Source organism: Mesoplodon bidens, assembly GCF_964165515.1.
Source record: "Mesoplodon bidens genome assembly, chromosome: 18".
NCBI lineage: Eukaryota > Metazoa > Chordata > Mammalia > Artiodactyla > Ziphiidae > Mesoplodon > Mesoplodon bidens.
In genome coordinates, this window is record NC_138175.1 from 60,567,073 (window position 1) to 60,627,799 (window position 60,727).

The 60,727-nt window shown below is 52.5% G+C and overlaps 4 protein-coding genes, 1 long non-coding RNA gene and 1 pseudogene across 24 annotated transcripts; 5 read left to right on the forward strand and 1 right to left on the reverse strand.

Moving 5' to 3' along the window:
• Positions 1–233: 233 nt before the first annotated feature.
• Positions 234–11,690, reverse strand: MZF1 (myeloid zinc finger 1). 5 transcript variants are annotated; one of them, XM_081217629.1, is made up of 6 exons: positions 11,287–11,690; positions 9,609–10,044; positions 9,031–9,214; positions 8,461–8,531; positions 8,242–8,362; positions 234–3,498 (listed from the first exon to the last, which is right to left on the reverse strand). In XM_081217629.1, the coding sequence occupies exons 2-6, from the start codon at positions 10,002–10,004 to the stop codon at positions 1,961–1,963; spliced, it is 2,310 nt and encodes a 769-aa protein (XP_081073755.1). In that variant the 5' UTR covers positions 10,005–10,044; positions 11,287–11,690; the 3' UTR covers positions 234–1,960. The 5 variants fall into 5 exon arrangements, with proteins under 5 accessions (XP_081073755.1, XP_081073756.1, XP_081073752.1 ...); XM_081217630.1 differs by having other exon boundaries at positions 234–3,396; positions 9,025–9,214; XM_081217626.1 differs by having other exon boundaries at positions 9,025–9,214.
• LOC308606617 (WW domain-binding protein 4-like) lies at positions 10,117–14,454 on the forward strand (annotated as a pseudogene). The gene is made up of 2 exons (XR_014017935.1): positions 10,117–10,196; positions 13,151–14,454. The product of XR_014017935.1 is annotated as a WW domain-binding protein 4-like (transcript).
• A 984-nt stretch (positions 14,455–15,438) lies between these two features.
• On the forward strand, positions 15,439–22,616 carry LOC308606584 (tigger transposable element-derived protein 1-like). Of its 9 annotated transcripts, XM_081217654.1 has the most exons (4): positions 15,439–16,090; positions 18,182–18,266; positions 18,366–18,399; positions 18,714–22,614. In XM_081217654.1, exon 4 carries the CDS (start codon positions 18,809–18,811, stop codon positions 20,567–20,569), a length of 1,761 nt encoding a protein of 586 aa, XP_081073780.1. In that variant the 5' UTR covers positions 15,439–16,090; positions 18,182–18,266; positions 18,366–18,399; positions 18,714–18,808; the 3' UTR covers positions 20,570–22,614. The 9 variants fall into 9 exon arrangements, with proteins under 9 accessions (XP_081073780.1, XP_081073773.1, XP_081073775.1 ...); XM_081217647.1 differs by lacking the exon at positions 18,182–18,266 and having other exon boundaries at positions 18,267–18,399; positions 18,714–22,616; XM_081217649.1 differs by having other exon boundaries at positions 18,182–18,399.
• Positions 22,617–22,654: 38 nt separating this feature from the next.
• On the forward strand, positions 22,655–30,606 carry LOC308606580 (tigger transposable element-derived protein 1-like). 6 transcript variants are annotated; one of them, XM_081217635.1, is made up of 4 exons: positions 22,655–22,688; positions 24,797–25,254; positions 28,178–28,257; positions 28,668–30,606. In XM_081217635.1, the coding sequence occupies exons 2-4, from the start codon at positions 24,855–24,857 to the stop codon at positions 30,498–30,500; spliced, it is 2,313 nt and encodes a 770-aa protein (XP_081073761.1). In that variant the 5' UTR covers positions 22,655–22,688; positions 24,797–24,854; the 3' UTR covers positions 30,501–30,606. The 6 variants fall into 6 exon arrangements, with proteins under 6 accessions (XP_081073761.1, XP_081073759.1, XP_081073757.1 ...); XM_081217633.1 differs by having other exon boundaries at positions 22,665–22,731; XM_081217631.1 differs by lacking the exon at positions 22,655–22,688 and adding an exon at positions 22,763–22,885.
• Positions 30,607–32,178: 1,572 nt separating this feature from the next.
• Positions 32,179–34,725, forward strand: LOC308605843 (tigger transposable element-derived protein 1-like; the record flags this gene model as incomplete). Its single annotated transcript, XM_081216107.1, has 3 exons — positions 32,179–32,193; positions 32,516–34,251; positions 34,692–34,725. The coding sequence occupies 3 exons, from the start codon at positions 32,179–32,181 to the stop codon at positions 34,723–34,725; spliced, it is 1,785 nt and encodes a 594-aa protein (XP_081072233.1).
• Positions 34,726–35,404: 679 nt separating this feature from the next.
• On the forward strand, positions 35,405–54,801 carry LOC308606621. Of its 2 annotated transcripts, XR_014013874.1 has the most exons (5): positions 35,405–37,426; positions 37,964–38,040; positions 45,949–46,053; positions 46,910–47,021; positions 54,751–54,801. It is a non-coding gene; the product is annotated as an uncharacterized lncRNA (long non-coding RNA). The 2 variants fall into 2 exon arrangements; XR_014013875.1 differs by lacking the exon at positions 45,949–46,053.
• The last annotated feature ends 5,926 nt before the right edge of the window (positions 54,802–60,727 follow it).

Genomic DNA, 60,727 nt, shown 5'->3' on the forward strand with positions numbered 1-60,727 from the left:
GAAATGACCTTTCATGGGTGGCCCTCACATAGCTGTTCATGTTGATTTCTTCTCAGAGGGCTGTTTTGGCAGGTGGGTCCATGGACTTCTCAAGGCTTCGGGTGTGGGGCCCTGGCTGGATGTCTCCATGCTTTTCATGTTTGCTGTAATTTTTCCTGTGTGGAATTTCATGTTTTTATGTAGTTGTATCTGCACAGATTTCCCTTCATGATTAACACGAAGATGATCAAAGATGAGAGCTTTCTTGTTTTCTTTGTTTCAGATTATAAAAGTCATACAAGTTGTAAAAAAAAAAAAAAAAAAAAAAAAGCCATGTTACGAGATTTATAAAGTTCCGGCAACATTCCTCCAACCTGAGACCACTGGCTACCTCAGTGTTCATTCATGTGCCTTCCCTGCTCTGATTCTCCCAGCCCCTCCCTGCCTTCCTCTCCCCTCTGATTCTACAGATTCTAGACCAGGTTTCCTAGAATCCCCTTTGTGATCAGAGAGAACCGTGAGTGCTGTCAGAGGGTCCGGGGATGCCCCACGCCTGACTGTGCCACACGGGAGTGCCCCTGCACGGGGGGCGGGCTGCTGACTTTGCCAGACGTAGTAGATGCCAGAGTGGCTCTGGTCTTGGCTGGGGCTAGACTAGCGGGGAGGTGGGGAAAAGAGAGGAATAGGGGAGGGGAGGAAGGGGAGCTGAGGCAGGGAGCATGCCTTCTCTAGCATGTCTGTAGGAAGCCTCTGGCCCAGGCTGGCTTGTCTTTCCCTCATACCAGGGCCCAAGTCTTGAGGGGATCAGGGTGACTCAGAGTGGCAGGGGCAAGTCCAGCTGCACTTCTGGAAGAAGCTTGGACATACAGGCCTAGAAGGGCTGTTCTGGAACCCTCTAGGCCAAGGGCAGGCTGACACCCTCCTAGAGTGGGGTTTAAGTCCCAAGCCAGACCCTGCTGCATGAAGATGCTCTCTTTGGAACTGCCTTTCTCCATTGTCTCTGGCACTTACAGCACCCATGGGTGGAATGGGGGACTGTGTCAAGGCTTGAGCAATAGGATGGAAGGGGAAGATAGGGCAAAAGAAGCAATGGCACAGGAAGAGGCTGGAGGGTTCCAGAGACACCGGCCCTCAAGTCTGCAGGACACTGAACTGGAACTGGCAGTATCTGTCCATCTTCATGAAAGCTGCTGCCAGCTGTGCTTCTTGTGACTAGTTACTGAACACACTCAAGATAGAGACCTCCCACTGTGCGGGAGCCCTTAGGGGCTGTGCACGGGGCCAGGGAGGGAGGAGAACGGCGCATGATGGGACCCATCACTAGAGGGCTGGGGAACTGTCCTGGGGCTTGCAGCCACCTGCGTGTCTCGGACTGGCTGGAGTCTGCGGGGAACAGAGGAAAGTCTCGAAAGAATATGGATTCCCAGGTAAAGCCTTGTAGCTTTTACACCTAAGGAATGGCTCCCTAGGTTTAAAGTTTCATAAACACATATCCTCAGGCCGGCTCTGGCATGCTGGACACCAGTTTGATACTTCAGCACCTGATGATATTGGTTGGCTGGGGAGAACGCTGCCACTCCAGGTCCTCATCTGGCAGTTGGCTTGGCCGGCAGATGTGTGGGTCGAAGGGAACATGGGCAAACAGTACAGGAGCCGTGGTGCAAGGAGGGCAGCCCGCAGACGTGGCCAGCCTCTGCCTCTTACCGGAGTCACGTGGTGGCAAAGAAAGTGGTGGACCTGTGGGGCGGGCAGAGAGGGACCCAGGCAAGTGGGGAGGAACTGAATTGGTGCAGACCCAGACGCAGGTTCCGTGTACTGTTTATTGAGCACCTACTGGGCACCGGGCCCTAAGAGGGCTGGCTTGTACCCACGTGATCACAGGCCTCACAGCATCCCCGCGAGGTAGGTGTTCTGCAGTCCCCCCCGCCCCCCTGCACGGAGGAACGAGGTGAGGGCGGAGAGGGGGTGCAGCGCGCGCTGGCTACTCGGCACTGTGGACGCGCTGATGCTGGATGAGCTTGGTGCTCTGGTGGAAGCAGCGGCCGCAGTCCTGGCAGGCGAAGGGCTTCTCGCGCCGGTGGGTGCGCAGATGCTGCGTGAGCGTGGGCCGCTGGCGGAAGGCTTTGCCGCACTCGGGGCATGCGTACGGCCGCTCGCCCGTGTGGATGCGCCGGTGCTGCGTGAGGTTGGCGTGCTGCCGGAAGCTCTGGCCGCACTCCGGGCAGGCGAAGGGTCGCTCACCTGTGTGGATGCGCTGGTGCTCGGTGAGCCGCGAGACTTGCGTGAAGCCCAGGCCACACTCGCTGCAGTGGTAGGGCTTCTCGCCGGTGTGCGTCCGCTGATGGCGAGTAAGCTTCAGACGCTGGCTGAAGCGCTGGCCGCACTCAGGGCAGGCGAAGGGCTTTTCCCCCGTGTGCACGCGCAGGTGCTGCGTGAGCGTGGGCCGCTGGCGGAAGGCCTTGCCGCACTCCCCGCAGGCGAAGGGCCGCTCGCCCGTGTGGATGCGCCGGTGCTGCGTGAGGTTGGAGCGCTGCCGGAAGCTCTGGCCGCACTCAGCGCAGGCGAAGGGCCGCTCGCCGCTGTGCACGCGCCGGTGCTGCAGCAACACCGAACGGCGGCCGAAGCGCTCGCCGCACTCCACGCAGCCGAAAGACTTGTCGCCTGTGTGCACCGCCTGGTGCTCCAGCAGCACGGCGCGCCGTGCGAAGCTCTCGCGGCACTCGCTGCACGGGAAGGGGCCTGGGGGCTCCGGCGCGCCAGGAGGCGCGGGGGGTGCCGCGCCGGGGCCCGGGGGGTCGCCGTGGATGCGCTGGTGCTGCAGCAGGTTGGAGCGCTGCCGGAAGCTCTGGCCGCACTCGGCGCAGCGGAAGGGCTGCTCGCCCGTGTGCACGCGCCGGTGCTCCTCCAGGCGCGCGCTGCGTACGAACCCTTGGCCGCAGTCGCCGCACACGAACGGCCGCTCCTCGGTGTGCGTGAGCTGATGGCGCAGCAGGTGCGAGCTGCGGCTGAAGCTGCGGCCGCATTCGCCGCACACGAACGGCCGCTCTCCCGTGTGTATCTTCTGGTGCCTCAGCAGGTTGCTGCGTTGGCTGAACACCTTCCCGCACACGTCGCAGCGGCCACCTCGCACGGCTCCGGCGCCTGTGCTGGGGCGACCTCGACCCCGGCTCCGGCCCCTGGGGGCACGCCAGCGAGCGGCGGCCAGCCCGGGGCCCACGCCCTGGCGGGGGTCGTACGTGGGGTCCTGCTCACCTCCCGGGTCGCCGGAGAGCACCAGCGCGTGTGAGAAGCCACCTTCGAGGGAGGGTGACTCGAGTCGGCCCGTGAGGCTGGCCACGCCGAGGTCCCAGGGGAGGTGGACGTGGGGGCTCACAGTGTCTGGGCCAGCAGAGATGCTGTCCATCTGGAGTGTAAACCCTGCATTGCAGAAGGGGATCCACTCATTCATGACAGAGAACCCACTTGTGCCCAGAGCCACTCCAGCCCTGCGGAAACGGTGCGAACTAGAGCGACCTGAAACTGACCAAGGAGGCAGACAGAAGTGACGTGGGCAGGGGCAGGGGTTGTGTCTGTGCAGGCTTCCCTAAGGAGGTGACAGTGGGACAGACCCTTGCAGGAGGTGGAAGACTGAAAAGCTGGGGACACGCTTTCCAGGTCTGACTTAAGTTTGTGAAAACCGCCTTTCTGGAAGGGCTGTAGGGCAAAGGTGGGGCAGGTGGCCCTTGCACTGTCCGGGTGGGTGATGATGGTTTCCACAAATGCAGAGCTGGGGGTGGGTCTGAGGGAGGCTGGAAGTGGAGCCAACAGGAAGGGAACAGGGCAGGGGATAGAGGCAGGGAATGCAGGCCACCAGGACTTTTGTCTGCCGTGCCTTCCTTGAGATGCCCACGGGACTCCCGCGGGACAGAGGCCACACGCAGGCTGTGGGGCACAGGAGTCGGGCCCAGTCTGCCGGGAAAGGTGAACATGGGTGCTGTGGTGTGTACATGGCCTGCGGAGTCCTGGGCCTGCATGTGATCAGACAGGGGTGGGTGTCTGCGGATAAAAGGAGCAGGTTCCAGCCACGCTGTGAGCACTCCATCATTAGATGCTGGGGGAGGGAGGCGATGTGAGCACAGGCAACAGAGAAGAAGGAAGTTAAAGCAAGGAGACTGGGCGACTGGCAAGGGCTTCAGTAGGTGACAGAAGACCTATCAGATGCCAAAGAAAACTCAGAAAAATTATACTGTGTCAAAGGAAATCATCTGTGCACAGCAAACACCCTCCGAGTCAAAAGACGAGTGACAAACTGAGAACTCTCCAGAGGCAAGGGACTAATTAACCAAAGTAAGGTGCGCCAGTCAATCAACAAGAAAGACGGACAACCTGACAAACGTGAGGAAAGGGCAGGAAAAGGAAAGGAAATGTCACTGATGCTTAAATTCCGTAAAACATGCTCAGTCCCCTCCTAGTAAGCAAAGTGCGTGTTAGGGCCGTACTCGTTACTGTTCCCACACCCTAACTCCAGGAGCCCAAGCATTCGTGTGCACCGCTTGCGAGCATAAACAGAAGCCAGTGTGGCAAAGGGCATCAACATGTCCAGTTTCCCACCGTCTGACCCAACAGCTCCACGTCTAGGTACTTCACCACCAGTTGTGTTCCCCCTGTGTGAAATGACCAGTGTAGGAGGTTTCTCAGTTCTCACTGAAAAGTAACCCAAAGGAATGTCAGTAGGGGCCTGGATGGATAAACAGGTGTGTCCACGGTGAGCCCCAGTGGGCTCTATGCAGCTGTCCAAAGAGGAGGGCGCTTGCTGCTGTGTGTTCAAGTGGGAAGATGCACGGAAAATGTCAGGCGTGGAACAGTGTGAAGATAAAGCATCCACGTGTGTTTTAAAAACGGGAAATGAGTATGCACCTGAATTTGTGTTTGTTCTTCTATGCAGAGAATCTTTCTGGAAGTACACACAAAAAACCGGTGATGTTGGCTGTTGGGGTGCAGGACCATGTGATACAGGCAGGAGAGGGGCATTCCACTGTATACTCCCCTGTGCTTTCTGAATTTTCTAACACGTGAATGTCCTAGCAATTCAAAATGTTCTCCTGATAAAAGCTCTGGCTGCACAGAAGATGTTCAGTTGAGGGCAAGGGGAGCAGCCAGGAGACCTTATGGGGAGACCAAGGTGGCTGAGGTGAGCTGTGGTTGTCTGTGGAAGAGTGCAGCCTGAGGAAAGATTGGGACTGCAGAGAAAGAACCTGCCGAGGAGCCTGGGGTGGAACTGCCAGTGTGGCTGGAGAGAGCAGAGAGACTGTGGGGCTGTGGGCCGAGAGAAGCAGGTCCAGGCTGGAGTGTCAGCTACACAGCGTGAGCCAGGCCTGGCCAGCCAGCTGAAGACTGAAACAGCAGAAGGGGCATGTATCAGATGCTACTCTCAGCTTCAACATGCACAACTAACAGAACATAAGAAAAGAGCTTTCAAAATACCTGGGGCAGCTCCAAAGCAAGAAAGGACGGTGAGACTCAGGAATCCAGAGCCTGGTGCACTGTGCTCTACAGGGCCAAGGCTGTGGAGACTGAGGATGAGAGCCAGGCTCTGTCACGAAGTTGGGGGTTGAGGACACAGCCTGGGTGAGCCCAGTGCACTCGTGGACCTTTTGCTTTCAGTGAGGCTGCAGAAGTATCTCCACTGAATGGCTAGCGGCCCAGAGGAGCCTTCCAGTTCAGAGTTATGACGGACCCTGTGGCAGTCCCTCACCGAGGATGATGCTTAGGGCAGGGACAAATAAGAAGCCCCCAGAGCTGTGACGGGCAGGTTGTCAACAGTGCACCCAGTGGGAGCATTCACACCCAAGGAAACCGAGCTAACTAACAAGGCCGGAAATAACATAAGGTACTTGCAAATTCTCAAAGGATGGGTCAGTATCCACAAAACAAGGATGTTATGAAAAAAGAATGAGTTTGGATCCTTACTGATAAAAAACAGCAAATGGGGACTTCTGGGTAATAATGGTATCTATTTAAACTTGTTTCATTGTGAAACAACATTAAAAGCCACCATAAAGGTTTTGTTTTGTTTTTTCAAGGCATAAAATCCACAGAGATGAAGAGAAGAAGAGAGGAAACAAACAAATCCCTGCTATTTTCTACTCTGGAAAGCAAAATGGGCAATGGTAACTGTGCAGAAGACTGGAGAAGGCGAATAGTAAGTCAGCAGTGGGGAAGACTGAAAGAAATCAACCCGTTTTACCCCAGACGTTGAACAGTTCAGGAGCTGGAGGTACCAGGTACCTCTGGCCACGCAGGCAAAGGGGCAGGGGCACCAGGCGGGCTGGGGAAGCTGTTTCAGAAGCTGAAGCTGGGCGGGGCTACTGCAGGGAACAGCCCTGGGTCTGTCTGCAGAATTCTGAGGAAGTGGTGGGCAGTGCTGTAGCTGTGACTTCTGGACCTCCTCTCCCATCCTGGCAAAGGGCTGGGTTGAGGGCGGGAGAGGACCCTGAGGGAGTCAAGGGAGTTAAGGGAAGTCACACTGGGCGCTGCGACGCTAGCCTCTCTCCCGGGATGCTGGCAAGAGGCTAGGAGTGCCTTCTTAGAACACTCAGAGGAGAGAACTGAAGATCCTCACAGCAGGGGTGCCTTCAAGCAGCCCAGCCAGACTGCCCTACGACTGCTTCAGTGGCATCCACTCATGCTCCACCCACCCACTGATGTTTCCCAAGAAGTGGGTCTCCCTGGGGAGTGAACCCCTCACCCTCCCCTCCCAGCCCTGATTTGTTGTCCTGGCCAATAAGACCCTCACCCATCTGCTCAGAGCTGCCAGAGGGACCAGAGACCACACTGGGAGAAGAAAGCTTAAAAAACAAGTTATTGTTATCCTCAGAGAAATAAGGAAAGATGTTACAACTGTAAGAATAACAGAAAGTGGTTAAAAAAATGAATGTTCAGGGAAAGAAGACACTCCTGGAAAATTAAAACTCTGCTAGCAGATATGCAAATCTCAAAGGAGGGTCTGGAGGCTATAACTGAAGAAATTTTACGGAAAATAGAGCAGAAAGAAAGGGATGGGGAAATCGCAGTGAAGAGGACATTGGAGGATCTGTCCTAGAGTCCAATAACCAAGTAACAGGCATTCCAGAAACGAGAACAGAACAATGGAGGGGAAGGAAATCAAAGAAACAATGCAAGCCAGTTTCCCACAATTGAGAAATGTGGATTTCAAATTGAAAGGGCTCACCAACAGTGGTGATAAAAACTGTTTTGACCCAGTTTCACAGCAATTAAAAAAAATGTTTTGAGACAGAATTAATAAAAAGAATTCTTCAGCCAAAATTCAGTGTAATACCAATGTGTGTCAGATATGGAACATAGCTCAGAACTTTACTTCCCACACCAGAGTTCACAGGAAGGTTCACCAGAACAAGGGGGTGGGACTTCCCTGGTGGCGCAGTGGTTAAGAATCCGCCTGCCAATGCAGGGGACACGGGTTTGATCCCTGGTACGGGAAGATCCCACATGCTGCGGAGCAATGATGCCCGTGTGCCACAACTACTCAGCCTGTGCTCTAGAGCCCGCGAACCACAACTACTGAGCCCGCGTGCTACAACTACTGAAGCCCGTGTGCCTAGAGCCTGTGCTCCGCAACAAGAGAAGCCGCTGCAATGAGAAGCCCACCCACAGCAACGAAGAGCAGCCCCCGCTCACTGCAACTAGAGAAAGCCCACGCGCAGGAACGAAGACCCAACGCAGCCAAAAATAAATAAAATAAAATAACAAGGGAGTAAACCGACAAAGAGAAGGGGTCCAGGGAACAGGGAGCCTGGCCGATGGCAGACCGTTGTAGGCTGTGCGGCTGAGGTGGACGGCGCAGGGCATCTGGCCTGAGAGCAGGGTACCGCTCTGTCTTGCCCAGGCCCCACCCTGTGTCAAGGTCCCCCCGTCTGCCCACCCTGTCTACTAACCTGCTGTCCCTCTCTGCCCCGCCCCCCAATCAGTGGGATGCAAGCCCAGAACCCAGGGGCCATCCAGGGTGCCGGGGCTGGGAGCGGACGTGGGGAGCACAAGTCCTGCTCTCAGGAGGTTTTACTGGGGGCGGGGAACAGCAGCTGGAGGGGCCGTGAGGTTAGTGGGGGGCTTGGCTCTTGCGGGCAGGAGATGCTAAAGCAGGTTGAACGCTGCAGGCGATGGAGCAGCTCGGGGAATGCCGGAGTAAGGGGGCCACCTGAGCAGGGCCAGGAGTGGGATGGTCAGGGGTGGTGCTGCCCCTGCGGAGGGCTCCACGTTACTCACCCGGGGAGAAGATGCTCCCAGCTTCCTCCTGCCACAGGGCCTCAGCATGCTCTGTCCATGAGGATGCCTCAGGCCCAGTCTCACAATGGGGAGAGGCCTGGTCCAGCGCCACGCCACAGCCCTGAAACCACAGTGGTCACTGCTCGCCTGTGTCTGGCTAGGCCCAGGGAGGGACCTACCCAACCCCCACCCACTGAGGCTCCCAGAGCAGGGGCTCACCTGGGCCTCCTCAGGTAGGACAGTGGAAGTGGCCTCCTGGGGGTTGGTTAGAGGCCCAGAGTCCAGAAGCTCTGGAGAGGAAGGGTGGGGTCAGGCAGCTCCAGGGGCTCCCCACCCTGCTGCCCTCTTCAGTGGTGTGCCAGCTGCTGGGGTCCAGGTGGGGTGAGACCTGGGTGTAGACTTGGGGCTGGGCATGTCAGGGGGGCTCTAAGTGTCCACACAGGAGTGGCAGAGAGTGTGGGTGGGCATGTCTGGCACCTGCCCGGGAGGCGTATGAGAGAAGGGAATGCTCCCTAGCACTTTGGGGTCCTCCGTCGCTGTGCCCACCCATACCCCAGCCTTCTGTCTGCTCTCGAGCAATCAGCTAATGTCCCCCAGTGGATCTCCTCAGGGAGTGAACCCCACATGCCTCCCACACCAGGAAACCCCAATAGCCACCTCCATGCCAGCTGAGAACATGGAAGGAACCACAGTGGTGACAGTCAGGCTTGGCATGCGAGGGATAATGACGGCCACTGGCTGGGCGGGATGTGGGCACCCCCAGTGCATGGGCACGTTGCCTACCCTCACCTGGATCCTCTGTAACCCCAGGCTCCTCTTTCACCCATAGGCCCAGTGACGACTCCTGTGTGGCCCCATGGGGCATCTCAAGTCCAGGTTCTGGAGTCCGAGGTGTGATTTGAGGGAGGGGCTGGAAGTCGGAGGGCTCCATCTTCTCTGATAGCACCTCCTGGCCTTGCACCTGGACTGTGACCTGGGGAGGTGCCCCCCACCATCAGGAGCTCAGGTAGGGAGTTCATGGGCATCCACCCTATCTTCGGACCCCAGGGGTCCTGACTGACTAGGTCCTCTAAGGACCCATGTCCACCAGGGACTGAGCAAGGAGTAAAGGGACCACCTGCAGTTGCTCTCCTGCTTCTGACACCCACCCTCTCTCCCCACCCTGCATCCCTTGTCCATGCCTCTAGGTGATGGAGGGATGGGCCGGTGAGGCTGGCCCTGGAACCCCGTCTGCCCTCACACAGGGTCTGCTGCAGGTGACCACTTCCAGACCACAAGGGACCAGTGTCTTGGCTGAGCATGGCACCTCCCAGGAAGAGGCAGAGATGCATACTGTTCCAGCCCTGACCCCAGGGCCACTGACTCACCCATCTCCGGGGCCCTCCTGGCTCCCGGCGCAGGCCCTCGACCAGGGCAGCGGCCTCCTCAGGGCTGCCTGGCTGCTGTCCCCGCACGCGGGCCTGGATCTCGGGGGGCAGCGCACCCAGGAACTGCTCCAGCACCAGCAGCTCCAGCATCTGCTCCTTGGAGTGCACCTCGGGCCGCAGCCACTGGCGGCACAGCTCCCGGAGCCGGGCCAGCGCTTCGCGGGCACCCGCCGCCTCCTCATAGCGGAAGTGCCGGAAACGCTGTCGTGCAGCCTCTGGGCCGGGATCCCATGGGGTGGCTTCACCCTCCTCCTCAGACTCCTCCAGCTTCACCGTGATGGGCCCCTCATCTTCTGGGGGTGCGTGGCCCGGGGAGCCCAGAGATGTGGGCCTCATTGGAAAGACCAGGCTGGGGCCCTGAGGCCAGCGTCTCCCCCTGGGGGAGGAATGGGATGAGGACAGTGCTGACGAATGCTTATTGAGAGCCTGCTGGATGCTGTGCTGTTGAATCCCGAGGCCCGCCAAGTGGAAGGAGGATGAGGAAACTGAGGCACAGAGGCGGCCCCGCACCAAGGACCCGTGGAGCTGGTAAGCCCTCGGTGAGTCTCCCTAGCTGCGCCTGTGCAGAGTCTCTGGTGGCCCCCTGTTCCTGGGCTGCTTCTTAGGCCCAGAAGGCACCTCGTCTCTCCCTCAAAGCCCACGCTTCTTCTACATGCACCACCTGACCCCTGCTCTGCACCCCTCTCTCTACCAGGTGAATGCCACCTACAACATCCACTGCCTGGGCATCTGCACCACTACCACCCCTCCCCCCACCAATGCCAGTCTATCACTGCAGTGTCCACTCTCCCGCCTTGTCTCTCAGACCACTCCCCTCCCAGCGCGGTTTCACAGCGCAGCCTGACTGCACCTGCCCCACTCCACACCTGTGCAAGGTCACCTGTATGGCCCAGCACCCAGACACCATTCTCCCCCCATTCAGCCCCGTTCTCTGAGCCCGACTTATCACAACACGCAATGCCCCACCATCTCCTCCGTTTTCTGATTTAGGTGGGACTAGGAGGTAACAGGGGAGTTTTCAGAGGGGAGCTACAAAGGAGCCGAGACCACTGGACTCGGAACCTGCAAGGAAAGTCGGAGATTCTGCCTAGCCTATTTGCCACGTAACCTCGGCATGTCGCTGTGCCACTGTGAACCTCCGTTTCCCCCACCCCCACCATACTCGCGCTGCTCCTTCTGCAGCTGGAGGTACAGTGCGACCTTTGTGGAGAGATCTGAGTTTATTAAGGAAGTGGATTCGATTTCGAGGGCCGCCTGATCCCGTGGGTCTAACCTTCGCTCCTCAAGGTTCCAAGTCAACCTGAAACCCCAGGAGACAGCTGGGCCTCCGTAATCGGGCCGGCGCTGCGGAGCTCCCTGAACTACATTTACCAGAAGCCTGGGCGGGCACCTTCTGCTTTAGGGAGCCGGGGCAGGCCCGGGTGCCGCCATGGCAACTGGGGGCGGGGACTCCAGATTCTGTCGCCGTGGCAACGCGCAGTGATTGACGAGCCGCGCGCGACAGCGCTCGGCCCGGCCACGGGGGGCACCCAGGCCCCTGTCCTACGCTCCCGATCCCGCTGGGCCGCCGCCCCCGTCCCCGCCCGAACCTTCCCGGTTGAGGGGCCCCCGCCCTCACCTCCGCGCTCAGCGGGCCGCTCCGCGCTCCTGAGCATGCGCACTCGCCGACCTTCCCTCCCCAGCCGGACTATGTCTCCCAGAATGCTCCACGCACCATCCGGAGCGCCGCCTTGCCCGTCCCCGACCCTCGCCTCAGTTTCCACCCTCCTCCCGCTGTGCCCCGGGGCAGCGTTGTTCGCAACGATCGGGTCACACTCCGGGCCGCGTCTTCCCGCGCTCCCAGCCTCAAATCCAGGCGTCCAGGCGCCCGTCGATGCGAGCACGCTTCTCGGGGGGCAACGGGCGGCCGCACCGCCTTCCCAACCGCGCATGCCCCCACCAAGTCTCCCTGAATTCTCTACGGGGCTTTCGGGGATTAGCAGGGCTCTGCACCAATCACGGCCCTCTCTAGGACGCCGTCAGCCCCCGTCTCCATGGCAACCCCCTGTGGCGACACGGCCACCCCTTCCACCGCCCTCAGGACCGCAAGCGAGCTTCTCCCACTTCGCCTTGGAGAGAGGTTTGGCCGGCTCCTGTCCGGGAGGAGGTCAGCCAGTCCTCCGCGCGCGTGCGCGGCGCGATGACAGTTTTTTTTGCTCTCGCGGGCGGTAGGCGGGCCCGGGCGTCTTCATGGTAACCAGTGGGCCGTGTAGGCGGTTTCCAGGGCAACCCTGGGTACCGGCCGGCGTCTGAAAGAGGATGGGAGAGGTGGGGTGAGGGTAGAGATGCGGAGCGAGAGAGACAGGACAGAAAGACACAGACTCGGGGGCGGGGAGAATTGTGAGGAGAGACAGTGAAAGTAAGTGAACAGACACAGGGACAGAGACACGGGCAGGACAGAGAGAGACCTAGGTCAGAGAGTCAGGGCTGGGCAGACATGCGTGTCAGTACAGTTAACAAGAGGGAGAGCGATCAGGGCGGGATGGAGAGGAAAGGAGAGACAAAGATTTACAGCGACAAGACGTGCAGCTCGAGATTCAAGGGACAGACAAGGATCAGGAGTACAGAAGCAAGAGGGGAGAAAGGGACAGGAATTAGAGATACAGTAAAGTGGATCGAGAGTTTTTAAAGACTCAGAGAAAGGTGACAGCAAGAAGAGAGAAAGACGGAGCGGGAGGGACACATGTTAAGAAAACTTATCCAAAACTTGCCATTAAGAGAAAAAAGATGACTAGAAGAACTAGCACCGTCTCTACCAAGCCTGCTTCAGGTCATCTGATTCCCTAAGTGAAGCAACTTTTTATTAAGTGAACTGCTTTTGATCAGAGTCCAGATACTGTGAAGTTAGATGCTAACGAGTAAAAGGTTGATAGGTTGTAAATGCTTTCTGTCCAGTAGAGAAGGGTACCCCAAGTTTTTTGTCACCCAGTAGGACACTAAGCAGGACACTGAGATGCCTGCCCCCTGCCCCATGGGGCACTACCGATCCGACTTGGCGCTTTTATTTCACTGTTCATTCTTTCACCCTTTCTGTTGTTCCTTGTCTCTCATCTTCCCGGAACCACCTATGTCATCCTGCTAGTTCCCACCGGAGGTAAATAGATATTTGACATGTGCTCACGGAGTTTGTTTTTAGCTGTTTCGAAAATTATATTTTGACAGTCTAAAGGGAACCATTTCTCTGGAATGGGGGACAGACAGGGAGAAAGAGAAACAGTGAGACAGACCCAGGAAAGGACAGGAGGTAGCTAGGATGGTGGGAAAGAGAGAGACCGCGTCCAGGCGCGGAGGCTCCGGCAGGCCTCGCGGTGAGCTGGGCCCTGACTTGTACCGCGTGGGGAACGCGAGCCTCAGCCGGGCCTGGGGGCGACCCTCGGGGCGGCTGGTCCAGTCATGGCAGACCACTGGAGGTCACAACCAAAGAAATTCTCTGATTACTGCAGGTGCTGGATTGCGGACAATAGGTCTAGTGTTGAAGTTCATGAAAGAGGAAAGACTCATAAGGAAAATGTGGCAAAGACGCTCCGTGAGATGAAAGCGAAAGGGCTGGACAGGGCGAAGGAAGGAGAGAGGCATCAGAGGAGTTCGCTGCAACGGAGGCAGCGGCCCTGAAAGAATACCAAGAGGATTTGAAAAGCCTGGGCTTAGAGGCAGAAACTTCAGAGCCAAGCATATCACCAGTAACCAGCACTATCCCATCCGCCTCTGCATCAAATCAGCAAAAGAAAAGAAGAAGAAGAAGAAAAAAAGACCCTTCAAAGGGCAGATTGGTAGAAGGCATAACCTCTGAGGGTTACCACTACCATGATGATCTTATCACAGGAGCATCTCAGTGGGAGAAACCTGAAGGATTTCAAGGAAACTTAAAAAAGATGGCAGTGAAGACTGTTTGGGTAGAAGGTTTAAGTGCAGACGGTTATACCTATTATCATAACTCAGAAACAGGGGAATCCGGATGGGGAAAACCTGATGATTTCATTCCACACTCTGGCGATCTGCTTTCTAGTAAAGTCAATGAAAAGTCACTTGGTACCCAAGAAGAGTCCAAATCATCAGATTCACGTTGTGATTCTGATGTGGAACACCAAGCAGAAAAAGGGGGGGGGGAATGGGACTTCCCTGGTGGCGCGGTGGTTAAGAATCCACCTGCCAATGCAGGGGACAAGGGTTCGAGTCCTGGTCCAGGAAGATCCCACATGCGTAGCAACCAAGCCCGTGCGCCACAACTACTGAGCCTGCACTCTAGAGTCCGCAACACAACTACTGAGCCCGTGTGCCGCAACTACTGAAGCCCGCACGCCTAGAGCCCGTGCTCCACAACAAGAGAAGCCACCGCAATGAGAAGCCCGCGCACAGCAATGAAGAGCAGACCCCGCTTGCCGCAACTAGAGAAAGCCGCGTGCAGCAACGAAGACCCAACGCAGCCAAAACTAAATAAATAAAAGAAAAAGGGGGGGGGGAAAGGAGAGGTCTCTACAGAAATGCAAAAGCTAAAAGTAAAGTTTAAAGAAAAAAAAATAGTGATAACGGAAGTGAATCGGAAACACAGAAAGAAAAAAATGCCCAGGGGTATTCATCAGGTCCAAATGAAGAAAAATCCAAAGCTCATAAAAAATCAGACCCATATGGAGGGACTTCCCTGGTAGTCCAGTGGTTAAGACTCCGTGCTCCCAATGCAGGGGGTCCAGGTTCTATCCCAGGGAACTAGATCCCCTATGCCAAAACTAAGACCTGCCATAGCCAAAATAAAAGTAATAATAATAAAGAAAGCTCCTCTGTGTTTTTTTACATTACTTAATGCTAAAATTTTAGACTTATTCTAAATGTATTTTATGTGAATTTAAAATAAATCTTTTTTCATGTGAAATTGATTTTTGTTCCTAAAATGGAAGCCTACCACATTGCATTGTAATACAGTGTATTATGTTCAGTGTCTAAAAATTGCTAATTACATCATAATATAAGATGCTATGTACCTGTTATTTAAAACATGGAAAAGTAAGGCCTTTATTCAATTCTTACTCATGTGAATATACTTGTACTGCACTGAAAATGCATTACTTTTTAAAAAAGTATTTATTTATTTATTTATTTATTGGTCTCACCAGGTCTTAGTTGTGGCAGGCAGGCTCCTTAGTTGTGGCATGCGAGCTCTTAGTTGTAGCATGCATGTGGGACCTAGTTCCCTGACCAGGAATCGAACGCAGGCCCCCTGCATTGGGATCATGGAGTCTTATCCACTGCGCCACCAGGGGAGTCCCAAAAATGCATTACTTTTGCACACTGATATTATTCAAGAAATAAGAATTAGACCACGTAAGAGAAGATTCACAACCTGTGATAATTCAGTTCTGAGGATCCTGTCAGAAGGCTGATGTAGAAAGTGTATGCATATTGGCTTACCTTACTCAATTTAAGGTCAAGGGCCAAGAACCGGGACTGCAGCTCAGGTCATGCTTAATATGGAATGAAAACTGGACCAAAGATGTATCTGCCTGGTTCAATGTAAAGCGACAACCATTGCTTAAGCATTTTCACCTTGAGCCAGGCACTATGATAGGAACTGGAGATGTAAAGGTGAACAAGACATATCTCTGTTCTTCATGGCTTCTCATTCTGACAGAGTCCTTTTTTTCCCTAGTCGTGCGCTCTGTGTAGAGGCCTTACATATACTGGAAAATATTTTTTAGGGTTTATTTAAAACTATGTAGATGAAGTCTTGAACAAAAATAGTAAGTTCTCTGACTTCAGTAAAATGTTTTGGTGTTCCTTTAGAGAAATTGGAAAGTTCCCATTTCCTGGTTAAATTTCTTAAAAAGTGGAATTTTCTTATTTAATCCATTTGAAGTAGGTACCTTTCCTTTATTATTCCAAATTCTTAAAATTATATTTTTTTTGTAAATTGTACAGTAGTTAACATTTGGTAGTAAATATTTGTCTTTTTAAGGTTACTAGTGTACATGTAAGAAAATGATAGGTTATTAAAAACTTTATGAAAGAAGAAAAAAAAAGAAAGAAAAGAAAGAGACCGAAAGTAGACGGCAGGAAAGACAGGAGAGAAAAATTAATAGGCGAGAAATCGGGCCTTGGGCAGAGGCGGCCTTGGGCGCCCCCGCCTGGACTCTGTGCTCGGCGGCCTCGTCGCCGAACTACGTTTCCCGGTAGGCCCTGGGCGACTGGACGCAGCACCTAGCGGGCCGTCGGGGGCGGGGCCCACGCTGCCTCCTCCAATCCCGGCCGTCGTCCGGCAACCTCCGCCTCCGCCGACAAGATGGAGGCTGGCCTCGGCCGCCGCCGGGAAGCGGCACCTGAAGCCGGAGATGGGGAGGGGCCGCAGCTCAGTCGGCCCACTTGAGGAAGCCGGCCCACGTCGCGGTCCGGAGGTGAGAGCGGTCGGGCGCGCGGGAGCCCGGGCTCTGGGGGGAAGGGGCCGAGGCGCCTATACCCTTGGTTCCCGTGGGGGGAAGGGAACGGACGCGCGCGAGGGGGCCAATCGGGGCCTCCGGCGGCCCCGCGGCCTTCTGGGAAATGTAGTCTCGAGCCTTCCCCGTCGGCCGGCTTGGGGACTTTATAGAGCGGGAGGGAGAGAATGAGTGAATTTAATTTAAAATTGTGGGTGAGGGACTTACCTGGTGGTGCGGTGGTTGGGAATCGAGCCCTGGTCGGGGAAGATCCCACATGCCCGTGCGCCACAACTACTGAGCCCGCGTGCCACAACTACTGAAGCCCGCGCGCCTAGAGCCCATGCTCCTCAACAAAGAGAAGCCACCGCAGTGAGAAGCCCGCGCACCTCAACGAAGAGTAGCTCCCAGTGGCTGCAACTAGAGAAAGCCCGTGCACAGTTACGAAGACCCAACGCTGCCAAAACTAACTAACTAAATAAATTTATTTAAAAAAAAATTGTGGGTGAGCAGGCGAAGGCAGGGATGTGGAGACGGAGGGATGGGCGCGTGAGTGGTTCGGAATTTGGGGCCTCCTTCCAGGCAGGAAGCCTTTCCCATGCCCACCTCCCCTTTAAGCCAGGTGCAGCCCATGGGTCCCTGAAGGTACTCTTCCTCGGTGCCATAGACACTCCCAAAACACAAAGACCTGTCAGGTACTGTCCTTGTTTTTCACACGCATTCCTTCAAAAAAAAAAAAACTTTTACTGTTTTGATCAGGTGCTACTTTCACATGGTTTGAAATGCAAAAGGGACAAAGCGAGAAGCCTGCCTCCATCACTATACGTCATTAAATAATTCAGTCAGCAAGTGACTGTTGGATGCCTGCAAAGTGCCAGGCTCTCTTCCTGGGCCTGGAGACCCAACAGAGTGCTCAGTAGGTACAGCTCCTGCCCTCAGGCAATGTGTGATGGATGCGTAATAAAATATAGGTGGGGAGGGCCTCTCTGATTAGGTTACATTTGAGCAGAGACCTGCAGAAGAGGGAATAAGCCATGCAGATTACAGGGAAGGGCCCCCACTGTGGGCCAAAGAGCCACAGTAGCAAAGGCCCCTGGGTCGGGAGTGCCCTTAGTCTGCCCTGAGGATGTGGTCAGGAGTAGGCAAAGGACAAAGGAGGCCCTCGACAAAGCTGGTGATGATTGTGGACTTTGACTCAGGGAGGTGGGAGGCCTGGGAGGGCTCTGAGCAGAGGAGCCACTGTTTTGTTTGCTTTTTTTTTTTTTTGCCGCGCCGTGCGGCTTGCTGGGATCTTAGTTCCCTGACCAGGGATTGAACCTGTGCCCCCTGCAGTGGAAGCCCGGAGTCCTAACTGTTGGACCGCCAGGGAACTCCCCCCCCGACTTGCTTCTTACTGAATCATTCCGACTGCTGTGTGGGGAGCCACCTTCCTCCTCTATCCCCAGGTACTCCACGGTGATGACAAGAATTAAGGAGGTTACCTTCTCTGTTAGTTTCCTGTGATTGCTTTACCATATTACTACAGACTTTAGTGGTTTATTTATTTTTAAATTAATTAATTAATTAGTTTATTTTTGGCTGCGTTGGGTCTTCGTTGCTGCGCGCGGGCTTTCTCTTGTGGTGAGCGGGGGCTACCCTTCGTTGCGGTGTGCGGACTTCTCATTGCGGTGGCTTCTCTTGTTGCCTAGCACGGGCTCTAGGCGCGCGGGCTCAGTAGTTGTGGCTCGCGGGCTCTAGAGCGCAGGCTCAGTAGTTGTGGCGTATGGGCTTAGTTGCTCCGTGGCATGTGGGATCTTCCCGGACCAGGGCTCGAACCAGTGCCCCCTGCGTTGGCAGGCGAATTCTTAACCACTGCGCCACCAGGGAAGTCCCAACTTAGCGGTTTAAAACAACACAAATTTATTATCTTAGAGTCTTGGAGGTCTGAAATCTGAAATGGGGCTTCTGGGCTAAAATCAAGGTATTGGCAGGGCTGGTTCCTTCTGGAAGCTCTAGGCTTCAGTGGTCACATTGCCTTCTGACTGAGTGAAATCTTCTGTGTCCTCTTACAAGGATCCCTCTGATTACGTTTAGGGCCCACTGGGATAATCCAGGATAATCTCCGCCTCTCAAGATTATTAACCTAATCACACGTGCAGTGTCCCTTTTGCCCTGAAAGGTAAACTTACTCATAGGTTCCTGGGATTGGGATGTGGATGTGGATGTGGTTAGGAGCCATTATTCATTCTCCACACTGATGTTTCATGTCTCTGAACAGCATGGAGGTGCTTCTGCTCATCGGTGTCTGAGAGGTGGGTCAGGATCTCTAGACTCTCTTTGCATCTCCTTGTGGTTGCGAGAGGTTTTCTGGGGGAAGAACAAAGTCTCCCCGCAGAGCTGTTTTTGGTCTCAGCAGCTAAAACTAAACGAAATGCTCCTCTACACGCAAAGTATGCTCGCAAGTGCATCTGCAGTGTCTTTAGCGTTAGGGAGAGAAGGGACGGGGCCTGCCTCTGAGGCAGTGGTCAGCAGGGCTGGGGGCCTTAGGTCAGAGCATGGGAAGGCCAGGTAGTGGTCCAGACTCTCATGTACTCACACATTAATGCCCATGTGTTCTCCTCTTCAGGCAGAGGCGGGCGTGGCAGGAGAGGCCCAGAGGCCATTGTGGGCACGGCAGTAGCTACCGTGGACGGGCAGTGGGGAGAGAGCTTCTTGAGGTGCATGGCTCGGGGAAGTGGCATGAAGACAACCCCCCACCCGCAGGTACTGGGGAAGGCGCCCCTTGGGACTGGCCTCCGCCACAGTGCCAAGCGGGACCGGAAGTCCATCACCCTGCATGTGAAGCTGGAGGTGCTTCGGAGGTTTGAGGAGGGTGAGAAGCTGACGCAGATCGCCCGGGCCCTGGGACTGGCCACCTCCACTGTTGCCTCGATCCGCGTGAACAAGGACAAGATCCGGGCCAATTCTCAGGCAGCCACGCCCGTCAGCACCACCCAGCTGACCCGCTGCCGGGGCGTGCTAATGGGCCGCATGGAACGCCTCCTGAGCCTGTGGATCGAGGAGCAGAAGCGGCAGAACCTGCCTGTCAGCACGCTGCTTATCCAGGACAAGGCGCGCCGGCTCTTTGCCCAGCTGCAGCACGAGCAGGGCAGCGGCGCCCAGGCTGAGACGTTCGGGGCCAGCAATGGCTGGTTTGCCCGTTTCAAGCTGCGCCACAACGTGCTGCTGACGGATGAGCCGGCCGTGGCCGACGCCCAGGCTGCCGCACGCTACCCCGTGGTGCTGCGCGCGATTCTGGACGAGGGCTGCTACTCACCACGGCAGGTCTTCAACGTGGACGAGACGGGCCTGTTCTGGAAGCGGCTGCCTGAGCGCATGCTTCTGGCACTGGAGGGGACAGCTGGGCCTGGGGCCAAGGCCTCTAAGGACCACCTGACCCTGCTGCTTGGTGGCAACGCGGCTGGTGACTTCAAGCTGAAGCCCCTGCTGGTGTACCCCTCGGAGAACCCGCGTGCCCTCAGGGGCTGCTCCAAGGCCAGCCTGCCTGTGGTCTGGCGCTCCAACCGCAATGATTGGTTGACGCCTAGCATCTTCCAGGAGTGGTTTACTGGTTGCTTCTGCCCAGCTGTGGAAAGCTACTGTGCCAGCCATGGCCTCCCACACCGCGCCCTGCTGCTGCTGGACAGCGCACCCTGCCACCCTGTCCACTTGGGTGGCCTCTCAGCCCACGTGCGTGTTGAGTTCCTGCCCAAGAACACGTCAGCCCTGATCCAGCCCATGAACCAGGGTGTCATTGCCACCTTCAAGGCCCATTATCTGCGCCACACACTCAGCCAGCTGGTCCAGGAGACGGCGGGTACAGACCGGCCCTCCGTGCGGGAGTTCTGGCGCAGCTATACTGTCATGACGGCTGTAGACAACATTGCTAAGGCCTGGGCAGCGCTGCAGCCTGCCGCCATGAACGGCGCCTGGAGGAAGCTGTGGCCCGAGTGCGTGCCCGCTGGTGCCCCCGAGCCCAACACCGTCCCCCAGCTCCGTCACAGCATTGTGACACTAGCCAGCCACGCAGGCCTCGGGGATGTGGCCGAGGCCGATGTTGCCCACCTGCTGCAGGCCCATGGGGAGCCCTCGCCCCGCAGCATCCCCCAGGAGGTGGAGGTCGGGGATGTCAGTGACTCTGGGCTGCCCTGTGAGGCGGGGAAAGGCCTGGCCTCCAGAAGACCAGAGTCAGATCTCATGGAGGCTGTGGTGGGTGTGGAGACTGAGGAAGTAAGTGTGGGTGCACTGCGCCCTGAGCACCTGGCCCAGGCGCTGTCCCACTTTGCTGCTGGCCTGCGAGTCCTCATAGAGAACGATCCCAACCGGGAACGCAGCCTGCGGGTGTCCCGGGGTGTCCACTGTGCCCTTACCCACCTCCGAGAGCTGCAGCGGGAAAGGAGGCGACAGGCTCGGGCAGTTGCGGGGCCTCAAGGGGCCCCATGATGGTGGCAACAAAGGAGTTGGCAGAAAGCCTGCACTCACCCCAGGTGGGGCCCACAGAGGGTGGGCAACTGGCCAAGGGCACAAACCCTGAAGGACAGACCTCTGTGGCTGTCCTGTGTGATTTAGGGCTTGGGCCTGACCTCAGATGAGCTTTGTCTGATGATGTTTTGTTTCTGGAGGGGAGACACTGCCACTTCTCACCCATCGTTCTCATACCTCATGCACTGCCATCTTTGTACAGTGGCACACAGAGCATCAGCCTTGGGAAACAAGAGGGTGGTGTTCTCTGATTGGCAGATGAGCTGCGGGACCCAGGAGTGCCCATCCGTGTCAGAGACACACCCTGTAGAACAGCAGTTGCCAAGCACAGCCCACCAGGGTAGCCTTCCTTGTGGTGAGGGGCCAGGGTTGAGACAAGCCTCTCCTATTTGCCAACCCTGACCTGTCCGTGCACCGTTGTGACTCTTCCTAGCCAACTCTAGGTGGGGGTTTCCTACTCTCCTTGCTCACCTTCCGTGCCATCCTCACTCTTTCTGGCTTCCACAGCTTTTGTTGTCTGAGGTTTCTGGTACCTTCCCTGTGCCCGAGCCCATGGGCGTGTGTGGCTTTCCTTGGTTGGAGATGTTTTCTTCCCTGGGTTTCTGTGCTGTGGTTGTCTTGGCTTCCCTCCAGCCTCTGAGGCTGAGCCTTCTGTCACTTTAATGGTCTCCCAGACCTAGAGCTCTTCGGAAAATCTCAGCCATTCTTGAGGGCTCAGTGGCCACCTCAGGGTCAGCTCCGAGCACATTGGCTGTAGCCCAGCCTCTCCCCAAGGTTAGAAAGAAACATGGCTCCGATTCCAATGGATTGGCTCCTTGAACAGTCTTGTTATCTCCCGTCATTCCAGCTTGTTCTCCTGTCCCCCTAGATTGTAACAGCAAGCACGCTGGGGTATCCACTTCACTCTGTAGACATACCATATGGGCCACCAAAACCCAGAGAGTCATCAAGGGAAGGAGTTCTTGTACTCCAGCTAGGTGAGCCACAGGCGGTGAGCCAGGGCTGTCTGGCTTCCTGGACTCCTTTCGACACAGGTACCTGCATGTGTCTGTGAACGTGTGCCCGTGACACACACGCATGCCAAGAGTAAAGCTGGGAGAAAGGATTCCTTCTACCTCTGTCCCAGCTAACACTTGCAGTGCTGGGCCTGCTGTCCATATGTAAAAGGGGCCGGAGGCCAGGGAGGGGTTCCAGGGTCCAGCCTTCCTGGGAGAAAGGCCAGATGAGGTCCCTTGTTTGCTTTCTTGGGGGGAGTGGCAAAAGGGGTGGCAAGGGGACGTAGAAGAGCTTTTCTTAGGAGCCTGGTGACTGACCGGATTAATAAACGGCACGAATGATGAGCACTTGTAACGTGCTAGGTGTTGGGGAGACCAGGGTGGGAGAGACCGGCTTCAGGAGCTGCCGGCCCAAAGGCTGTTACGTTCTGTGTGACGACGGCTACGATGGGCGACTTGTGAGGGACCCAAACCTAGCTGGGGTCAGAGGAAGAGGACATGATACGGAAGGCTTTCTGGGGAGGTGCTGCCCCAGGCATCAGAGAGGGGCCTGTTTTAGGCGGCCCAGTACGGTGTGGCTGGTGAAGCCCTGAGGACGGGGAAGCAGGAGCAGCCCCGATGGAGGCGGAGTGCGGCACAGCAGCTGAAAGAGGCAGGTGACCAGGTGGGAGGAAATGCCACATCCGCTGGGCGGGAGGAGTAGAGAGGCAACTGAGCGGCAACCTGGCACAGTCGAGCGGACGGATAGCGAGGGGATCTGAGGTCGCGCGGATGAGCCCATCTGGCTCCACAGCTCTTTACCTCGGAACCCGGGACACCGCCAGCACCTCAGGGAAGGCGCCGCGGAGCGTCGGGAGTCGCACCACTGTCGCCCCCTTGAAGGCCACTGTAGAACTCCATTTCCCGGAGGCGGCGAGCGCTGGTGCTCGCTGCCTTCTGGGAAATGTAGTGTCTGTAGGTCGCCCGAGCTGTTACTCTGGCGGGCCAAGGACTACATTTCCCAGAGGGCCTCGCGGACAGGGCTGGGCTTGCGCACGTTCCACTTCCGGGCGCCGGACGTCGCCAAAGAGTTGCAGAAGTATACTGTTACCTCCCCCTCACCTCCGCGCGCTGGCCTGTCGTGGGGAGGTGGGTGGTTGTTAGGGGAGGGAGGGAAGGAGCGGGGTGGGCACAAGGCACCGGAAGTAGTCCAGCTTCCGCTCGTGGTCCTGGGGCCCCAGGGTGGTTGGTCTTTGTTCCTCCACGGTGTTGTTTGACGCCGTCCGCGTGGCTTCCTGGGGCGGTGAGTCTGGGCGCGACGCGGTGGAGGCGTCGGAAAAGCCCGGGGTAGGGTGTGCAGCTGGCCAGAGGGCGGCAGGAGAAGGGGGGCGGAGGAACACCAGCTGTTTTCCGCGGACTGCAGCGAGTCCGCGGGGAAGGGCGGCGCATGGGCTGCTGGGACATGGAGTCCGGCGGGGCTGGGCCTGCCCCGGAAGTGATTCTGGGCCGAGCTGGGCTCTCGCCACGCCTCGGGGGTCGGTGCACGTGCACCCGCGCTAGTCCAGTTCTCGGCGGAATTCCTGGGCTTCTGTCCACCTTTCCACCCAGCTTCCCCTAAACTTTTCACCTCCCCTGGAAAGTCTTCTTGGATTTCTGCAGCTCAGACCACCTCTTTGCTCCTGCTGCACCTGCGTGCGTCCCTCTATAAAGTGAGAGTGCGGGCGGGGTGGGGGGACGCTCCCCGCACAGGGGGATTAAATCCAGATCCTTCACTGGCCGAAGGCTGTGCAAGTTCGCCCAGGCCACACAGCCTTTGCATTTGCTGATTGCCCTGCGCAGACCGTCCTCCACTTCTAGCTGTCATCTCAGGGTACTTGGGGGTGAGAGCCGGGGGTTCGGGGCTGTTGGATGGGGCGGCCTGGTTCAGGGGAGCCCTGACCAATGCTTTAAAGACATGCATTGGCATTGAAAATGATCTGTGTTCTTTTTTCTTAAATATTTATTTATTTATTTTTCTTTTTGGCTGTGTCGGGTCTCAGTTGCGGCACGCGGGATCTTCATTGCGGCGCGTGGCCTTCTCTCTAGTTGCGCGCGGGCTTCTCTCTAGTTGCGGCTCGCATGCTCAGTAGCTGTGGCGCGCAAGCTTAATTGTCCCGCGGCATGTGGGATCTTAGTTCCCGGACGGGGCATTGAACCCACACCCCTTGCATTGGAAGGCAGATTCTTAACCACTGGGCCTTCAGGGAAGAAGTCCCAATCTGTGTTCTTTTCTGAAGTTACAGTGGTAGCAAATGGCCGTTGGCAGAAAAATCCAGGTGCTCTGCATACATTACAAAAGAAAAAGCAGATGTACTATTCCAGTTCCTTTCTCCGGAATTGCCAGCTGAGGCGTTGCTGGTTTTCAGGATCCTTTTCTGAACACTTGTAGCAGTAGCTGCTGTTTTTTGTTTTGAAATTTTAACATTAGTGGGATCATGCCAAGTGAGGAGGACCACAGCTGACTTCCTGGTTTAGCGCCGTAGTGTGGACGTCCCTCTCACTGTCCATTGTTGGCCTTGACTAGTCGAGTTGGGCCGAGCCTCTCAGGCCCCATAGCATTGTGCCATGAGGGGAGGAGCTCCTTCCAGTGTAGGAACCAGCACTTGCTCTCCCGGTGCGGCCGCAGTGCAGCCGTCCCCACCACCATCCTGGCCTTCCGGCCGCTGCACTGCAGCCGCCCCCACCACCATCCTGGCCTTCCAGCCTGTCCCCCACATCACTCTTTCTAGTGCCCCACAGACTGCATCCTTCACTTGCACAGAGCCTCCCTGGGATTGGACCCTCCCTTGGCACGGAGCCTCCCTGGGCACTGAGTCTCTGCTCGTTCCCCCAGCACCTCTGCTTGGCTGCTGATGGGGTTCTCTCCGCCACTGAGACACTGGACATGTCCACGCCCCACCCCCGGGAGCAGCCCTCCTACCGGCCCAGTCTGGCCTGAACTCCTGAAGGCTTCCCTGCAGGAAGCGCTCGCTCACTGTCCTAACCAGATTCCCAGTGTGAGGCATCCTCTTGAGGGCACAGATAGGGAGGTCGAGGCTGAAGGTGTCCCCCTGCCAGGCTGTCAGCTGGCCAGGTGTGGGGACAGTTTCCGCCACAGCAAGTGACCTTGCAGGGTGTGAGTCGGTGGAGGGGTGTGGGTGGTCCATGGCCCTGATTGGGTGGGTGTGTCTACCAGGAAGACAGTGTGTGTGGCCTGAGTGAAGGCAGAGAGGCCAGCTTCCCCAGGTGTCGCCATGGCAGCCGACCCAGCGCCCATCGGTCAGGAAGAGCTCGTGATCATCAAGATGGAGGAGGATGAGGCCGCCCTGTGGGATCCTGAACCGTTCTTCAAGCCTCAGCCCCAAACCCTGTTGCCTGGGCTTGGTAGGGACCCCCGGCAGTGCTTCCGGAGCTTCCGCTATGAGGAGGCGGCCGGGCCCCGCGAGGCGCTGGCCCGGCTCCGTGAACTCTGCCGCCAGTGGCTGCGGCCCGAGGTGCACTCCAAGGAGCAGATGCTGGAGCTGCTGGTGCTGGAGCAGTTCCTGGGCGTGCTGCCCCCTGACACCCGGGTCTGGGTCGAGTCCCAGTGCCCCGAGAGTGGCGAGGAGGCTGTGGCACTCGTGGAGGACCTCGCTCAGATGTTGCAGGAGACTGGTGAGCCACGGGGGACTGGGCTTGGGGGCAGGGAAAGTGCAGGGGGACAAGTCATGACGCCGGGTCCTGAGTGCCTGCCCGCTCTGCCCAGGCCCTGTGTCCTCGTCTCTGGGAAGAAGACTCAGAAGCTGTGACATGTTTGGAGACTTTCGTAGACTCTGAGCCTCCCAGAGGTGTGGGCCTGGGGTTGGCGTAGCATTTCCCCTGCTCAGGTGCACTGGCCTTCTTTCTCTTCCTTTTCTCCTTCCTGGCAAAGTCACGGAGTGCGTGCCATGTGCCAGGCCCTGTGGGTCCAGCAGGGAAGGGAGAGAGGCAAGGTCCTTGGCCTGTTGGAGCCCAGTCTGGTTTGAGCGTTGGACAGTGAGACCTCCAATCACCAGCAGGGTGTCCTTTCTTTAGCGGGGCTGGAGGCAAGAGGAGATGGGCACAGAGGTCGGCCCGGCCAGGGGTGGCTTTGCAGTTCGTGCTGTGTGACGTCTTCACCTTGGACGTGTGCTTCCGCACCTGTGAGGAGGTGGCAGCCGTGCAGCAGGGAGGAGAGATGGTTGGTTACCGCCGCGGTCCACCCTGGCACGTGTTCACTTGTTTACTCACGTGTATTTGTGCAGTTCCTTTTGCCTGCTCGGCCCCTTGTATCGAGGGGTGGAAACCATAGCACTTAAACAAGCAAACAGAAACCTAGCTTTATTAGGCTCTAACCCACATAATCAAAAAATTGTACACTTTGTGGGTTTTAGTATAGTCACAGGTTTGTACAATCATCACCCGTGTCTAATGTCATCACCTTCAAATAAACTCCGTGCCCGTCAGCAGCCACTCCCCATTCTTCCCTTTCCTAGTGCCTTGGCAGCCAGGAACCTGCTTTGTGTCTCTGTACACTTTCTTATTCTGGACGTTTTATTAAATGGAATCACACATTTGATGGAGTCATACATGGCTTTTTATGATGGGCTTCTTTCCTCGAGTGTACTGTTTCTAGCGTTCATTCACAGTGTAGTGCCTCACTGATTTTTATGCCTCGTCACATTCCATTGTGTGGTCATAGCACGTTCTCTCTGTCCCGGATATTTGGGTTGTTTGTACCTTCTGGCCGTCACGATCAATGCTGACGTGACGTTACGCATCCTGTGTTCTCCTGGTTGTGTACCCAGGAGGGGAGCCGCTGGGTCACACGGTAACTCTGGCCTTTTGAGGAACTGCTAACACGCCACTTGTTTTACGAGGGGTTTAATGTAGAGAGTGTAACCCGGCGTTGAAGGAATGAAAAAGTACAGAAAGATCTCCAAGGCGTCCTGGCGGGAGGGACTGCAGGGAGCTGTGTCCGCTCTGGGAAGAGGTCGGAATTATGACAGAGGCTCAAAGGAGGGGCTGGGAGGTGGGGCTGCTGCCGGATGGTGCTGGGGTCTCCCAGGGGGACAGGATGAAGCCCGTTCTGCACGTGTTGCAAAAGTTGCAAACTGGATCTAGCCGCTGCTAAAGAAAACCTTGATAATGCCTGACTGGTTTTCACCCAGGCATGAACGTGAGGTGCAGGTGAGACACCTTGTACGCATGGGTCCACAGTGCTCCCGGGATGTCTGGCCGTCGTGCTGGCCTGTCCTCTGAGCCATGGGCAGCGTTTGTCGTCTTAGGGGACTGTTCCCTGGTACCAGTTCCCAGCTTCCCCCTGAATGGATGCTTAGGTGATGCACACTATCAAAAGAGATTTTGCATCGTAAGAGTGTGGATGTTGGCAAAGCAGCCTGCTGGCACTGCCCGGACTTAGGCCTGGTGCTCCCGAGGATCCTCTGGGGCATGCGTGGTTATGTCCACTCAGCCCTGAAGCCGCATGGTCTCAGGTTGACACGAAAACTCCTGCCTTTGCTCCGTACCCTTACCTGCTCTCAGCCTGTTGCTGGCCCCTTCGATGCCCCCACATGGGAGAGGGTAGGGCCTGGCCCTGGCTTTCTCTGGGTGGTTTTGGAGATGACTGCCCTGATGCTATCAGGGAGACCAGAATGATGTCCCAAGCTCTTCCTTGGCTGTCACTGTTGGCTGTGTGTTCGGGGGTCCCCAAGACCCCCCCTTAGCCTCAAGTGATTTGCTAGAAGGAGTCACAGAATTCAACAAGGCTATTATATTCGTGGTTGTAGTTTATTACAGTGGAAGGATACAGATTAAAGTCAGCGGTGGAAAAAGGTGCCTAGTCTGGGAGATACCAGGCATGAGATTCCGGGTGTCCTTTCCTGTGGGAGTCGTGCGGGTCGTGCTTACTTCCCCCGGCGGTGATGAGCGACGACACGCACAGGATGCTGCCGCTGGGGGGCTCACCTGCAGTGACGTCCAGGATTTTTACTGGGGGGTCAGTCACAGAGTTATGGAACATGACTGACCTTAGTTACTCAGCCTGAACTCCCCCCAGAGGTCAGACCTGTACACTGTGGCCCAGGGTTACTACCATGTCACATTGTTAGCATGAACTATCTGTGTGACCCAAGAACTTAGGTAAACAAAGATGTTCTTATCAGGCAGAATCTTCCAAGGGCTTAGAGGTCCCCTCCCAGGAGCAGGTCAAGGGCCAGACTTTCGTTTGGAGTGTGGAGGGTTCGGACAGCTCAGGCCTGCTGAGTCAGCCCTTTACTGACCACCCAGCTGCAGCTGAAGGAAGCTTCTAATGACTATTTCCTTGGTGTTTCAGTGACTTGGGTTTCAGGGGCCTTGGGTGGGTTCTTGAGGTACATATGTGTGTGTGCATCAGAAGGGGCTGCCTGTCAGCCAGGGTAGGGTGTTCTCTGTGAATCAGAGGGCAAGCGGTGTCTCATCTGGCACAGAGTTCCTGGCCAGTGGGACATGTTGGCCTCCGGGTTGATTAGTGGGCCTGGGTGCCTCGCCCCTTCGTCCCCAGGGTGGGCCTGCAGACGCTAACCCTGCTCTTTCCCCTCAGCACTGGCCCAGGCCCCTCCCGAGGACCAACGGTTTGGAGACCTGGCAGAGCCGGCCAAGCCCTTCACGGATGGAGCTCAGGTGAGCTGTGAGTCCTCCACAGTCAGAGATGCCACGTCCTGCGGGACCCCGCCCGCCCCCGCCCCCTTCACCCCAGGCCGTGGAGGGTCACATTCGGCAGCTGTGCCCAGCCCCCAGCCCCACCCCCCCTCACCCTCAGGCTGAGCTCAGGACCTGCCCTGCACCCTCTCCCAGCTCCTGGCTCTGAGGACGGGGCCTCCCCAGGCTCACACCATTTGAGTACAGAGTACAGTAAGTCCCCTACACACACACCTCCAAGTTACAAACTTTCAAGATGCGAACATGCGTTCGCATGTCCAATCACGTAAGTTAGTTCACGTGTCTGGCGTACATTGTCATGTGCGTTCATCCTCTACAAGTGGTTGTGCTTTTGTGTACTTTACAGTACTGTATAGAGTACAGTAGTACAGTATGTTTATTTCAAGCCCAGGATGTCCGGAAGCAAGCGTAAAAGCAGCGGTGATGTAGCTGGTACTGCCAAGAAGCGCCACGCGATAACGATGGAAACAAAAGTGAAAATAATTGAGAGAGTGGAGCGAGGCGAAAAGATGGTAGACGTCGCTCATTCTTATAACCTGAATCGTTCAACCATCGGCTCAATCGTAAAGAACAAGGACAAGATCATGGAACATGTGAAGTCTGCTATGCCGATGACGTCAACAATAATAACAAAGAAGCGTGGAAAAGTGATGGAGGAGATGGAGAAACTTCTCAGTGTGTGGATGCAGGATCAGCGTCAGCGTCGAGTCCCACTCAGCTTAATGCTGATTCAAGAGAAAGCTAAGAGCCTTTATGAAGACTTGAAGAAGAAGCATGGCGAAGAATCAGAGGGCAAATCTTTTAATGCCAGCCGTAGCTGGGTTCACCGGTTCAAGGCTAGAGCCAAACTTCACAATGTAAAAGTAAGTGACAAGGCAGCGAGTACAGATACAGTAGCTGCCCGAGAATTTCCTGAAACGCTTCGAGAAATTATTGATGAAGGCGCGTATTTACCCGAGCAGGTGTTTAATGTGGACGAGACAGGACTGTACTGGAAGAGGATGCCGGACCGAAGTTACATCAGTAAGGAGGAAAAGTTGATGCCAGGCTATAAAGCATCAAAGGATAGGCTCACGCTGTTGTTTGGTGGCAATGCTTCCGGTGATATGAAGCTGAAGCCTCTCTTAGTTTATCACTCAGAGAACCCAAGAGCCCTTAAAAACATAGCCAAGGGCTCTCTTCCTGTTGTGTGGAAGAGTAACCCCAAAGCCTGGGTTACACAGGCCATTTTCCAGGACTGGTTTTTCCACCACTTTATCCCGGAGGTAGAGAAATATTGCTTGGAGAAGGACGTCCCATTCAACATTCTTTTGCTGCTCGACAATGCTCCGGGCCACCCCCCATTCATGGACGACTTTCATCCCAGCGTCAAAGTAGTGCATCTGCCACTGAATACTACGGCACTCATCCAACCTATGGACCAGGGAGTTATAGCGACTTTCAAGAAATATTACTTACGTCACACTTTTCGTCAGGCAGTAAAGGCGAGTGACGAATCAGGAACAACGTTGCGACAATTTTGGAAGGACTATAACATCTACAAGGCCATAAAAAACATTGACTTTGCCTGGAGTGAGGTTACAGCCGTCACCATGAATGGGGTTTGGAAGAACCTTTGCCCGAAGTTTGTTCACGATTTTCGTGGATTTGAGAAGTTGGATGAGGAGTCCAAAGAGGTCTTCAGCAACTTAGTGACCCTCAGTGAAAAGCTGGAGCTAGATCTGCAAGAGGATGACTTCATTGAGCTCCTTGCTGTGCAACATGAGGAGCTCACTAATGAAGACCTGATGGAACTGGAGGCCCAGAGAAAGGATGAAGAGGGACAGGAGGAAGAAGAAGTAACTGAAGAACCGAAGAGATTCACGACGCAGGAAATGGCGAGGGGGTTTTCTTTATTTGAGGAGGCACTGTTAGTGTTTGAGGCACAGGACCCGAACGTGGAACGGTACACGAAGGTGGCAGCAGCCGTTCAGAATGCAATCCAGTGCTACCGTGTCCTCTACGACGAGAAAAAACGAGCTACGACCCAGACATCACTGGATCGTTTTTACAAGAGGGTGGATAGAATTAAATCCAGCAAGGAACCAGAACCTGTGCCATCCACGTCAGGCGTGAGTGAAATTGCAACTGGCCCTCCGTCTCCTGTTGCTGATGATCCTTCAGCCCTACCATCTCCCACCTCCTCTTCCTCTTCCAGTCAGTAACTCTTCCTGCCTGTTCCCTCGATGCCAGCCTCTGTGTGCCAGCTGTTGTACTGTACTACGGTACTTTTCAAGGTACTGTACTGTAAGATTAAAAAGGTTTTCTTTATTTTTTGTGTTTGTTTGTTTTTTATGTATTATTCGTGTGAAAAGTATTATACACCTATTCCAGTACAGTGCTGTATAGCCGATTGTGTAAGTTGGGTACCTAGGCTAACGTCGTTGGACTTACGAACACATTGGACTTACAAACGTGCTCTTGGAACGGAACTCGTTCATACGTAGGGGACTTACTGTAGTTGTAGTCTCTCTTGCACAGAGATAGAAATACAGCAGTCGTTATTAATCCTCCCATTTTAAAGAAAATTTTAAAATGTATATAAAACATGTATATGCATTACAAAGTAATTCAAACGTTAAGAAAAGCACATAAAGTTGAAACCCCACAGCCAGTCTTCCTCTCTGGAGACGGCCACTGCCACCCATCGTACATCCTTCCTCTTTCCTGTACACACGTGCACTTCACACACATGGGCCTGTGTGTGAACGGGGCACACAGACATTTCCAAAGGAAGCCCCATTAACGCTCTGCACCCCACCTATCTCACCTCGTCTCGTGTTGCGGTCCCTTCCAGTGGCACAGGCAGTCCCAGCCTTTCTGTTTAGTGGCTCTCTTGGAGTCACGTGCCCAGCCCCACTAGGGAGTGTGGGCTGCGGTCGGTTTCTCATCCCAGAGCACACACCCTCCTCTTGGCTGCTGCCCCCTGGCTCTTCCGCCCCTGGGCCTGCCTGTCCTCTGGTTGGCCTCAAGACACAGGGACCAAAGCTTATCTCTGTGTCAGGGGGCGCCTGCATGTCTTTGATCCTGGTGGGTAATCCAGGGGGCTTCCCCCTTAGGACAGGGGGACGTGCTCACACGTGGGAAGGAGGGCAGACCAGCCAAGGAGCGTGGCCGGGGTCTCCTGCCCGGTGAGGGGGGACAGCGGACCGCACCCTGGCCTTGCCCACCCTCGACTGCCATTCCTGGTCCTCCTGAGACACTGCGAGGCCTGCGGTGGCCCTGCCTAGATCCGCCCAAGTCCGGCTCAGCCGGCGTCCTGCCGACAACTCCCAGAGAACACCCAGGGCTGCTTTACTGTCAAACTCCCATCACCAGTCGAGAGTGTAGAGCTGGGCTCTGAGAGACGCTGCTCCTGGAAGAAACGAGGTGCTCGGCCCAGCCCCCTGTGGAAGGACACTGGGAAGTGGGTCTCCTTGGCCACCTCGGGGCCCCAAGGCGGGAGGCAGGCCTGCTGCTCGCCTGCTTCTTCAGGAGCCCGTCTGGGTAACTGAACCCTGCACAAATATTTCCTCCATTAAAAAAACCAAAAACAGGGACTCCCCTGGTGGTCCAGTGGTTAGGACTCCGCTTTTCCACGGCAGGGGGCACGGGTCCGATCCCTGGTTGGAGAACTAAGATCCCCCATGCCGCGCGGCTTGGCCAAACCAAAAAATCAAAACAACACACAAAACAAAAACCTTGAGTCCTGACACCCTTAATTACATTGCTCAAGGCCTTGCGAGCTCGGGGCTATGGAGCACGTTGGCTCCATTGGACAGCTTGTCCCGCTCTTTTCCCCAGCTGCCACCAAGCTCTGAGCTGAGGTTTATACACAGTGGCTGCCTGTTCCTGGGCCCGGCTATGACCCTGGTGCTGGTAATTTCTGGTTTCTGTATTTGGTCTGACATCAGTTTGTGGTGTATTACGCCGCCCTGGATGCTTCAGGAGGCCGGCGAGTAGGTGACTTGGGATGGTGGTGTCAGCGGGGGGCGCCCTCGGGAAGCGGTAGTGGGATTTCAGAGGCTTGCTGCGATCCTGAGGGTGAAGTTTATTTAGTCCACGGGGCCAGAATTCATCGAGTGGCCGGACGTGGCCCCGAATCTCCCACCTAAAGAGAGAGACTAGTCAGTGACCTCTAAGGGTTTTACCCAGGCCCATCAGCACTTCCACCGGTAAACGTTGTCTCCCCATTTTACAGCGGGTCAGGGCTGGGGCGGCAGCGGCCCTGAAATCAGCGGGCACAGGGCGGGAACATAAATATTCTCTTGTGGTGTCCGGAGAGAGTGATGCGGGCCCGAAGCCCCCCCTGAAGAGGCCGCCGAGGGCGGGCCAGCGCCGAAGTGCCAAGCGGGACCGTAAGGCCATCAACCTGCAGGTGAAACTGGAGGTACTGCGGCGCTTCGAAGCCGGAGAGAAGCTCAGCCGAATCGGGAGGGCACTAGGGCTCTCCACCTCCACTGTGGCCACCATTCGTGACAACAAGGACAAGATCCGAGCGAGTTCCCAGGCGGCCACCCCGCACGCAGCCTCCAAGCTGACGCGCAGCCGCAGCCTGGTGATGGAGAACATGGAGAGGCTGCTGAGCGTGTGGATCGAGGACCAGAACCGGCGTGACGTGCCGGTCAGCGTGGTGCTCGTCCAGGAGAAGGCCCGCAGCCTGTTTGAGGAGCTCAAGCGGGCGCAGGGTGAGGGCGCCGAGGCTGAGACTTTCGGCGCCAGCCGCGGCTGGTTCGCGCGCTTCAAGGCGCGGCACGGGCTGCTCAGCCTCGGGGCCGGAGGCGAGGCGGCGCGCGCAGACGCAGAAGCTGCGCGCAGGTATCCGGCGCTGCTGCGGAGGGTGATCCAGGAGGGCGGCTACACGGACCGGCAGGTGTTCAACGTGGACGAGACCCGGCTCTTCTGGAGGCGGCTGCCGGGCAGGACGCTCCCTTCCACGGCGGGGAAGCCAGGCCCTGGGTTCACAGCCGCCCAAGATCACCTGACCCTGCTGCTCGGCAGCAACGCCGCCGGCGACTTCAAGCTGAAGCCGCTGCTGGTGTACCCCTCGGAGAACCCGCGCGCCCTCCGGGGCTTCTCCAAGCCCAACCTGCCCGTGCTGTGGCGCTCACACAGGAAGGCCTGGGTCACTGTGAGCCTCTTCCAGGAGTGGTTCGTGCACTTCTTCTGCCCCGCTGTGGAGAGGTACTGCGCCCGGCACGGGCTCCCGTATAAAGCTCTGCTCGTCCTGGACAGCGCTCCCGGCCGCCCCGGGAACCTGGACGACCTCTCCGACCACGTGCGCGTGGAGTACCTGCCCAAGGACACCACGGCCCTCATCCAGCCCATGACCCAGGACGTGGTCGCCACGTTCAAGGCCTGCTACCTGCGGAGGGTCTTCCGCCTCTTGGCGGCGAGGGCGGGAGGCGCCGGCGAGCGGTCAGCGGCCTCGGACTTCTGGCGGGACTACAGCATCCTGGACGCTGTGCACAACATCTCCGAGTCCTGGGAGGAGGTTCCGCCTGCGACGTTGAACCGGGGTTGGAGGAAGCTGTGGCCCGACTGCCTCCAGCACGACGCCAGGCCCCGACCCGGGGAGGCCCTCCCGCAGATCCGGCAGGACGTCGTGGCGCTGGCGCACGGCTTGGGTTTCGGGGAGGTGGCAGAGGTGGATGTGGCTGAGCTGCTGCAGAGCCAGGGCGCAGACCTGTCCAACGAGGAGCTGGTGGGGCTGGAGCAGGAGCGGGCAGCCGGGGAGGAGGGTGAGGACTGTTCGACGGCCTCCCGCCAGCTCACGGCCAGGCACCTGGCCAAGGCCCTAGCACATTTCGATGCTGGCCTGCAGATCGTCAGGGACAACGACCCCAACCTGGAGCGCAGCCTCCGCGTCTGCCGGGGCGTGAACACCGTGACCGGCTGCTATCGGGAGCTCTTCAAGGAGAAGAGAGGCCCCAGATGGTGTGTGTTCAGGGGGAGGGGGTGTTGGGAGTCCTGAGGGCTCCGGACTTTGCTGGGGAGAGGGGGTCCTCCCTCCCCATCTTTCACATGGAAGTGACACTGGTCTGCATGTTTCCATTTCATTGCATTAACCCCTCAAATGTTTTTCTGTCAGCAAATAATTTAGTGTCTCAAGTGAACTTCTCAAATATATGGTTTTAGAAGCCTTGATGAATTCTCAAGTGACTTTATTGCATCCTGGGCCCTTTTGGAGCAGTGCATCCTCGGTTTCCTAGTGGAAGCCCATGAGGAAGCCGGAATCCCTGGGTAGCACCCCTGGCACGGTATTCCTGCCACCTTGCTCACTGCACTGAGTTCTGCCTGTATTCAAAGCTGGGGCTCACGGAGCCGAGAGGGGTTCAGAGGGGTTCTGCTTGTTTTCTGGCCCGCTCACCCTTCAGCTGGGTGTCACGACCTGCAGGCGGCAAAGGCTGACCCCAGATGAGCACCCAAAGAGACTCAGGGACCCAGAGAGTGGGCCTGGGTGGGAGGGGTGTCCGGCCACGCACCTCCCATCTCTGTTCTCCCGGGACACTGGATGCGTCTTGTCATCCTGTTCTGTCCTCTGACATGATGCTGTGCCCCTGCTGACTGGCCGGGGTGGGGGGGAGGTGGGGGCGGGAGGAGAGACTACACTAGGCTCCCCGGCCCCGGCGCGGGCGTCCTCACGGCTGCAGGCACCCCTGCAGGCCTGCTGCTAATTCTCCCTCTCTTCTTGTCTCTCTCCTCTGGTGCTCCCTCTCTCCACCAGTTTCCGTTTGACTCCTGCCATGCCCCTTTGACTCTTCTTCCCATGGACACGGGCTCATTCCAGGCAGTGGTGGCATTTGGAGACAAGGCCCCGGATGCCATGTGGGAAGACTGGGAGGCACACGATGCCCCACAGAAGGAGGGGTAAGGATGTGGGTTTGGGGGTAGGGTTGGCCTTACTGCAGGACGCACGGGTCCTCAGGTGAGTGGTCCCTGTCTTCAGCCAAGGGGCCCTGTTAGAGGAAGCCTTCCCTGAGCCTGCCTTCCTTCTGAAGGAGGTGGGGGGCAGGGGGATGGGCGGGCTAGCCCGGGAGATTGGTTGGGGGCTAAATTTGGCCTGAAGGTTTTGCTGGGGAGCCCAGGTGCCCTCACATCTCCCATCTGCTGTCCATACACCCCGGTGTACACCTGGCTGAGGCATGCCCAGAGCCGACCTCTGATCCCACGCACAAAGCAAGCCCTCCCTGCTGGCTGGACCTCTTGCATCCTAGCAGGTAACTCTTCTGCCCCAGCTCTTGGGCCATCGTGGGTCCCCGTAGCTCTAGGCTCTCCTGGGGGTGGCCACCATGGGTATACCTGACCAGGGATGCTGGGCTGCTCCTGCTTGGCTGTCTGCACCATTCAGTGTAGAATCAGAGCCAGAGGAGAGACTGACTTTAAAGGACACTTTTGGGCATATTAATCACGTAAGGCTGTACACGGGTCTTCTCTTCCTGGCTGGACACGGGGTGTTTTCCAGCGGTGTTGGGCGCGGAACTGGGCCCTGGGCGCTGGGGGCGGAGCCGGGCCCTGGGGCGCTGGGGGCCCTTCGGGTTCGGGACAACAAAGAACAGCCCGGATACCCAGGCCCACGGCTGGGCCAGCTGGTCTCTCCGTCCTTCTGTCGGGCACGGTGTTCGCCTCCCCCTGCTGCCCCGGCTGGCCTATCTCCTGTCGGGTGGTAAGCTCTTCGTCCCAACCGCCATCACCCGCAGCTCCACACCCCTCCTCCAGCCTCAGGGATGACCCAGGACCCTCCCTGGGCTCCCCCCCTGCCCCCCTTGGTCGGTGTCCTCAGTCCCCCTGTGCAGACAGGTGAGGATCCCCTCCAGATGCTCCCAAACGCTTCACCCCAACATCCTCCCCGGGGTCGGCCCATGTCCTGTCGGGATGTTCCCTGTCACCAAGCCCCAACTACATGGCCAAGGCAAGCATCAGGCCTGCTGCGTGCACTGCTGTGCGTCCTGCTGTATACACAGGCATGACCCGGCCCCAGGTTGCAGGAAAGGCAGCCTTACCTCGGGACGTGGGGAGAGGGGCTGCCCACAGGGCGGACGTCCGCTCTCGGCTCACCAGGCAAGGGCAGCCGGGTTCTCGCTCCTTGGACCCTTTCTCACCCAGCCTGACCAGGACCCGGCTTTGTTCCCACCCCCGTCGTCCCTGCATTGGCCTCGCTCTTGTGAACAGAGCAGGACAGTGTGGTCTGTGGTCACAGGCTGAGACACACAGACACTGGCTGACCCGCGTGCACACACAGTGACCACGTGGAACGGGCACTGCACCAGGGCCCGTGCGGTGTGGGCTCACCTGCCCACAGAGAGGCCGGGCCTCTGTCCTGGCTCTAGGAGGTCACCTTGAGTCTGATGGGAGTGTCCGTGCTCTGTGGGCCTCGCTCCAGGCTGGTCTGTGCTGACGGCATGATACACGGCGGGGCTTCCTGAGTCCCCCGGGGGCTGGAGGCCGAGGTCGGGCACATGGTGGTCCTCATGTCGACATGACCAACCCCAAAAAACCCTGCACCTCAGGATTCAGGTGGGCTTCCCTAGGTGGCCACACCCAAGGGACCCCCGATGCTGCTCCTGACTTCTGCCCTCGGCTGATTTTAATCTACATCCTAAGCAACTCTGTGCCAGCTGCAAAGAGAGGGAGCTTGTTCATACACCCCTCCCAGTGCACGGGGCTCTCGTGGACAGGCCCCTCCCAGGATATGGAGCTCACCTGAGCAGGTACCCAGCAGCCCACGGGGCTCTCGTGGACAGGCCCCTCCTAGGATATGGAGCTCACCTGAGCAGGTACCCAGCAGCCCATGGGGCTCTCGTGGACAGGCCGCTCCCAGAATATGGAGCTCACCTGAGCAGGTACCCAGCAGCCCATGGGGCTCTCGTGGTCAGGCCCCTCCCAGGATATGGAGCTCACCTGAGCAGATACCCAGCAGCCCACGGGGCTCTCGTGGTCAGGCCCCTCCCAGGATTTGGAGCTCACCTGGGCAGGCACCCCCGGCAGGGCTGGGCACACAGGAACCGTGCACATAGCCCTCATTGCAGAGCCGCCCAGATCACCGGTCACTCAGAGCTGACCCTGAGCACCTCAGAGCAGGACCGGAACTAACAAACAGCAGCTCCGACAGGTCTGTGACCCTGGGCTTCACTCTATGCGGCCTCCCTCCGCCTGGTCTTCCAGAGACTTCCACTGCAGCCGGGGCACCAGGCCTCTGTCTCCACCCATCACCCCTCCTCTCCCTGACTCCTGGGTTCCTCTCATTAGGAGAGGGTCTTCTTGAAGTTGTCTCCCACTCATGGGCCAGATAAAAGGATTAGAAAACAAGCCGGAGCTGCAGCCCCTTGTCTATCCTGACTCTCAGGAGCCCACACCTGTTCCTTGGGCCTGGCCGGTTCAGCGAGGTCCATTTTCTGCAATCCTGAGCCCCTGATGGGCGAGGAATGGCTGACCTGGGCAGCCTGACTTGGGTGGCCAGCCCTCCCAGGTGTGCCTGGGTTGAGGTCAATATAAACACTGCTCCAGGCAGCAAGAGCCCCTGCAGCTGTGCCTGACGCCATATTCTCTGCCCGTCAGCAGTCTCGGGGCTGGGCTGGTGGGAGGGAGTGAGGGCCCACGGCTTTGTGGGTGGCCCGGTGTGAGTGGGGCTCTGCTGAACTTTCTGCAGGAGTTGCCAGGCTGCCACCTGCTAAAGAAGAGGATGTGTCACCCATACCTGTCGCTGGAATTTCTCCCCGGGCAGAGGTGAGGAAGGAAAAAAGAAGTGGGGGCCGGGACAGGAGGGGTATCTCAGGCAGGGAAGTGGAAAGCTTTCAGAAGAGTGCCCGGGGCCAGGACCATCCTGGCTGGCCTGCCGGCACCAAGTCGGCCTGCGTGCTGTCGCTGGTGTGGCTCCACGGCCCTGCCTCTAGGCTTTCAAGTCCTTGCACACATTCAGGTGTTTTACCTGGGAAGAGTGGGAACAGTTCAGCAGCAGCTGGCCTGGGGCTCAGCTCACGTTTACTCAGAGACGCCTCTGCATGGTTCCCCAGCTTTGCAATGAGGACGCTCCTTGCGGGGGTGCTGCTGGCTGCATGGGAGACGATTCTCCACCTGTGACCAACTTCAGAATTGTTTACCACTGGAGCAAGTGCCCTGGTGTAACTAGGGGTTTCTTAATTAGCAACATGAAGGGTGGCATCAGAGGTCCGGAATCAGGATGGAAATCCTTATCCCCAGCATGTACAGGCGTAAAAACCTGGGGAGGCCGTGTGCAGCTGGCACCCTTAGGGCTGGGCTTCCGACTGACCCCTCAACATTCTGGTGTCCAGCCTCTGCTTTACGATTTCTGGGGCCCAATGCTGACTCTAAGGGTTCTGCAATCCAGCCTCTGTCGACCTTTAATGAGACCCTCACTTCCAGGATCCTACAGAGCAGTGTCTGTGTGACTGTTTTGTGGCTTCTGTAACAAATGACCACAAGCTGGGTGGTTTAAAACAACAGGAATTCATCCTCCCCCGGTCCTGGAGACCAGACATCTGAGATCAAGGTGCTGCAGGACGGAAGTCTCTCCAAAGGCTCCAGGATAGGGTTCTTCCTGCCTTTTCCAGCTTCTGGGGGCTCCAGGCATCCCCAGGCTTGTGGCTGCGTCCCTCCCGTCTCTGCCTCTGTCTTCACGTGGCTTCTCCTCTATGTCTGTGTCTCTCCCCTTTTGTCTCTCATAAGGACTCTCTCAATTGGATTGAGGGCCACCCTAACCCAAGATGACCTCACCTCGAGATCCTTCACTACATATACAAAGACGCTTTTCCCAGATATGGTCCTGTTTACGTGTTCTGGGGGGCTCATCTTTTGGGGCCAGCATTCATCCCATTACCTGTGTATAAAATAACCCTCATTTTAGGAGGTAACCAAGGTCCCGTATAGACTGGCACAGACAGCAGCCATGTGGGTGGGGTCTGGGCAGGGTGAGGACCCTGGAATCACCTGGAAAGGATGAAGTCCTGGCTGCATTAGGTGAGCTCTTCCACCACGGGGCCCGTGGAAACAGCCACTCCACTCTGTCCGTGGAAAGGGACCCAGTGCCGAGTCCAGAAGTGGTTATACTGCAAAGCTGGCTCTTCTGGGATTTCATCATCAATAGCATCATGTAACCAGTAACTACGGGCTTGGAGGAGTCACTCTCTGGCACATGATGACAGCATTGTCACTTTAGGCTCATCCGGCCTCGAATAGGAATGTCTGAAGGAGGAGAGTTTGGGAGATTGCTTGGTTGTCAAGGAAACTGAGCAGGTTTGTCAAGGTTGTCAAGGAAATTTCTCCCTTAAACTGAAGGTAGGGCCGGGAGAGCTGAAATCCAGGGATCTTTTAAAGGGGCTGCTCTGAAGCACCATCACCCGAGAGGTGGTCCCAGCGTGAGCTGGGGTTTGAGAAAAGTGTGATGAGATGAAGGCTGACTTTCTGTGACAGCTGGGGAGGGGTTTGTAAAGCACCTTGGCTTTTTTTTTGTCTTTATTGTATTTGTTACAATATTGCTTCTGTTTCATGTTTTGGTTTTTGGCCGCAAGGCATGTGGGATCTTAGCTCCCCAACCAGGGATCGAACTTGCACCCACTGCATTGGAAGGCGAAGTCTTAACCACTGGACCACCAGGGAAGTCCCAGCACCTTGGCTTTTAAGGCAAAGGTTTGTTGCTGGAACAAAGTGTCTCCCCAAAATGGGCTGAAGCTCAAGATCTCTGTCCCCTTCTTGTGAGAGTCCAGGGCAGGTGGGTGTCAGGTCCACTCTGTCCCCCTTGTTTCTCCTCCCTGCTTCCAGGTGAGGGCTCCAACCAGCAGGGTGGGGTGACCAGGTGGGCATCATGCCCTCTGTCCTAGGATGCAGGCTGGCCAAGGCTCTCACCACCTCCACCCGTTTCCCTTGGTAACACGAGACACTACGCCGCAGCTGGAAGGGGTGGAAAGGCTGGGAGGCGCAGGTAGCCGTGAACAGGAAAAAGGGAAATGGGTTCTGATGGGCAGTTGTGCAGCTCTGCTGTGAGCGTCACCTGGATGGTAGCGCACAGACACTGGGTCCTGTGAAGCTTTGATGCTTTGTGGTTCTGGAAATCCTCTAGGAGACGGTCCACAGCAGGTGAAGCTAATGCCCTCAGTGGAGGTGGTGAAGCCAAAGATCTGCAGTTCAGACTGAAGGTCCCGATGTACATACAGGACAAGACCATCTCGTGTGAATGGACTTCAGGCACGTTTAACGTGAATGCAGTCATGTTAATGCCTAGCATCTTCTATCTTGTGCCTCCCATCAGGGACCCCCTCCTCAGTTCCTGAGGATTCTGTAACTCATGTACAGGGGAATGGAGAGTGGGCTCTGTCCAGTGTGAGTCCTGAGTTACCCTGCGTGTGAGTCTGCTCAGGACCCCCGTAACAAAGCACAGACTGGGCCACTTGAATAACAGACCTATCTCCCAGTCCTGGATGCTGTCGGAGATCAAGGTTTCTGTACGCTGGCTCCTCCTGAGGCCTCTCTCGGTGCTTAGACAGCCATCTTCTCCCCAGGTCCTCACATGGTCTCCCCCTGTGCCTATCTGTGTCCTAATCTCTTCTTGTAGGACATCAATCCTATTGGATTAGGATCTAGCCTAGTGACCTCATTTTTACCTTGATCACCTCTTTAAAAATCCCATCTCCAAATACAGCCACATCCTGGGGTCCTGGGGGTTAGGGATTCAGCATGTGGATTTGGGGGGACGTGGCTGAGCCTATACCATCCTCCTTAGGAACCAAGTGTGCCTCGGTGCTTCCTTCCCTCAAGTCACATGAGGTGATGTAATGGCTCAAGGAGAGGCCACTCGTGCAGAGTTTGTGTCCCAGCTGGGGAACCCTTCTCTGCTCTCTTTCATCAGGCTGTGGCAGTGCCAGTCCCCTCCAGAGGTGAGCAGTTCTGGGGTTTCCTGCCGTGTCTCCTGGCCTGCTGAGGTGCTCATTGTCAGGGAACCCAGGAGCCAGCAGCCTAGTGGGGATGCCAGGACTCTCAGGGCCTTGGCAGATGTCTCTCCCGGCAGATACCCTAGCGAAAGTGGGGAAACATTTGGAGGATTGCAGGTGGGAGAGAGTCAGTCTCGTTTGTGCTTCAGGAAGACCACGTTGGGGTGGGATGTGAGATGCACCGTGGGGGCAGGGAGTTTTGTCAGGCCTGATGGAGGAACCAGGCACAAGATCGGGCTTGGGCCAGGGCTGTGGGTGTAGAGGGGAATTAGTATGGGAACTGGCCACAGACTGTTGTCGAAATATCAGCTTCCCTGTGCACTGAGGCCGAGCAGAAATACAGAGACAGGGATTTTGGAGGAAGAGAGAGATGGCTTTATTTTTCTGCCAGGCAGCAGGGAAGACACAGCTGGCTAGCGCCTCAAGAACTGGGCACCCCCTCCTTGAGAATCAGGGAAGATTTTATATGTGGGGCTCTCACAGTCCGGGGTATAGGATGAGGATCAAAGTAGTGAAGGTCTTGCATTCCTCCTTTCCTTTGCATTATGTCAAAACAGTCATAGTTGGCGTCAGGCTGCCCGGTAATTGGGGTCCGGCAGTCTGGTAATTGCATATGTTTGTCTCTGGTTTATCGGCCAATGAACTTGTTTCTGAAATGAAAACCTAGGGGATGATTTGTTATGAGGGGCGTATAGAATGTAAGTGCTGGACATAATAAGGTTAGGGAGTGAGAGGCAGGGGATGTAACTCACACAGAGTCAGGGGTGATGGGTGCCGAATGTAAATTACATAGTGTCAGGGAGTGAGGTTAGCTTTGTAAAGTACAAATCTAGTTACTACAAATGAGTGACAAAGTAAAACAAGGAGTGGTGAAGTCTTTCAGGCCAGGTTATGTTTCTTCTCTAGCCTGTTCGCTGTTCCCTTTGTTTTCCTTGTTCTCAGGGGAGGGAAAACTTCATTTCTATTTTTTTTTTTTTTTCTTTTTGCGGTATGCGGGCCTCTCACTGTTGTGGCCTCTCCCGTTGCGGAGCACAGGCTCCGGATGCGCAGGCCCAACGGCCATGGCTCACGGGCCCAGCCGCTCCGCGGCATATGGGATCCTCCCAGACCGGGGCACGAACCCGTATCCCCTGCATCGGCAGGCGGACTCTCAACCACTGCGCCACCAGGGAGGCCCTTCATTTCTATTTTTGCTGCAAGAAGACTGTGGAGGAGCAGATGACAGTCAGTGGGGCACAAGGAGGGTGGGAGCCTGGGAGCCCCCAGTGTTACCGAAAAACGTGGGTCCGCTTGCCCGAGTGCAGTAAAGCCAGTCTACTGACACCGGGTGTGGTGAAGGAAAGTGCAGCTCTAATTGTACAAGTGCCAATATAAGGAGGCCAGGTGGCTTGTGCTCTAAAACCCCGAACTCCCTGAAGGATTTCAGTAAAGCAATTTTAAAGGCCAAGTGAAGGAGGGGGTTCGCAGGGTATGTGATCATCTGGTGCACAATTCTCTGGCTGATGGTGAGGTAACAGGCGGTTAACATTATAAATTCTTAGGCCCCAGAAGCTCCGGGGCTACCTGTTCATGATCATCAAGTAGTTAATTCCTTCCACTTGGTGGTGGAGGAAGCATGCATCAGACACTGTTATCCGGGTACTTCAGAGAGGACCTACAGCAGAGGATGTGGGGGAGGGCTCTGTCCTGGGAAGGCCCCGTAGGGTCCTGCTCAGTTACACCCGGTGCCTGGGCTTAGCAACCTGGGAAGGTGGGGCTGCTCCTGGGTATGGGGAGCTGCGGGATCCCAGTCCTCTGAGGGCCCTGTTAGCCCCCAAGGTGAGATGGGGGTGCAGTGGCTGGACAGAGGCGTCTGGCCTGGGGGAGGGGTCCAGGCTGAAAATGTCATGGGAATCATCCCAGGGAGGGAGAGAGGAAAGGCCAATGGGGGCAGATGGGTCACAGCAGACTACGTGCAGGTGACTGCGGTCCTCGTGGAAGCAACTCAGAGCCAGAAAGGAGTGGCTGTCAGGGGCTCAGCTCCACTCTCTTGTTCCTTTGTAAAACCGCTGTGTCAGAGTTTGAGACACCGCCAGGAGACGTCTGGGCCCAGTGCTGCCATGGCTTCATCAAAGGGCCCAGGGGGAACACAACCGCTGCAGGCCCCGCCCATGTCCTCACTGGGAATGAATCCCATCGGGGCTCCTGGGCTCACAGACTTCAGGGAACCTCTGTCTTCAGGACCGGTCTTCCTCCTTCCTCTCACCTGCTGGTCAGAGGCCCAGGAACCCCCAACCTGGCTCCACCCCCAGGGCCTGGATTCAGAGGCCCAGGAACCCCCAACCTGGCTCCACCCCCAGGGCCTGGATTCTGGGACAGCTTAGGGGTAAGCAAGACCCTCATGCTCCTTTATCTGCCTGGGGGTGAGAATGTCTTAAATGCTGCAATTGCCTGATTATGGAGGGCTGAGTGTTTCCAGCAGGTTTGGGTGGAAAGATGGGGTGTGAAGTTCCTATGTCTGCAGGGTCTTCCCAGCGTGAAGATGTGTGTGTTTCCCCCGGCCAGTCAGCATCCTCCCAGGAAGCCCAGATCCAGGATTACGAGGGCAGAGGCTCTCCCCTTGCTTACCTGTAACTTCCCACACCCACAGCAAGGAGCCTGGCTCCCACCATCTGCCATTTATCTGTGCATTGCTCCTTTCCAGGTTACATGTGCAGAGGTTTCAGAATTGTTAGCTACTACACCCTGGAAGGAACTTCATAGAATAAAGCCCACTGTTTATATACGGTCCATTTTGCCTTTAGTCTACAGATTCCATTCATTTCCAAAGGTAACTTAGGTCAGCAGCTTTTACCCCATCCCCTACACTGAGTTGTTTCCATATATTTCTAACACGGTTAGACTCTGTGACATTATGTATTCCATCCTGCAACACTCCTACATCCTAAATAACTAAATTTGAACAGATTATGATTGGCCCCTTGGGCTACACACATCTGTGGGCTTAGACAAATGTATAGTGACAGGTATCCACCCTAGAGTATCACGTGGGACACTTCAAACCCCCCACCCCATGATCTGCTATCATCTATGTAGCTTTGCCTTTCCCGGAATGTCATCAATGGGGTCATACTGTGTGCAGCCTCCTCAGACTGGATTCTCTCACTTAGCAGTATATACTGAAGATTTATCCATGTCTTTCCATAGGTTGATGGTGCATTCCTTTCTGCTGAGTAGTATTCCACTGCATGTGTATGGGAGGAAAAACAATTTTCCCTCTACTTTTCTACGTTCTTGGTTGAGGCCCCCCCTGCCCCTGTAATAAAAGACAGATTACCAGGAGAAAAGCAGAAGTTTAATAACATGTATACCTTCTGAATCCAGGGGGGATACCACGGAAACTGAGTCACTCCCTGAAATGACCAAAACCATCCCCTTAAATACCGTCTTCAGCTAAAAACAGAAGAAAGATGCTGGGGAAGGGGGGAAGACCACTTATGGCAGGTTATCATGCAAAGCTCAGTAAACAAGGGTATGACTGTTTGCACATTTAAGTCAGGACTTCCCCATTGAAAAGAGTTACTTAAGATTTAATTATCCGTCTATGTTTGGTGCAAAGAGGGACGTACCCTTATAAATGGAGATTTCTCTATTGTAAATGTCTTTCATAAAACGGCAATCTCAGTTTTCTGAGATTTTTCAAAATAAATTTATTATTTTATTTTTGGCTGTATTGGGTCTTCGTTGCTGCGTGCAGGCTTTTCTCCAGTTGTGGTGAGCAGGGGCTACTCTTCATTGAGGTGCGTGGGCTTCTCATTGTGGTGGCTTTTCTTGTCGCGGAGCACAGGCTCTAGGCATGCGGGCTTCAGTAGTTGTGGCACACGGGCTCAGTAGTTGTCACTCGCGGGCTCTAGAGCGCAGGCTCAGTAGTTGTGGTGCACAGGCTTAGTTGCTCTGCAGCATTTGGGATCTTCCTGGACCAGGGCTCGAACCCGTGTTCCCTGCATTGGCAGGTGGACTCTTAACCACTGAGCCACCAGGGAAGCCTTTTTTTTTAAAGCAGACAAATAATCCTTATGCCAGAGAGACATACTTTGGGGTGGCATAGTCTACTCGCCTTGACACGGATGTACCCCAATTTGCTTATGCATTCATCTTTTGAAGGATATCTTGATTTCTTCAAGTTTTTAGCCATTATGGAAGTGCTGCTGTGCATAATTGCATCCTTGTTTGCATTTGGACATAGATTTTCAAAGCAGTTGCCTAAATACTGGAAGCATGATTGTTGGATCCCAACGTGAGACTTGTTTAGCTTTGGAAAAAACTGCCAAATTGTCTTACAAAGTGGCTGCACATGCGATGAGGGAGAGTTCCTTTTGTTCCTCACCCTCTAGCAATTGGTATTGTCCTATTTTTGGAGCTTAGCAGTCCTAAGAGGTGTGCTGTGATGTCTCATGATTTTAATTTGTAATTCCCTAATGGTATATGATGTTGAGCTTGTTTCTGTATGACTTTCACTCTCTGTGTATCTTTCTCGGCGGGACGTCTGTTCAGATCACGCTGTTCATGTTCATGCTGAGAGGAGCCCTGTCCCCTCAGGACCCGCTGGGGCTTCGGCTTCTGGGACATGTGGGGCCGAGTCCCCACTGATGGCCGGGCTTTGGGACAAGCCGGGGTCGAGTCCACACTAACAGAACCCGGGTCTTCTCAGGACCCGCTGGGGCTTCAGCTTTAGGACACTGTGGGGTCCAGTTCATGCTGAAAGGAGCCTGGTCTCCTCAGGGCCTGCCGGGAGGTGATGCCACTGAAGGAGAAGGTGAGGAAAAGTGGGCAGAAGGTACCTGTGCGTGGCTGACCGCTGAGGGTATCTGTCCTCAGAGGCCTCAGGAGAGGAGGGGCTTGATGTGGAAAACTGGGTCTTTGGCCCCTTTTGTGTGTGGTGTAGACAGAGTGCAGTGTTGTTCTTTGGCGTGTGGTGTCCGGTTTTCCCAGCACCGTTCATTGAGGGGACTGTCCTTTCCCTGGTGTATGTTCTTGGCTCCTTTCTTGTGAATGAACTGACCACATACCTGTAGGTTGATTCCTGGTCTCTCTGCTCTGTTCCTCTGGTCCGTGTGCCTGTTTTGGGGCCAATTCCACACTTTTTTGGGAATGTAGCCTTGTAATGAAGTGTGAAGTCGGGGAGCGAGATGCCTCCAGCCTGTTCTCCTGCCTCAGGGTCGCTTTGGCTCTTCTGGGTCCTTTGTGGCTCCACAGAGATGTTAAGATTGTTTGTTCTGTTTCTATGAAATGTCATTGAAATTTTGGTGGTGGTTGCGTGTATGTGTACGTTGCTTTGGGTAGCATGGCCATTTTCACAATATTTTCACCTATGCGCATGGGATATCTTTCTATTGATTTGTGTCTGTTCAGTTTCTTTCATCAATGTCTTAGTTTTCAGTGTGCAGGTCTTTCAAGCCCTTGGTTGAATTTATTCCTAGTTTTTTGGGGGATGAGATTATAAATGGAATTGTTTTCTTAATTCCTCTTTCTGATAGTTCATTATTAGTGTACAGAATCACAAATGATCCTGCGGTTTTACTGAATTCATTTTCTTAGTTCTGACAGTTTTTTTGGTGGTTTTATGTAGAAACCTAGAATTCAGAAATCCCACTGTTTTCCACTCCATCCAGGTCATCCACAGCACCCAAGACCTAGTGGCTCCTAATATTATCTCCCACGCTGCCTCTCAATACCATGTGGACAAAGTGATTAGCATCACCACTTTGCTTGAATTTGGTCTGGGTAAGTCTTGGCCTCTCTAGCAATGTTTGATGTCGTCTCTGATTTTCTGGCATGTTACTGACATGGTTGTATTGGAAGATATTTTCTAGTAAATTTCAAATGTTTAAACTTTAAGTAACAGTACAAAGTTTTCTACATTCACACCAAATACTGCAGTGTGTTTTAGCCAAAACGGCCAGTCTCCCAGGGAACCAGGACATAACCCCCAAATGAGGGATAATTATGGTGTCCACACTATAATCCTACCCACAGGACCACTTCAGCTTTCACCAGCTGCCCCAACTTTGTGGAAATGTCTTTTTCCATTCTAATCCAGGTTTCTTTTCCTGGAACCATCACTGGGCTTTCCCTCATTTTAAAGACCTTCATGGATTTAAAGTGTACAAGATGAGTATGATCTCGGTGGATTTTCCTGTATGGCTTCTTTCACTTAGGATGTTTTCAGTGTTTATCCATATTGTAATATGCATCATTTTTTTCATTGTGATTGAAAACACATAACATTTATCATGTAAGTAATTTTAAGTATACACTTCTATAGCATTAAATACATTCACATTGTTGTAAAAACCTCCTCACCACCCATCTCCAGAACTTTTTCATTTTCCCCAAGTGAAACTGTAACCATTAAACACTTATTCCCCTCAACCCCTGGCAAACTTATTCTACCTTTTGTCTTTGAATTTGACTTATCTGGATACCTCATACTAGTGGAATCATAGAATGTTTGTCCTTTTGTGTCTGGCTTGTTTCACTTAGCATAATGACTTCAAGGTTCATCCACGTTGCAACCTGTGTGAGAATTACCTTAGTTTTAAAGTTTGAATCATATTCCATTGTGTATATACTATACTGTACTTATGCATTCATCTGTCGAAGGACACTTGTGTTGCTTCCACCTTTTGGCTATTGTGAATAATGTTGCTGTGAATGTGGGGTACAAATATCTCTTCCAGTCCTTGCTTTCTAATATTTTGGGTGTATACCCTGGAGCAGAATTGAGGGATCATACGTTAATTCCATGTTTAAGTTTTTGAGGAGCCGCCATACTGTTTTCCACAGCAGCTGCACAATTTTACTTTATTCCTTCATATGACAGAATAATGCAGCTTATGGATCTACCTTATTTTGCTTATCCATTCACCCGTTGGTGGACATTTTAATTGTTTCTACCTTGGGCTTTGTGAACAGTGCTGCTATGAATATTGGTGTATAAGTTTTTATTTGAACACTGTTTTCCGTTCTTTGGGTATATATCTAGGAGTGGAGTTGTTGAAACATATGATAATTACATTTTTATATTTTTGAGAAATGCCAAAGTTTTGTACACATAGATTGCACCATTTTACATTTCCATAAGTAAAGTTTAAGGGTTCCAATTTCCCTACATTGTTGCCAACATTTGTTATTTTTATTTATTTTTAATATAACCATTCCAGTGTGTGTGAAGGGCTATCACATTGTGGTTTTAATTTGCATTTCCATCATGACTACTGGTGTTTGACATCTTTTCATGTGCTTGTTGACCGTTTGTATGCATTGTGTGGAGAACAGTCCATGCAAGTCCTTTGTGCATTACAAAAATTGGGTTGCCCTTTTACTGCGTGGTGAAAAGTTCTTGATATATTCTGGATAAAGACTCTTATTAGGTATATAATGTGCCTATGTTTTCTTCCATTCTGTGGGCTGTCATTTTACTTTCTGGATAGCCTCTTTTGATGTACCAAGGTTTGTAATTTTGAGGAACTCCAGATTATCTGTTTTCTTCTTTCATTGCTTGTGTTTTAGTGTCAGATCTGAGAAACTATTGCTAAATGCAAGGTCACGAATCCCTTGGTTTATTCCAGAGTACCATCATCCCTCGGTATCCACTGGGCTAGGGTTTAGGTCTGGGGTTTGAGTCAGGTCAGGGTTTAAGGGTCAGGGGTCAGGGTTTGAGAGTCAGGGTAGAGGGTCTAGGGGTCTGGGGTTAAGGTGTTAGGGTTAGAGGTTAGGGTTCCTTAGGGTTAGGGTTAGGTTTAAGCATAACTGGCCCCCATTGCCCTTCCTTTCCCTTCCTTTCTCTTCTCTGAGGTCTCCAGGATGGATAGGATTTGCCCAGGGTCACACATGAGTCAGGGAATTGAGCTGGACCACTGTCTTTCTACCCCCCAGTCCTGGGCGCTGAGAGAAGGATGAAATGTCTGTACTGTCTCTGAGTGTTTCACATTGAACTCGATGTCAGTCACGGGTTGTGGAGGGTGTCTGCAGTCATGCCTGGTTCCTTCCTGCCCTCCCATATGGGAAAGGTGGTATTGGCCCTGCTCTGCCTGGGCAGGCCCAGTTCCAGCAGAGTGCCCAGACAGGAGGGTGCTCAGTGGACATGTGTGGATTAATGCAGGACTGGGTGTAGCAACCTGCCAGCCCCCTGACTACTTGAGGGCTGGTAGGGCCCTCCTGGGGCTCAGGCATCCTTTGTCCCATCTGAGTGGGTAGCAATAGACAATCAAGTCTCAGGCAGGACAGTCCTTGACCTCTGACCATTCAGGCAGGCATCTGTGGTCCTCTAGCTCAGTTCAGCCTGGGCCCTGTCAAGACCCCACGGACAATTAGTGAGCTGACCATGCTACTGAGCAATGGAACAGCTACCTGGGCAGTGTAGACATTCCTTTGAGATGTTTCAACTACCAGCATCCATGTGGTTGAGAAAAGGGCCTCCCCTTCCCAGCCTTCACAGCCTCATAGCCTGCCAAGAGAGGTAATAACCCTCTAAATATTTGAGTGTGTCCCTGACGCAACAACCATACAGCACACCATGGCCCTTTAATCCTTTGTCCTTTTAGGTGTTAGAAAAATTTTTTTAAATTATAATGGAATTTTATTAAGAATTTATGTTCATCAAGACAATCATAATAGTGTCTAAAAGCAGCCCATGGGCAGAAAAATATATTTATAGTATATTTATCTGACAAAGAGCTTATACCCATGATATATTAAAAAAAAACTCTTACAAATCAGTAATCTCTTGCAAATTACACAACACATAAAAAACTGTACAAAAAGAGTAGAACCCTTCACATAAGAGAATGTCCAAATGCTTACTAAATATCCAAAGATGTTGAACTTCATGGGCCACAAAAGAAATGAAAATTAAGACACCCACAATGGAAGATGATATATTTGTAATATAATTGCATGGCACAAAACTAGTACCCAGAATATAATACAGTATTTCTGAAAAGCAAATCAGTAAGACAGACTACCCGATAGAACAATTGGCAAAAGACTTGAACAGGCTTTTCACAGCGAAGAAAATCCAAAGAACCAATAAACCAGTAAAGGTGTTCAACTTCCCCCATCATCAGGGAAATACAAATTAAAAACCACAATGAAATATTATGACATAATGACTAGGTCAAGTAAAGTCTACCAATAAAAAGTGTGTGTAATAATTTAGAACAAGTTGTTAGAAATTTTGACATTCATATTCACTAAGAATCAAAGTTATGGGAGAAACTGGGCCTCCCAATGGGAGGTTTACACTGACACTGCATTGTCTTGGAGAGCCATATGCATCCATGTGGCCTCTGGAAAGCCTGCCAATTATGGGTTCCATGGCATGGAATAATTCTTGAGCCTCCCATTACTTCATTGCACAAGAGTTTCCTTACCACCCTAGCATTTGGTTTCTTCCCTTAGAAAAGGAGAGAGAAGAAACTGGAAAAGAAGCAGTATTGTTTTTCAGGGATGGGTAAGTTAATATGGCCAGGGAGGTGGCATAGCTCAAGGGCTCCCACCTCTTAGGGGCAGGAATGAGGTCTGTGTATGTTCTGAGGGCACATGGGCTGATCTGGGCCAGCCTCTGAGATGTGAAGGCCTGATGCCCAAGGCAGGAGACTTGAGTTTACCACCACCAATGATCCTGACTTTTCAGCAAGTGAGAGAACTTCTTGCAGTCTTGGGAGGACAGTAAGAGCACTGGATGAGTAGCTGTAGCCCCTGAACCTAAGTGAACCCCTTTCTTCCCTTTGTGTCAGATTCTGTGTTGTGCTGTGAGCTGTCATGGACATAGAATCTGCTGCTTTCTCCCAGCCAGCATCTGTCCTCATGTCCAAGTCTAGTGCCTCAGTTTTCCTTTGGGAATTACATCTCACCTGCTTCCAGTCCAGATAGTTCCAGAAGGATGAGCCCATGTTCCACCCAGCTCAAAGATGGGTTTACAACCCACATCTAGCCAGTCCCATTTTCCATCTTCTGGTGATGGGTCAAGGATGAGAGTGAAACCCAAGCCAGGTCAAAGGTATTCAAAACCATGACTTTTCTTAGAACCCAAGAAAAGGAGAAACTTTTTCTTGGAAAAAGAATGGTGAGTGGTTGTCAGCCTAGAATTGCTGTTGGCCCGAGGGCAGTGAGAGAGCCTGTGCCTGTGAATGGGGTCCCCCAAAGGCACTGAACAGGACAAAGGTTTGGAGAGAAATAAGGTCACCCTGAGACAGTGTGAGACACTGGACCTGCCAGGTCCAAACACATTCTTCAACTTGCCACTTGCAAGTATTAAATTATTTCTACCCTTACAATAAATACTAATTTATTTTACTTCAGTAAGTGTGTCCAGTCGCTGAGAATAAAAAAAGTCCTAGTTGAAACATCGAAATCAATAATCCCTGACCCTTCCTCAGGTGTCCTCACTGGGTAGGCGTGGCTGGGGGAGGTGAAGACACTGGGTGGGGTCATATACTAGGGGAGCTGCCAAACAGCTCTGTCCCTGCTCCTTCCCTGTCCCGGGAGAGGGAAAGCCTGGAACAGTGATAGGATAACCAGTAGGGGAAGAGGTTCCTCAGTGATTAATTGGCCTTTCTGTGTTTTCCTTAATTTAGAGTCCATTTTGGTAATGTGTTTTTACAAAGAAATCACCCGTTTCCTCTAGATTTCCAGTTTGTTACAATAGGTTTCTCTTATTTGACTTTTAATTTTTCCAGTCTAATTTTCTACAGAATCATGACAAATAATGAACAAATACTGACACTTTACTATTAACTGAAGTCCCTATTCACTTTCCCTTTGTTATACCTTTCCTTGTTCCAGTGTCTCACAGGACATGGGGTCATCATGTCTGTTTAGTCTCTTCTGGGCCCTGACAGTTGCTCAGACTCTCCTTGTTTCCATGACCTTGACAGTGTGGAGGAGGACTGGTCAGGTATTATATAGACTCCCGGGCACTGGGATTTGCTTGGTGTTTTTGTCGTGGTTAGACTTGGCTTTGAAAAAGCAGATCACAGAGGTGAAGTGCTTCCTCTTCACTATATATCAAGAGGACAGGCTCTTAAGGAAACTTCTCACTTATATTCTTAACTTTGGTCACCAGGCTGAGGTAGTGTTTGTGAAGTTTTCCCACAGTGAAGTGAATTTTTTCCTATGTCCATCCTGTGTGTCTTATTTAGGAGGAAGTCATAATGCAGAAGCCACACTTGAGGAGGGAGGGGTTGGCTTCACATCCTTGATGGACAGCTGAGTGTCTATATGAATTGTTTAGAAGCTTTGCGCATAGGAGATTTCTATTTAACACCATTCATCGAAAACTATGTAATTTATTTTTACCAGTTTGGACACATGAATAATTATTGTAAACTTGTTTATAATCCAGCACTACATTATCAGACTGCTTAGTTCATTCTTGCTTTGGCTGTTGAGAGCTTTTTCCATTTGCTCCTGTTTTCATTTTACATAATTTTCCTTTTGTGGGTTTTTAAAATTTTGGGTACTTCTTTACTTTCTGATTTTTTTTTTTTTTTTTTTTTTTTTTGTGGTACATGGGCCTCTCACTGTTGTGGCCTCTCCCGTTGCGGAGCACAGGCTCCGGATGCACAGGCTCAGTGGCCATGGCTCACGGGCCCAGCCGCTCCGCGGCATGTGGGATCTTCCCGGACCGGGACACAAACCTGTGTCCCCTGCATCGGCAGGTGGACTCTCAACCACTGCGCCACCAGGGAAGCCCTACTTTCTGATATTTTAAGATTACGCTGCTTCATATATTTACTGTCTCAGTCCTAGCATCAGCCCTTTCTTCAAAGAGCCCTTGTTCCTTTTATTAGAGAATGGTATTAAAAACTTACATGTGGGAGCTCAATATGCTCAGCTGACAGTACATAGAAATACATGCATGTATCCCAGCCTATGCATATACACATAATTATAAAGATATCCATATGGAACTATGTGTAGGCTAAAGATAGTTTATACCGATGTCTCCAACCGGATCTGTTATGACATGGATATCGTAACCTTTTCCCTTTGTTTGACTGTAACATCCCACTCCAGTGGTAAGAAACCTGGCTTCCACCATTTGTCATTAAGTTCAGTGCTTGTTCCGTTCGATTACTGATATAGTAGTTTCAGTACTGTGAGCTGCTGCTCCCCATGGGAAGGAGCTTACAGAGTCCTCTGTGTATGTCCGGCATATTTCGCCTTTGGCCTACAGATTCCTCCCATTTCCACAGTTGACTTAGGTCAACCCATTCTGTCCCACCACCAAAGTGAGTTTTTTTCATACTTTTCTAAATCAGTTAGATTGTTTGTTACATTCTGTATGCCAGTCTTTGACACTCCCATATCCGAAGTAACTAAATTTGAATAGATTATAATTTACATGTTGGGCTGTAAAAAAAAAAAAGTCTGTGGGTGTAGACAAATGCATAGTGACAGGTATTCACTACTAAAATATCATACGGACCTTTCAATCACATATTCCATAAACTGCATATCATGTCTGTTTTGCCTTTTCTAGAATGTCATATAAATGAGGTCATACAGTGTGTAGCACTTCAGACTGGATTCTTTTACTTAACAATATAAGTGTTAGATTCATCTATTCTTTTTTGCACGGGTTGATGATTCATTCCTTTATATCTCTGAATATTATTGCATTGCATGTATAGGAGAGGAAAAATCATTTTCCCTCTACCCTTCTGTGTTCTTCATTGAGATCCCCCTTGTAATGAAAGGGAGATGAACTGGAGAAAAACAATCAGAAGATTAATATATACCATGCATACCTCCTGTATACTTGAAAGATACCCAGGAAAACTTAGTCTGGCCCAAGCCATTACCTTAAAGGCTACCTTCAGCTAAGAACAGAAGAAAGATGTTAAGGAATGGAGGAAGCCATTTAAGGGAGGTTTTAGGCAAAGCACAGTAAACAAGGGTATGGTTGTTATGCAGATTTACATCCAGACCTATTTCATTGACAAGCTTTTTTTTAAAATTTTAAATATTTATTTATTTGGCTGCACCAGGGGTTAGTTGCGGCATATGGGATCTAGCCCCCTGACCAGGGATCGAACTGAGGCCCCTGCATTGGGAGTGTGGAGTCTTAACCACTGGACCACCAGGGAAGTCCTGACAAGTCTTTCTTGATATTTAGTCATCATTCAATTCCTGGTCCAGAGAGGAACATACCCTTACAAATGGAGATATCCTTAATAAATGTAAATTTACCTAATAAAAGGGCATTTTCTACTTGGTTTTCAAAACTTCTCCTGGGTCTGATCTTTTTAAAATTAATCAGTCCAAAATAATACTTTTGTCAAAGGGACATATATTGGGGTGGTGTATTCTGCTCCCCTTGACATGGATGTGCCCTAATTTGTTTATGAATTCATCTACAGAAGGACATCCTGATATCTTTAAGCTTTTAACCATTATGAATAGAGCTGCTGTGCATTACTTGATCCTAGTTTTTGTTTGAACACAGGTTTTCAAAGCAGTTGTCTAAGTACAAGAGGTACGCTTCTTGGATCCTAAGGTAAAACTATTTAGATTTGAAAAAAACTGCCAAACCATCTTCCGAGCTTGGTTGTACATGCATTCCACCAGCATCTTGAGTATATTCTTGTATGCTTTTTTAGTATCTGTTTATCTTCTTTGGTCAGGTGTGTGTTTCAATCTTTACCAAATTTTAATGGCATTGTTTGGTATAATTTGAGTACAAACCTTTTATCAGATATGTGTTTTGGAAATAGTTTCTTCCAGTTTGTGGTTTGTCTTTTGGTTTTCTGAATAAGTTCTTTCATAGAATAGGAAGTTTTAATTTTATAAAGTCCACATTATCAATTATTTTTCTTTTGTTGATTGACTTTTGGTGTTGTGTGTTTAAAACGCATCACCAAAAGAAGATGTGGCACATATATACAATGGAATATTACTCAGCCATAAAAAGAAATGAAATTGAGCTATTTGTAATGAGGTGGATAGACCTAGAGTCTGTCATACAGAGTGAAGTAAGTCAGAAAGAGAAAGACAAATACCATATGCTAACACATATATATGGAATTTAAGAAAAAAAATGTGATGAAGAACCTAGGGGTAAAACAGGAATAAAGACACAGACCTGCTTGAGAATGGACTTGAGTATATGGGGAGGGGGAAGGGTAAGCTGTGACAAAGTGAGAGAGAGGCATGGACATATATACACTACCAAATGTAAAGTAGATAGATAGTGGGAAGCAGCTGCATAGCACAGGGAGATCAGCTTGGTGCTTTGTGACCGCCTGGAGGGGTGGGATAGGGAGGGTGGGAGGGAGGGAGACACAAGAGGGAAGGGATATGGGAACAGATATATATGTATGACTGATTCACTTTGTTATAAAGCAGAAACTAAAAAAAAAAAAACACATCACCAGACCCAAGGTCATGTAGGTTTTCTTTTTTTAAAAAATTTATTTATTAATTTATTTATTTATGGCCGTGTTGGGTCTTCGTTGCTATACGTGGGCTTTCTCTAGTTGCGGCGAGTGGGGGCTACTCTTTGTTGCTGTGCGTGGGCTTCTCATTGCGGTGGCTTCTCTAATTGTGGAGCATGGGCTCTAGGTGTGCTGGCTTCAGTAGTTGTGGCACGTGGGCTCTAGAGCACAGGCTCAGTAGTTGTGGCGCACGGGCTTAGTTGCTCTGCGGCGTGTGGGATCTTCCCGGACCAGGGCTCGAACCTGTGTCCCATGCATTGGCAGGCAGATTCTTAACCACTGCACCACCAGGGAAGTCCTAGGTTTTCTTTTTTCTTTTTTAAAATTATTTATTATTATTTTTTAAATAATTTATTTATTTATGGCTGCATTGGGTCTTCGTTGCTGTGCGGGGGCTTTGTCTAGTTGCAGTGAGCGGGGAGCTACTTTTTGTTGCGGTGCGCGGGCTTCTCATTGTGGTGGCTTCTCTTGTGGAGCACGGGCTCTAGGCACGCAGGCTTCAGTCTTTGTGGCTCGTGGGCTCTAGAGTGCAGGCTCAGTAGTCGTGGCACACAGGTCCAGCCGCTCTGCGGCATGTGGGATCCTCCCGGACCAGGGCTTGAACCCATATCCCCTGCATTGGCAGGTAGACTCCCAACTGCTGCGCCACGAGGGAAGTCCCAGATTTTCTTTTTTCTTCTAGAATTTTTATAGTTTGGTAATTTAAACTTGTCTATGGGCACTTTTGAGTGAATTTTGGTTTACATTGTAAAGTTTGTGTCTACATTCATTTCATTACATACAGTTTCTAATTAATTGTTCCTTAACCATGTTTTGAGAAGATACAGTGAGATACTTGGCTCCATTTCAGTTTGGATTTCCAAACTTAGTACATACAGCAGAACAGCATTCGGGATGAGGCCTCTGGGTTTGTGAGTGTGGCGCTCCCGGCACTTCTCTGATGTCCCACAGTGGGCAATGAACACACCTGTCTGACCCTGGGGGCACAGGTGCATCCGGCCCACAGACTTTGCTCTGTGACAAGCTGACGGGAGCTTTGTCTCCTGTCAGGGCTTAGGTTTCTGGACCACGGGGCAGTGTCTATATTGACTGGAGCTGGCTTTTCTCAGGACCCACTGGTGAGGAGATGTCACGAGGGGAAAAGATGAGCAAGTGTGGAGAATCTTCCTGTGCAGCTGACTGCGGGGTAGGTGGGGTGCATCTTCAGGGGACTCAGGAGAGAAAGGGTTTAATGTGGAATACTGTGGGCTTTTAGTTAGTTTTATGTGCAGTGTAGATGGTGACAAGTGTCGTTCTTTGGAGTCTGGTGTCTAGTTTTCCTGGTTCTGTTTGTTGATGGCTTTGGGCAGAATAAACATTTTACTAATAGTCATTTTTCTGATGCATGAGCATGGAGTAGTGTTTTCTATTGTGTCTTCAACTTCTTTATCAGTGCTTTATAGTTTCCTGATTATAGGTCTTTCATGTCCTTGGTTAAATTTATTCCTAAATAGTTTGTTCTTTTTGATGGAGTTGTAAATGGGATTGTTTTCTTAATTTTTCTTTCTGATGGTTCGTTAAGTGTATAGAAACAAAACTGATTTGTGCATATCGATTCCATATTTTGCAACTTTACTGAATTTATTTTTTTAACATTTTTTTGAATGTGAAAAATTTTAATGCTAAAATCTCACTGTTTCGACTGCATCCCAGGTAATCCGCAGGACCCAAGACTTGGTAGCTACTAATATACTCCTCTCACGATGACTTTAAAAAAATATTTATTTTATTTATTTTTGGCTGCGTTGTGTCTTCGTTGCTGTATGCGGGCTTTCTCTAGTTGCGGGGAGTGCGGGCTACTCTTCATTGCAGTACGTGGGCCTCTCATTGCAGTGGCTTCTCTTGTTGTGATGCATGGGCTCTAGAGCGCAGGCTCAGTAGTTGTGGCCCACGGGCTTAGTTGCTCTGTGGCATGTGGGCTCTTCCCAGACCAGGGGTTGAACCCATGTTCCCTGCATTGGCAGGCGGACTCTTAACCACTGCACCACCAGGGAAGCCCCATCCACTGTGCCTCTTAATACTATGTGGACTCCTACAAAGGAAGTAACAGTCACAATTTTGGTTGAACTTTGTCTGGGTAAGTCTTGGCCTCTATAACAAAGTTTTTTGACTGCCTTATCTGATTTTCTGGCATAGTACTGACATGGTTGTTTTGAAAAGTAATTTACTTTCCAGTAATTTAAAATATACAGAAAAGTTTCAGTAATGGCAAAAGTACTCACATTTGCCACTTCACACAAAATTCTCACAAAACCATGACTAGTTTTGGAGAAGTCGTGGGATAGGGAGAGGGACACTCTCCTGAGGAATCAACACATAACCCCTAAATGAGGAAATCATGATGTCTACATTATAATTTAATACTCAGACCCACTTCAAATTTCGCCTGTTGTGCCAACTGTATGAAAATGCCTTTTTCCATCCCAATCCAGTTTTCTTTTTCTGGAACCGTTACTGAGTTTTCCCCTCATTTGGACAACCTTGATGTATTTAAAGCAGACAAGATGAGTATGGGATCTGGGTGGCCTTTTCTGTATGGCTTTTTTCACTAAGGATGCTTTTTTTTTTTACATCTTTATTGGAGTATAATTGCTTTACAATGGTGTGTTAGTTTCTGCTTTATAACAAAGTGAAGCAGTTATACATATACATATGTTCCCATATGTATATGTATTTCCCAGGAAATTGAGTAACACCCTGACATGGCCCAAGACATCACCTTAAATACCACCTTCATCTAAAAGGAAAAAAAAGGAAGGGTATAGTTGTTTCTGTCTACATTCATTTAATTGCATATGGTTTCCAGTTGATTGTCGTATGACTAGTTTGGGACAAGTCATGGGATATTTGGCTTCATTTCAGTTTGAATTTCCAAATTTAGTGGATTCTGCAGGCTTGATACAGATTTACAAACTTGATATTAGATCAGGACATCCCATGGTGTAATTGGTATTAATGGTTTGTTCAACAATTAAAGTTGTGTGATATGAGTTCAAAATGGAGTAATCCTGGTTAATTTCTATCTGTTATACATTTGACCCAGGATGAAAGGACAAGAAAAATAAGGCCTACTTTATAAAAGTGTCTTCACACTAATTGATGGTATAATATCAACCTAGTTTTCTAAAAAATTATTTCATTGAAGTATAGTTGACTTACAATGCTGTGTTAATTTCTTCTGTACAGCAAAGTGATTCAGATATATATATATATATATACACACACACGTACTGTTTATTACATATATACATATGGTTTATTACAGGGTACTGAATATAGTTTCCTGTGCTGTACAGTAAGACCTTGTTGTTTATCCATCCTGTATATAATAGTTTGCATCTGCTAATCCCAAGCTCCCAATCCATCCCTCCCCCATCTTCCCCTTGACCACCACAAGTCTGTTTTCTATCTCTGTGAGTCTGTTTCTGTTTTGTAGATTCATTTGTGTCTCATTTTAGATTTCACATATTAGTGATATCATATGTTCTTTGTCGTTCTCTATCTGACTTCACTTAATATGATAATCTCTAGGTCCATCATGCAGATACAAATGACATTATTTCACTCTGTTTTATGGCTGAGCAGTATCCCATTGTATGTATTTATCACCTCTTCTTTATCCATTCATCTGTTGATGACATAGAGGTTGCTTTCATGTCTTGGCTATTGTAAATATGGCTACAGTGCATGTTTGCCTGGCTGTGTTTTTCCGATTCTGGTCTTCTTAGGTTATAGGCCCATTAGTGGATCAGCCGGATCATGATAGCTCAATTTTTACCTTTTAAACGCAGCTTCATTCTGTTCTCATTATTAGCTGTTACCAGTTTATATCCAGCCAACAGCATATAGTGGATATGCATTTCTCCACAAATCCTTCAGCATTTCTTGCTTGTAGATATTTGCTGATGGCATTTTGAATGTTGGGTGGTGATACCTTTTGGTAGTTTGGATTTGCATGAGACCAATAATTCCTGATATTGAGCTTTTATCCATGTACTTTTATTAAAAAAAATAGAGTGAGTAAAACTTACGTCTTCAAATTATTTTCTTGAAAAATTTTAGCTGCTTTGAATTTTTTTCTGGCCATTACATATGCCAGGACACTTTTTGAGGGCAGGTGTCATTTACAAGCCATGCAATAATTATGAATATTAAGTGACCATTAGCACTGGGTTTAAAGCTGCTGTGGTGGGAAAAGGCCACAAGGCAGCAGCATTTCTCCATTCCCAAATCTGGTTACTAGGGCAGAAGAGCCTTCCTAGAAGTTGTGTTCCTAGGTGGTAAATTAGAAATGAACGTGCCAGGAAAAACGTCCATAAGTTTATGTCTCATTACTTGTTGTCCGTTGTTCTAATTTTTTTTTTTTTTTTTTTTTTTTTTGCGGTACGTGGTCCTCTCACTGTTGTGACCTCTCCCGTTGCGGAGCACAGGCTCCAGACAAGACGGCTCATGGGCCCAGCCGCTCTGCAGCATGTGGCATCTTCCTGGACAGGGGCACAAACCCGTGTCCCCTGCATTGGCAGGTGGACTCTCAACCACTGCGCCACCAGGGAAGCCCTAATTTAATTTTTTTAATCGGGGTAATGATTACAATATTGTTTGTTCTAGGTGTACACAATCTGGTTCATTTGCACATTATATATCTATCTATTCATGTACAGATCCTCTTGCCATGTACATTATTACAGAGTGTTCCGCAGACCTCCCTTGGTATATGGTCGGTCTTTTTCATAAATATATTTAATATGTATTTGTATACATAATTTTTATACCTAATTTGTATACCTAATCTTAATTGACCCATTCCTCCCACCTTTCCTTTTAGATAACCATAGTTTGTTTTCTAAGTCTGTGAGTGTCTTTCTCTGTGGAAATGTGTTCATTTGTGTCAGTTGTTGGATAACACCTATAAGTGATATCATAGGATATGTATCTTTTCCTTTCTGACAT

Coding starts and splice junctions, on each gene's coding strand:
- LOC308606584 (XM_081217647.1), top strand. CDS start 16,028: ATGGGGAGGGGCCGCAGCTCAGTCGGCCCACTTGAGGAAGCCGGCCCA. Junction 16,091..18,266: donor GCCCACGTCGCGGTCCGGAG/GTGAGAGCGGTC, acceptor TTGCCCTGAAAG/GTAAACTTACTCATAGGTTC. Junction 18,400..18,713: donor TGCTCATCGGTGTCTGAGAG/GTGGGTCAGGAT, acceptor TCTCCTCTTCAG/GCAGAGGCGGGCGTGGCAGG.
- LOC308606580 (XM_081217635.1), top strand. CDS start 24,855: ATGGCAGCCGACCCAGCGCCCATCGGTCAGGAAGAGCTCGTGATCATC. Junction 25,255..28,177: donor TCAGATGTTGCAGGAGACTG/GTGAGCCACGGG, acceptor CTTTCCCCTCAG/CACTGGCCCAGGCCCCTCCC. Junction 28,258..28,667: donor CCTTCACGGATGGAGCTCAG/GTGAGCTGTGAG, acceptor ACAGTAGTACAG/TATGTTTATTTCAAGCCCAG.
- MZF1 (XM_081217626.1), bottom strand. CDS start 10,004: ATGAGGCCCACATCTCTGGGCTCCCCGGGCCACGCACCCCCAGAAGAT. Junction 8,532..9,024: donor TACAGAGGATCCAGGTGAGG/GTAGGCAACGTG, acceptor CTTCCTCTCCAG/AGCTTCTGGACTCTGGGCCT. Junction 8,363..8,460: donor TCCTACCTGAGGAGGCCCAG/GTGAGCCCCTGC, acceptor CTGTGGTTTCAG/GGCTGTGGCGTGGCGCTGGA.